The sequence below is a fragment of the Bombina bombina genome, chromosome 2, assembly GCF_027579735.1.
Source record: "Bombina bombina isolate aBomBom1 chromosome 2, aBomBom1.pri, whole genome shotgun sequence".
NCBI classification, from domain to species: domain Eukaryota; kingdom Metazoa; phylum Chordata; class Amphibia; order Anura; family Bombinatoridae; genus Bombina; species Bombina bombina.
In genome coordinates, this window is record NC_069500.1 from 1240472388 (window position 1) to 1240544476 (window position 72089).

The 72089-nt window shown below is 39.9% G+C and overlaps 1 protein-coding gene across 1 annotated transcript; it reads right to left on the reverse strand.

Moving 5' to 3' along the window:
* Nucleotides 1-10645: 10645 nt before the first annotated feature.
* Nucleotides 10646-32493, reverse strand: TMEM33 (transmembrane protein 33). Its single transcript, XM_053700875.1, has 8 exons — nt 32381-32493; nt 31121-31177; nt 27937-28031; nt 26242-26429; nt 25268-25335; nt 25027-25160; nt 13628-13711; nt 10646-10810 (listed from the first exon to the last, which is right to left on the reverse strand). The coding sequence occupies exons 2-8, from the start codon at nt 31163-31165 to the stop codon at nt 10681-10683; spliced, it is 744 nt and encodes a 247-aa protein (XP_053556850.1). The 5' UTR covers nt 31166-31177; nt 32381-32493; the 3' UTR covers nt 10646-10680.
* Between the last annotated feature and the right edge of the window lie 39596 nt (nt 32494-72089).

Genomic DNA, 72089 nt, shown 5'->3' on the forward strand with positions numbered 1-72089 from the left:
TGCTTTGAAGCAACCAAATGCTTCTCTTTTTGCACTTTAGAGACTGATTTGGTCTAGGCTAAACCCCATAACAAAGTAGCAGACTGCGGTACTACATTAAAAATAATAAACTCTTGATTGAAGAAACTATAACACCTCACTCTGCCTCTTCCTATCACTAACACAGGCAAAGAGAATAACTGGGGTGGGAGGGAGGAGCTATATATACAGCTCTGCTGTGGTGCTCTTTGCCTCCTCCTGCTGACCAGGAGGCGATATCCCATAAGGATGAAATCCGTGGACTCGTCATATCTTGTAAAAGAAATAACGGATTCAGCGCACAAAGGATAAAACTTAAATGAAAACTTTTTTTCCCCTCCAATAAAGGCAGGAGACCTACCTACCACTCCCAGATATGCCCCCACTTCAATATTAATGTGCAGCCCGTGTGATGCACTAACTACAATAAATATAACTGATCCTGCACACAAAGAGTTAATCTTAAATTGAAACTGCCCCCCCCCATCCAACAAAGGCAGGAGAACTACACACCACAACTATTTGGCATTTGATGCCTGACTTGCTAGCCCTCTCAGCAATCATTTAGTAATGCTCTGCTATGATTGGACAGGGGAAGTTTTACACATGAATGGTCATAGTCCTGTACATCACTGCAAGCGAATGAGCCGATTTGTCAAAAAATCTCAGTTCCTTCCCCCTTTCCTGTGTTCTCTGGTGTCTAAAGTGCTGAACGAAAACTAAACAAATACAACTAATTAACATGAGTTACGATATAAATGGACCCTGTGTGCAGGCAGCAGCTTTAAAATAAAAATATTGAGGAAATTGTATTCAAAGCTTCTGAAAGCTCACTATAAACCATAACTATCTTACCTAGAATCTAGATTCAAAAACATAACCTTAAAAAAGGGACATGAAACACAACATTTTTCTATCATGATTTAGGTAAAACAGTTTTTTAACAACTTTCCAGTTTAATTCTATTTTCAAATATTACCTTTATCTTAGAAAATCAGGACACTGCTTGATGAAATTATTTTATTAGACAGAAAATAAGTATTTACATAGAAACAAGTTACTAACTAATGTAAGGAAAGGGAAGGTGGAAAAGGGAGAGAAATGGAAGGGAAAAGGTGAGTGAGGAGAGAACTTAGCCTACATACAATGGCAACTAACTTATATGGTCATTCATTCTCTCTCACAGCCCAGCCCACACTCAGCTGTAAATTCCTCAGTCAGAAACAAGATGACATCCTTAGATCAGTGGGGGTAGAATGTCACTTCCTTAGGCTATTGGTGGTAGAAACAGAGATAAAATCAGGGACTTGTAGTTTATGACACCACCTGTGAGATGCTGTTTGTAAGGGTTGTAAACTTTGTGAATCCTTTCTTCTTTTGAGGCATTGGTTTGATAATTTGCTCAGATCTCCAACTGTTTTTTCCCCAAACTTGTCTTGTCACCTCTGAACTGAAACAAGCTGGTAACTGTAGGTCAGAATCACCAATGTTGTTCTTGATCTGCATTTAACCCGTTGAGTCCTTGATGTTGTAGACAAATGTCCCCAGTGTTAGCATTTCAATTCCAATAATGTCCATGGAAATAAGAGTCTGATATTTAGGTTATAGGTTTTTTCATAAAATACAACAATTCTCTTGGTATAATTTGTTGAAGGAGCAGCAATGCACTACTGGTTGCTAACTGAACACAATGGGAGAGTCAATGACAAATAAGCATATATATGCAGTCACCAATAAGCAGCAAGGTGCTTTGCTGCTCCTGAGCTTACCTAGATAAACCCTTCAACAAAAACATAATGAGAGAAGGAAGCTAATTAAATAATAGAAGTAAATTGGAAAGTTGTTTAAAATTGTATGCTCTGTCTGAATCATGAAGGTCAAATTATGACTTTATTAATGGAAATCTACAAATTTTAAAGATAGTGGGACATTCCAGTGAAAAAAATAACATTCTAAATCTTTATGCCATGCAGTGTGTGCACTATTGAAGTTCCAGCTCTATGTATTTAACCCACAATGAAGTTAAACACATAGTTAAAGTCTTGCTCAGAACTTCGCACAGCTGATGATTGATGGGCTGTCTGACTGTTGCTGCCAAAGTCCCTTTAATACACAAATAATCCCCCCAAAAAAAGAGGGTATTATTGATTTTAGGGGGCGCCAAAACGCTATGAAAGAATATATATATATATATATATATATATATATATATATATATATATATATATATATATATATATATATATATATATAAAACAAGCTATGAAATACAAATGGTCAGGACCAATAATGTAATGCAATAATGTAATGAGTCCGCTCAGGCTGCTCCACTTCAAATTGTCAAGGCCACGATCAACAATTCTGGAAAACATGGCAAGCAAAGGGGCGCCACTTAACGTAATCTTGTATGGTTACAAATGAATGTAGATACACTAATGGCATCAACTCACAAGTGGCACCAAAGGGTAGACTGGTGCTAATAAGACAGGCTGGCACACACTGTCTCAAGCTAACTGTGCTCTGGTCTCCAACACTTCCACATTTTCCATATTTTCATACACAATGTTCTACATCATAAGCCATATTACAGTAACTGATATAGCTGGACAATCGAATAATAGATGAACATAGAAGACAAAATTCAGAAAACAGGGTAAAATAAAATATATATTCAATTTACTTATATTTACTTCTAGTATCCAATTCTATTATCTATTTTACCTGTTTGATATCCTTTGTTTTCCTTAAAAGGACAGTGTGCTGTAAACTTGTTTTCCCCTTAATGCGTTTAAGATACATTTGGTAATGAAAGTAAAATGGAAGCTTTTTAATTCTACACCTTAGCAATGGAATATCATTTTGACTTGCATGCCTCTTTATACAAAGAAAAACTATAAGAAACAGGCATTTCACAGGCTTTTCATGGACTTGTTTGCAGGGAGTTTCACAGACCTACATGAAAGCACAATATATGTAGCAAAAGCAAAACATAACGGCTAATAAATAGTAAAATACTTACACTATAAAAACGTGTACACTACATATATGTTCACCCTTTCCTCTGGCTTAAGATTAGTGCTGCTCAGTGTGTTCTCCATCTGCATCATTTTTTCTGAAATACTATTTTTCCTATTGGCTAGGTTTTACTGTTCCCAGCAACAACCCACCTCTATAGGATCTCGTCTGCCTTGAGTTTATTCTCGCTTTTCCTGGCTTCATTAAAATGAAGGAATGTATTTAATGGCAAGTACAGAATTGCGCCAATTACATGGAAGCAAGTAAGGATTCCATAAAGAGTATGTTTTACCTTCATTTTGGGTCCAGAAAGGGTATTTTTAAATAAATAAATATGCAAAGTTTCCTTGGCCAGTTGTTTTTGTTCCTCCATCCTAAGCTTATGAGTTCAAGATGAAGTCTCATTGTTTTTTCACAAACTTTAGGTTTCTCACTGAAATTATTTACAAACAGCTTGTGCAATTATGTCACACAAGGTTGTAAATGCTTCCCTGGGATCCCCTTTGTTCAGAAATAGCAGCTTTGGCATTACTTTTTGGTAATTAGAAGGCCGCTAAATGCCGCTGCGCACCACACTTGTATAATGCCCAGCAGTTAAAGGGTTAATTAGGTAGCTTGAAGGGTTAATTTTATCTTTAGTGTAGAGATCAGCCTCCCACCTGACACATCCCACCCCCTGACCCCCCTGAAACAGGTCTCTTCCCCCCTCCCCCACCTCACAATTGTCGTAATGTTGTATAAAAGTAGAGAACTGTTTCCAACTGCAAATCAAATACGGATATAAAAAAATAAATAAAAAAAACCCCACTTCTAGCATACCTTACTGGGTACAATTTAATTATTAGTATGAGAGATTTCTCAGTATTATAGATTATCTCAAACATAAATAATAAAAAAAACAGCAACATTTTGCAGCAAATCACTTGTATATTAAAGCCAACAGTGTTTAAACAATAGCTATTTTATCAGAAAAACATAATTTATGTAAGAACTTACCTGATAAATTCATTTCTTTCATATTAACAAGAGTCCATGAGCTAGTGACGTATGGGATATACATTCCTACCAGGAGGGGCAAAGTTTCCCAAACCTTAAAATGCCTATAAATACACCCCTCACCACACCCACAAATCAGTTTAACGAATAGCCAAGAAGTGGGGTGATAAGAAAAAAAGTGCGAAGCATATAAAATAAGGAATTGGAATAATTGTGCTTTATACAAAAAAATCATAACCACCACAAAAAAGGGTGGGCCTCATGGACTCTTGTTAATATGAAAGAAATGAATTTATCAGGTAAGTTCTTACATAAATTATGTTTTCTTTCATGTAATTAACAAGAGTCCATGAGCTAGTGACGTATGGGATAATGACTACCCAAGATGTGGATCTTTCCACACAAGAGTCACTAGAGAGGGAGGGATAAAATAAAGACAGCCAATTCCTGCTGAAAATAATCCACACCCAAAATAAAGTTTAACAAAAAACATAAGCAGAAGATTCAAACTGAAACCGCTGCCTGAAGAACTTTTCTACCAAAAACTGCTTCAGAAGAAGAAAATACATCAAAATGGTAGAATTTAGTAAAAGTATGCAAAGAGGACCAAGTTGCTGCTTTGCAGATCTGGTCAACCGAAGCTTCATTCCTAAACGCCCAGGAAGTAGAAACTGACCTAGTAGAATGAGCTGTAATTCTTTGAGGCGGAATTTTACCCGACTCAACATAGGCAAGATGAATTAAAGATTTCAACCAAGATGCCAAAGAAATGGCAGAAGCTTTCTGGCCTTTCCTAGAACCGGAAAAGATAACAAATAGACTAGAAGTCTTACGGAAAGATTTCGTAGCTTCAACATAATATTTCAAAGCTCTAACAACATCCAAAGAATGCAATGATTTCTCCTTAGAATTCTTAGGATTAGGACATAATGAAGGAACCACAATTTCTCTACTAATGTTGTTGGAATTCACAACTTTAGGTAAAAATTCAAAAGAAGTTCGCAACACCGCCTTATCCTGATGAAAAATCAGAAAAGGAGACTCACACGAAAGAGCAGATAATTCAGAAACTCTTCTAGCAGAAGAGATGGCCAAAAGGAACAAAACTTTCCAAGAAAGTAATTTAATGTCCAATGAATGCATAGGTTCAAACGGAGGAGCTTGAAGAGCTCCCAAAACCAAATTCAAACTCCATGGAGGAGAAATTGACTTAATGACAGGTTTTAATCGAACCAAAGCTTGTACAAAACAATGAATATCAGGAAGAATAGCAATCTTTCTGTGAAAAAGAACAGAAAGAGCGGAGATTTGTCCTTTCAAAGAACTCGCGGACAAACCCTTATCTAAACCATCCTGAAGAAACTGTAAAATTCTCGGTATTCTAAAAGAATGCCAAGAAAAATGATGAGAAAGACACCAAGAAATATAAGTCTTCCAGACTCTATAATATATCTCTCGAGATACAGATTTACGAGCCTGTAACATAGTATTAATCACGGAGTCAGAGAAACCTCTATGACCAAGAATCAAGCGTTCAATCTCCATACCTTTAAATTTAAGGATTTCAGATCCGGATGGAAAAAAGGACCTTGAGACAGAAGGTCTGGTCTTAACGGAAGAGTCCATGGTTGGCAAGATGCCATCCGGACAAGATCCGCATACCAAAACCTGTGAGGCCATGCCGGAGCTATTAGCAGAACAAACGAGCATTCCCTCAGAATCTTGGAGATTACTCTTGGAAGAAGAACTAGAGGCGGAAAGATATAGGCAGGATGATACTTCCAAGGAAGTGATAATGCATCCACTGCCTCCGCCTGAGGATCCCGGGATCTGGACAGATACCTGGGAAGTTTCTTGTTTAGATGAGAGGCCATCAGATCTATCTCTGGGAGCCCCCACATTTGAACAATCTGAAGAAATACCTCTGGGTGAAGGGACCATTCGCCCGGATGCAACGTTTGGCGACTGAGATAATCCGCTTCCCAATTGTCTACACCTGGGATATGAACCGCAGAGATTAGACAGGAGCTGGATTCCGCCCAAACCAAAATTCGAGATACTTCTTTCATAGCCAGAGGACTGTGAGTCCCTCCTTGATGATTGATGTATGCCACAGTTGTGACATTGTCTGTCTGAAAACAAATGAACGATTCTCTCTTCAGAAGAGGCCAAAACTGAAGAGCTCTGAAAACTGCACGGAGTTCCAAGATATTGATCGGTAATCTCACCTCCTGAGATTCCCAAACTCCTTGTGCCGTCAGAGATCCCCACACAGCTCCCCAACCTGAGAGACTTGCATCTGTTGAAATTACAGTCCAGGTCGGAAGAACAAAAGAAGCCCCCTGAATTAAACGATGGTGATCTGTCCACCACGTTAGAGAGTGCCGAACAATCGGTTTTAAAGATATTAATTGATATATCTTCGTGTAATCCCTGCACCATTGGTTCAGCATACAGAGCTGAAGAGGTCGCATGTGAAAACGAGCAAAGGGGATCACGTCCGATGCAGCAGTCATAAGACCTAGAATTTCCATGCATAAGGCTACCGAAGGGAATGATTGAGACTGAAGGTTTCGACAGGCTGTAATCAATTTTAGACGTCTCTTGTCTGTTAAAGACAAAGTCATGGACACTGAATCTATCTGGAAACCCAGAAAGGTTACCCTTGTTTGAGGAATCAAAGAACTTTTTGGTAAATTGATCCTCCAACCATGATCTTGAAGAAACAACACAAGTCGATTCGTATGAGACTCTGCTAAATGTAAAGACGGAGCAAGTACCAAGATATCGTCCAAATAAGGAAATACCACAATACCCTGTTCTCTGATTACAGACAGAAGGGCACCGAGAATCTTTGTGAAAATTCTTGGAGCTGTAGCAAGGCCAAACGGTAGAGCCACAAATTGGTAATGCTTGTCTAGAAAAGAGAATCTCAGGAACTGATAATGATCTGGATGAATCGGAATATGCAGATATGCATCCTGTAAATCTATTGTGGACATATAATGCCCTTGCTGAACAAAAGGCAATATAGTCCTTACAGTTACCATCTTGAACGTTGGTATCCTTACATAACGATTCAATAATTTTAGATCCAGAACTGGTCTGAAGGAATTCTCCTTCTTTGGTACAATGAAGAGATTTGAATAAAACCCCATCCCCTGTTCCGGAACTGGAACTGGCATAATTACTCCAGCCAACTCTAGATCTGAAACACAATTCAGAAATGCTTGAGCTTTCACTGGATTTACTGGGACATGGGAAAGAAAAAATCTCTTTGCAGGAGGTCTCATCTTGAAACCAATTCTGTACCCTTCTGAAACAATGTTCTGAATCCAAAGATTGAGAACAGAATTGATCCAAATTTCTTTGAAAAAACGTAACCTGCCCCCTACCAGCTGAACTGGAATGAGGGCCGTACCTTCATGTGAACTTAGAAGCAGGCTTTGCCTTTCTAGCAGGCTTGGATTTATTCCAGACTGGAGATGGTTTCCAAACTGAAACTGCTCCTGAGGACGAAGGATCAGGCTTTTGTTCTTTGTTGAAACGAAAGGAACGAAAACGATTGTTAGCCCTGTTTTTACCTTTAGACTTTTTATCCTGTGGTAAAAAAGTTCCTTTCCCACCAGTAACAGTTGAAATAATAGAATCCAACTGAGAACCAAATAATTTGTTTCCCTGGAAAGAAATGGAAAGTAGAGTTGATTTAGAAGCCATATCAGCATTCCAAGTCTTAAGCCATAAAGCTCTTCTGGCTAAGATAGCCAGAGACATAAATCTAACATCAACTCTAATAATATCAAAAATGGCATCACAGATGAAATTATTAGCATGCTGGAGAAGAATAATAATATCATGAGAATCACGATTTGTTACTTGTTGCGCTAGAGTTTCCAACCAAAAAGTTGAAGCTGCAGCAACATCAGCCAATGATATAGCAGGTCTAAGAAGATTACCTGAACATAGATAAGCTTTTCTTAGAAAAGATTCAATTTTTCTATCTAAAGGATCCTTAAACGAGGTACCATCTGATGTAGGAATGGTAGTACGTTTAGCAAGGGTAGAAATAGCCCCATCAACTTTAGGGATTTTGTCCCAAAATTCTAACCTGTCAGGCGGAACAGGATATAATTGCTAAAAACGTTTAGAAGGAGTAAATGAATTACCCAATTTATCCCATTCCTTAGCAATTACTGCAGAAATAGCATTAGGAACAGGAAAGACTTCTGGAATAACCGCAGGAGCTTTAAAAACCTTATCCAAACGTATAGAAGTAGTATCAAGAGGACTAGAATCCTCTATTTCTAAAGCAATTAGTACTTCTTTAAGTAAAGAGCGAATAAATTCCATCTTAAATAAATATGAAGATTTATCAGCATCAATCTCTGAGACAGAATCCTCTGAACCAGAAGAGTCCAAAGAATCAGAATGATGGTGTTCATTTAAAAATTCATCTGTAGAGAGAGAAGATTTAAAAGACTTTTTACGTTTACTAGAAGGAGAAATAACAGACAAAGCCTTCTTTATGGATTCAGAAACAAAATCTCTTATGTTATCAGGAACATTCTGCACCTTAGATGTTGAGGGAACTGCAACAGGCAATGGTACATCACTAAAGGAAATATTATCTGCATTAACAAGTTTGTCATGACATTTAATACAAACAACAGCTGGAGGAATAGCTACCAAAAGTTTACAGCAGATACACTTAGCTTTGGTAGATCCAGCAGGCAGAGGTTTTCCTGTAGTATCTTCTGGCTCAGATGCAACGTGAGACATCTTGCAATATGTAAGAGAAAAAACAACATATAAAGCAAAATAGAACAAATTCCTTATAAGACAGTTTCAGGAATGGGAAAAAAATGCCAAACATCAAGCTTCTAGCAACCAGAAGCAAATGAAAAATGAGACTGAAATAATGTGGAGACAAAAGCGACGCCCATATTTTTTGGCGCCAAATAAGACGCCCACATTATTTGGCGCCTAAATGCTTTTGGCGCCAAAAATGACGCCACATCCGGAACGCCGACATTTTTGGCGCAAAATAACGTCAAAAAATGACGCAACTTCCGGCGACACGTATGACGCCGGAAACGGAAAAGAATTTTTGCGCCAAAAAAGTCCGCGCCAAGAATGACGCAATAAAATGAAGCATTTTCAGCCCCCGCGAGCCTAACAGCCCACAGGGAAAAAAGTCAAATTTTTGAGGTAAGAAAAAATATGATAATTAAAGCATAATCCCAAATATGAAACTGACTGTCTGGAAATAAGGAAAGTTGAACATTCTGAGTCAAGGCAAATAAATGTTTGAATACATATATTTAGAACTTTATAAATAAAGTGCCCAACCATAGCTTAGAGTGTCACAGAAAATAAGACTTACTTACCCCAGGACACTCATCTACATGTTTGTAGAAAGCCAAACCAGTACTGAAACGAGAATCAGTAGAGGAAATGGTAAATATAAGAGTATATCGTCGATCTGAAAAGGGAGGTAAGAGATGAATCTCTACGACCGATAACAGAGAACCTTATGAAATAGACCCCGTAGAAGGAGATCACTGCATTCAATAGGCAATACTCTCCTCACATCCCTCTGACATTCACTGCACGCTGAGAGGAAAACCGGGCTCCAACTTGCTGCGGAGCGCATATCAACGTAGAATCTAGCACAAACTTACTTCACCACCTCCCTTGGAGGCAAAGTTTGTAAAACTGATTTGTGGGTGTGGTGAGGGGTGTATTTATAGGCATTTTAAGGTTTGGGAAACTTTGCCCCTCCTGGTAGGAATGTATATCCCATACGTCACTAGCTCATGGACTCTTGTTAATTACATGAAAGAAATAAATATATTTTTTTTAAACTTTCATAACCCAAGAAGATGGTCCGTTTTTCCAAGACAATGCTTAAATATCAAGTGGTGTAGTCTTTTCAACAAATGGTCTGTCGAACAAACAAGGAATGTTTTTCAGCTGACTGTCTCAATGACTGTATCACGTACCACCACAAAAAAAGCTAACTACATTGTTACATCAAAGTTCCATGACATTTTATTGCATCTTCCTTGAAACATAGGGCTTAAAGTTTACATTTAGAAAATGAACTAATTTATACATATAGCATTATGCTGTAAAATTATTTTGTAAATGAATCTATTCTATTTACATCTTAATAACAGAGTCCATATAAAGAATCATAACTTAAATTGATGTGTTAAAAAAAGAACTGATGACATTTTTTACTTAAATAGTTTTATAATTCAATGTGACTGAAAAGTTTAACATCTCATATTTCCTTCATTTTCAAACCATTAATAAGAAGGTACCCAGCCAAACTGATCTAAAAAAGTAGTATTTGTGCAAATGAGACATCAGGAATGGAAAAAAAAAATCTTTGTCTCATAGCAGTTGCTTTCTCAAAAGGAACATTATAATCTACATTCATTTATTGGGAACACAAACATAAGCCTAAGAAACTGCAAGAATTGACTTACAAAAAGGCATAGTTTAATTCAGCATCCTTGGTGCAGAACCTTGTTTAGGTCACGGTGTTTGAAATTGGTGCAAAATCTCGAGATACCATACGAAGTGCAGAAATACCAGCTGCTAATGCTCATTTAAGTACACATTACATAATTTATTAATTATAAGTTACGCAACAGTTGGTGCTAGTCTGCTTACAAAAGCAATGCTATTAAGACAAATTCTTCTCACAAAGTCTGGACATGCTGGCTTCATTATAAGATGCTCCAGGATAATCCTCAGCTCTGCAAACAGAGTTCTGTAACAAAAAAGATTAAATATTTATTTTTGATAGAGCAAAGCTGTCATCGTCACAGCGGCCAGTCTTAATGGATTGTTTATCTGGACAATAAGGGTTGCATAAATAATTCAGTCTAAATGAATAAAAAAAATATTTTAACCCAGCCATTAATATTTTCTTAAAGGAACAGTAAATCAAAAAGTTTCTAGATCACTGGTTAAAATTTAAAAAAGTCTTTCTAGATCACTGGTTTTCAAACCTGTCCTCAGGCCTCCCTAATAGCAGGGCCGGACTGGGCCGCCGGGATACTGGGAAAAATCCCGGTGAGCAGGTAGCCAGTGGTCCGCCTCTTTGTCATTTTAAGCATAGAGTAGTGGAGGGGTCCGAAGTCGAGCTGGTAAGCTGCTTTGTTTTGTTTGAGAAGGACTTTCACATTAACTCATTAATTGCCAAACAAAACCTTTTTTCAGTGTGATTTATTCAGTTATTGTGTAGGCAGGGCCGGATTAGGCCATGAGCCGGAGGGGGGCTGAGCAATAAAAATTCCCAGGGCCGGTCTGATTTCCCAGTCCGGCCCTGCCAAACAGGCAACATTTTGAGGACATCTGAAGTAGAGCACAGGTGAAATAATCAGTTGATAAGTAAACATGGTTATTTTGCCTGCTCTTATCCAAGGTAATCCTGAAAATCTGGTTTGTTGGGGAGGCCTGAGGACAGATTTGAAAACCAATGTACTAGATGCACAGACACTAAAAGGTAAATTTGTTTTGGGGCATTTATATTTAAGCATGTTCAAGCATGTTGTTATGGCCTACAACAGTGCTTCCCACAAAATGGAGTCACATTTTATTAAGTCAGTTTAAAGGAACATGAAACCCAATTTATTTCTTTCATGATTAAAAAGAGCATGTCATTTTAAACAACTTTCTAATTGACTCCTATTATCAAATTTGCTTCATTCTCTCAATATCCTTTGCTGAAAAGCATATCTAGATAAGCCCAGTAGTTGCTGATTGGTTGCTGCACATAGATGCCTCGTGTGATTGGCTCACCCATGTGCATTGCTATGTCTTCATCAAAGGATATCTAAAGAATTAAGCAAATTAGATAATAGAAGTAAATTGGAATGTTGCTTAAAAATGTATTTTCTACCTGAATCATGAAAGAAAAAAATGTGGGTTTAGTGTCCCTTTAACCTTTCACTGCTAAACCTTTTCTTACCCTGTGCCGAAGCAATTTTCAAATTGCACAAATGAAAAATACAAAAAAAACCCAAAAAGGATTAAAAAAAAATAAAATCTGTATTATAGCATTTTAGTTTTTTTTTTAAATGCATTTCTATAGTGTACATGGTAATCAACATCCCTAAAGCAACAAGCATGTAGAGCAACAACAAAAAAATTAAAAAAGAATTAAAAAAAATGACGACAGCATGGAGGTAGTTGACCTCTACACTGAAGAAGTTAATGTATAAAAGAATGAGGTAAGTATCCTTGTGCCATTAACAAGAAAACATTAAATGATTGACACATTCTTGCATTGTAATATCTTAAAAGCAGTATGTTAAACAGTAAATATATGTTAGACATAATGATGTACTTAAAGTAAATATTAGCTTTAGAATAATGGAGATATTTTTTACAATTAGTTGTTTAAATATTAAAAATATAAAATTGTAAACTTTAGTTTTTATAAAGTACTTAAGTTCCTATAAAATAATTGGTGCAGCCATGTTTAACCCTTTGCCCCATTTGGACGTCACACGGTACTTTGCCCAGCGTACCGTGTTGATTTAGTAGCTACGAACAAATAATATTTGTTCCAATATATATATATATAAAAACACAAGATCACAAAGGTGAACTCAGAGAGATGAGTATCACCACTGTGAGCTAAGGCAGCACACACTCTTGATTGATATAATGTTGAAACCTATTACCAAAATGAATAAATAATATATATGTCTGGAATACAAATGGATAATAGCAAAGTACAATCAGAAAATGTGTTAATAATAATTCATATACTTATCATACTCTGAAAGATCCTAATATAGGAAAATCAATGAAGAGTTTTGTCCTTCTGATGATCAGATGTAATAGGGGTTCAAAAAGCTGGTGTTCAATGCTGCTCGTCACAAAACAACTCAAGGTTCAATTTGAGTGAAAAGGTACAGCTGCAGAAATCTAAAAAAACAAGAGCAAAGATACACCTCTCATGAGAGGTGTATCTTTGCGCTTGTTTTTTTAGATTTCTGTATAATATATATATATATATATATATATATATATATATATATATATATATATATATATATATATATATATATATATATATATATATAGTTTTCAAAGGTAAATAAACCCACCCCCCAAAAGGCTCAATTTCTATTCGGGCAAGTGTTTCTCTATAATTTCTGGTAGCAAAGGGGTTAAACTTAAAAGTTCTCCCTTATTTATCTTTCCTGCTGAGGACAATTAGGTACAGATATAAAACAGAGAGTAAAAGGTGGTGTGGAAATCTAGTTTGAACATTCTTTTTTTGTGTGCTTATTTTATATTTGTCCTCAGCAGGAAAGATAGATAAGGGGAAACAAGTTTAAACATGGCAGCACCCATTACCTTATAAAAACCCAGAGGAATTTAGAAAACCAACAATTTAAAAGTTAAAATTACAGGACAAGTCGACAAACTAAATAATGAAAGTTTTTTAACTACACAATTAAACATTGTACATAACAATATCACTGTTTAATATCCCTTTACATCCCAAGCTAAAGTTTCCAAACTACATTGTGCCTTTAAATATGCCTTTAAAATGGCGTTATGGACTTACCGACAATAAGGATTTCTTCTAGAGGAATAACGTAGCGTTAAGAATCTGTAGTAAATGAATGATTGCAATAAGTTTCCTTGGCCACTGAAAAAATAAAACAGAAAGACAAGTTAGGATGTCAAGAAGCTACACAAAATCAATTAACAAGCATTATATGTTTGACACCTTCCCAAGCTTGGCGGAACAACTGGACAGAAGCTAGAACCTCTAAGAAGGCCAATAATATAGGAGTTATAATGGCACCAGATAATTAACTATACACTTATCAATTCTGCTTTAAATTTTCAGTAATAAACATACATTTACATGATCACAAAATCCAGTAGCGTACATGATAAAGTGCAGAACACAGTACCAAAAAGTACAAGCCATATATATTAAAAGATAAAAATGTACTGGCAGTGCTAGGCATTGAGTGATGGGTCACAAAGATGCATATATCAGAGTTGGTGCTGAGTCAGGGCTACAGCACAGCAGTGAGCACAGGGCTTTTTATGTTTATTAAAGGGACACTGAACCCACATTTTTCTTTCGTGATTCAGATACAGCATGCAATTTTAAGCAACTTTCTAATTTACTCCTCATATCAAATTTGATTCATTCTCTTGGTATCTTTATTTGAAATGCAAAAATGTAAGTTTAGATGCCGGCCCATTATTGGTGAACAACCTGGGTTGTTCTTGCTGATTGGTGGATAAATTCATCCACCAATAAAAAAAGTGCTGTACAGAGGTCTGAATCAAGGAAAAACAGAATTTATGTTTACCTGATAAATTTCTTTCTCCTACGGTGTGTCCGGTCCACGGCTTCATCCTTACTTGTGGGATATTCTCTTCCCCTACAGGAAATGGCAAAGAGAGCACACAGCAAAAGCTGTCCATATAGCCCCCCCTCTGGCTCCGCCCCCCAGTCATTCGACCGACGGTTAAGAGAAAAAGGAGAAACTATAGGGTGCCGTGGTGACTGTAGTGTACAGAAATAAAAATTTTAAACCTGACTAAAAGCCAGGGCGGGCCGTGGACCGGACACACCGTATGAGAAAGAAATTTATCAGGTAAACATAAATTCTGTTTTCTCCTACATTGGTGTGTCCGGTCCACGGCTTCATCCTTACTTGTGGAAACCAATACCAAAGCTTTAGGACACGGATGAAGGGAGGGAACAAGTCAGGTAACCTAAATGGAAGGCACCACAGCTTGCAAAACCTTTCTCCCAAAAACAGCCTCCGAAGAAGCATAAGTATCGAATTTGTAAAATTTGGCAAAAGTATGCAGAGAAGACCAAGTCACTGCCTTACAGATCTGATCAACAGAAGCCTCGTTCTTGAAGGCCCATGTGGAAGCCACAGCTCTAGTAGAGTGAGCTGTAATTCGTTCAGGAGGCTGCCGTCCGGCAGTCTCATAAGCCAATCGGATGATGCTTTTCAGCCAAAAGGAAAGAGAGGTAGCAGTAGCTTTCTGCCCTCTCCTCTTACCAGAATAAACGACAAACAAGGATGATGTCTGTCTGAAATCCTTTGTTGCTTCTAAATAGAATTTTAAAGCACGGACCACATCTAGGTTGTGTAACAAACGTTCCTTCTTCGAAACTGGATTCGGACACAGAGAAGGAACAACTACTTCCTGGTTAATATTCCTGTTGGAAACCACTTTTGGAAGAAAACCAGGCTTGGTACGTAAAACTACCTTATCAGTATGGAATACCAGATAGGGTGAAGTACACTGCAAAGCAGATAATTCAGAAACTCTTCTAGCAGAAGAAATAGCAACCAAAAACAGAACTTTCCAAGATAGTAACTTAATATCTATGGAATGTAAGGGTTCAAACGGAACCCCTTGAAGAACTGAAAGAACTAAGTTTAGACTCCATGGAGGAGTCATAGGTCTGTAGACAGGCTTGATTCTGACTAACGCCTGTACATCTGGCACGGCTGCCAGACGTTTGTGCAACAAAACAGACAGAGCAGATATCTGTCCTTTTAGAGAACTAGCTGACAAACCTTTATCCAAACCCTCTTGGAGAAAGGAAAGTATCCTAGGAATTTTAATTTTACTCCAGGAGAATCCCTTGGATTCGCACCAACAGATATATTTTTGACATATATTATGGTAAATTTTCCTAGTCACAGGTTTTCTGGCTTGAACCAGAGTATCTATAACTGAATCTGAAAACCCACGCTTAGATAGAATCAAGCGTTCAATTTCCAAGCAGTCCGTTGCAGAGAGACTAGATTTGGATGTTCGAATGGACCTTGTACTAGAAGGTCCTGTCTCAAAGGTAGCTTCCATGGTGGAGCCGATGACATATTCACCAGGTCTGCATACCAAGTCCTGCGTGGCCATGCAGGAGCTATTAGAATCACTGAGGCCTTCTCCTGTTTGATCCTGGCTACAAGCCTGGGAAGGAGAGGGAACGGTGGAAACACATAAGCTAGATTGAACGACCAAGGCGCCACCAATGCATCCACTAGCGTCTCCTTGGGATCCCTTGATCTGGACCCGTAGCGAGGAACCTTGGAGTTCTGACGAGACGCCATCAGATCCATATCTGGAATGCCCCATAGTTGAGTTAACTGGGCAAAGACCTCCGGGTGGAGTTCCCACTCCCCCGGATGGAAAGTCTGACGACTCAAATAATCCGCCTCCCAGTTGTCTACTCCTGGGATGTGAAATGCAGATAGATGGCAGGAGTGATCCTCCGCCCATTTGATAATCTTGAATACCTCCCTCATCGCCAAGGAACTCTTTGTTCCCCCCTGATGATTGATGTACGCTACAGTCGTCATGTTGTCCGACTGAAATCTTATGAATCTGGCCTTCGCTAGTTGAGGCCAAGCCAGGAGCGCATTGAATATCGCTCTCAGTTCCAAAATGTTTATCGGGAGGAGAGACTCTTCCCGAGACCATAGACCCTGAGCTTTCAGGGAGTCCCAGACCGCGCCCCAGCCTAAGAGACTGGCGTCGGTCGTGACAATGACCCACTCTGGTCTGCGGAAACTCATTCCCTGAGACAGGTGATCCTGAGTCAACCACCAGCGGAGTAAGTCTCTGGTTACCTGGTCTACTTGAATCTGGGGAGACAAGTCTGCATAATCCCCATTCCACTGTTTGAGCATGCACAGTTGTAATGGTCTTAGATGAATTCGAGCAAAAGGAACCACGTCCATTGCTGCAACCATTAATCCTATTACCTCCATGCACTGAGCTATGGAAGGCTGAGGAATAGATTGAAGAACTTGACAAGCGTTTAGAAGCTTTAACTTTCTGACCTCTGTCAGAAAAATCTTCATTTCTACAGAATCTATTATTGTTCCCAGAAAAGGAACCCTTGTGGACGGGGACAGGGAACTCTTTTCTACGTTCACCTTCCACCCGTGAGACCTGAGAAAGGCTAAAACAATGTCTGTATGAGCCCTTGCTTTGGAAAGGGACGACGCTTGGATTAGAATGTCGTCTAGGTAAGTTGCTACAGCAATGCCCCTCGGCCTTAGAACCACTAGAAGGGACCCTAGCACCTTTGTGAAAATTCTGGGAGCAGTGGCTAAACCGAATGGAAGAGCCACGAACTGGTAATGTTTGTCCAGAAAGGCGAACCTCAGGAACTGATGATGATCTTTGTGGATAGGAATATGCAGGTACGCATCCTTTAAGTCCACGGTAGTCATATATTGACCCTCCTGGATTGTTGGTAAAATCGTCCGAATGGTTTCCATTTTGAATGATGGAACTCTGAGGAATTTGTTTAGAATTTTTAAATCCAGAATTGGCCTGAAAGTTCCCTCTTTTTTGGGAACTACAAACAGGTTTGAGTAAAAACCCAGACCTTGTTCCGCTGTTGAAACTGGGTGTATCACTCCCATCTTTAATAGGTCTCCTACGCAATGTAAGAATGCCTGTCTCTTTATCTGGTCTGAAGATAAGCTAGACATGTGGAACCTTCCCCTTGGAGGAAGTTCCTTGAACTCTAGAAGATACCCCTGAGAGACAATTTCTAGTGCCCAGGGATCCGGAACATCTCTTGCCCAAGCCTGAGCAAAGAGAGAAAGTCTGCCCCCTACTAGATCCGGTCCCTGATGGGGGGCTACCCCTTCATGCTGTCTTGGTAGCAGCAGCAGGCTTCTTGGCCTGTTTACCCTTGTTCCAGCCTTGCAATGGTTTCCATGCTGGTTTAGGCTGGGAAGTGTTACCCTCTTGTCTAGAGGCTGCAGAGTTAGGAGTCGGTCCGTTCCTGAAATTGCGAAAGGAACGAAAATTAGATTTGTTCTTAGCCTTGAAAGGCCTATCCTGTGGGAGGGCATGGCCCTTTCCCCCAGTGATGTCTGAAATAATCTCCTTCAATTCCGGCCCGAAAAGGGTCTTACCTTTGAAAGGAATATTAAGCAATTTTGTTTTGGACGACACATCCGCCGACCAAGATTTTAGCCAAAGCGCTCTGCGCGCCACTATTGCAAAACCTGAATTTTTCGCCGCTAATTTAGCCAATTGAAAAGCGGCATCCAAAATAAAGGAATTAGCCAACTTTAGTGCATGAATTCTGTCCATGACTTCATCATATGGAGTCTCCTTTTGGAGCGAATTTTCTAGTTCCTCGAACCAAAAAGACGCTGCCGTGGTGACAGGAATAATGCACGAAATTGGTTGAAGAAGGAAACCTTGCTGAACAAATATCTTTTTAAGCAATCCTTCCAATTTTTTATCCATAGGATCTTTGAAAGCGCAACTGTCCTCAATAGGAATAGTTGTGCGCTTGGCTAACGTTGAAACTGCCCCCTCAACCTTAGGGACCGTTTGCCATGCGTCCCTTCTGGGGTCGACAATGGGGAACATTTTCTTAAATATAGGAGGTGGAACAAAAGGTATACCTGGCTTCTCCCACTCCTTAGTCACTATGTCCGCCACCCTCTTGGGTATCGGAAAGGCATCAGCGTGCACAGGGATCTCTAAGAATTTGTCCATTTTGCACAACTTCTCTGGAATCACCAAAGAGTCACAATCATCAAGAGTAGTTAGCACCTCCTTAAGCAGGGCGCGGAGATGTTCTAACTTAAATTTAAATGCCACGATATCGGGTTCTGCCTGCTGAGAAACTTTTCCTGAATCAGAAATTTCTCCCTCAGACAGACCCTCCCTCACTGCCAATTCAGATTGATGTGAGGGTATAACAGAATTATCGTCAGCGCCAACTTGCTCATCCTCTGTATTTAAAACTGAGCAATCACGCTTTCTGGGAAATGCTGGCAGTTTGGATAAAAGACTTGCTATAGAATTATCCATTACTGCAGTTAATTGCTGCATAGTAACAAGCATTGGCGCGCTAGATGTACTAGGTATCGCCTGCGCGGGCAAAACTGGTGTTGACACAGAAGGAGAGGATGATGAGCTATCCCCACTACCTTCATTTGAAGAATCATCTTGGGCAACCTTATTAAATGTGACAGTACTGTCCTTACTTTGTTTGGACGCCATGGCACAATTTGCACATACATTTAAAAGGGGGAACCACCTTGGCTTCCATACACACAGAACATATGCTATCTGAAGGTACAGACATGTTAGACAGATTTTGGCAGGCTATTAATGCAATAAAAACGTTTTTAAACAAAACCGTTACTGTCTCTTTAAATAATAAAAAGAGCACACTTTATTTTCACACTTTTATTTCCGGAAATATCCGATCTTTACAAAATTTACACCCCAGTGTCTTAATGCTTTGAAAGTATTGCACACCAAATTTCAAGTCTCTAAACCCTTAAATGAGCAAACCGGAGCTAATTGTTCAATTTACCGGTTTAAACACACTACAGTCCCTGCCACAGACTTTGCTGCGGCTTTTACCTTCCTTAGGGGTTATTCACCACAGAAATAAGCCTTCCTGAGTCCGTTTTTCAGCCACAGGACCCTCTCACATGAAGCTGCATGCACTGCCTCTAGAAGTAACTGCGCAACTGAGGCGCGAAAATGAGGCCTCCTCCCTCTGCATACCAGAGTGAAGGGGCCTTCCTGACTAGATTAGGCGTCTAAACAACTGCCAGGCGTAATAAAACGTTCCCAAAAGTGTTCCCAAATTCACAAAACACTCCAAATGTCATATAAATATGATATAAACCAATCAATTTAGCCCACAATAGTCTCAACCAGCATAGAGCCCATTTTATAAGCCTTAATTCTGTTATGAGTCTAAGAAAATGGCTTACCGATCCCATAAGGGAAAACTGACAGTCTTCTAGCATTACTATGTCTTGTTAGAAAAGAGACTGGTCATACCTGGAGCAGAAAAGTCTGCAAACTGTTCCCCCCAACTGAAGTTCTCTGGTTTCAACAGTCCTGCGTGGGAACAGCAATGGATTTTAGTTACTGGTGCTAAAATCATACTCCTCTTTTAACAGAACTCTTCATCACTTTCTGTTGTAGAGTAAATAGTACAAACCGGCACTATTTTAAAATAACAAACTCTTGATAGAAGAAATAAAACTACAACTAACACCACATACTCTTTACCATCCCCGTGGAGATGCTACTTGTTCAGAGCGGCAAAGAGAATGACTGGGGGGGCGGAGCCAGAGGGGGGGCTATAAAGACAGCTTTTGCGGTGTGCTCTCTTTGCCATTTCCTGTAGGGGAAGAGAATATCCCACAAGTAAGGATGAAGCCGTGGACCGGACACACCAATGCAGGAGAAAAGCTTAGATGCCTTCTTTTTCAAATAAAGAAAGCAAGAGAACAAAGAAAAATTGATAATAGGAGTAAATTAGAAAGTTGCTTAAAATTACATGTTCTATCTGAATCACTAAATAAAAAATTGGGGTTCAGTGTCCCTTTAATGTTGCTGCATGACAAGCTGAATTTGTGTGCAAAAGGAGGAGATGACGTTTAGCTAAGAGGGATGTTTACGTAGTAATAAACGGAGGGGGAAGGTGGAATATGTACAGTATGTGTGTGTATATCTATACATACAGAGAGTTATATTAACATAGCAGCAACTAGGGCACCCAGTAATTTGCCATTTGGTTCATGTTTCTCTAGGTGTTGTTCAAATGTTCCCTTTACAAGCAAAGACATCACTATAAATCCTCCTTCGCAAATGCAAGTCCACAGACCGGCTCCTCCGTAAGTAGCTATAAGCAGGCAGCCTGGCTGTTAGTATCTGGTGCAGTTTGTAAATGACAGCAGGCTCCTCCATTTGCAAAATGAGAGATACTTGTAAACTAAATGAGTCTATGTCCCTGGACTGGAAAACTACACATATACATCTGTTGTGATCAATAAGAGTCAGACATAAGCTTCTGCACTGAGTATCAGGTGACATTGTTAGGATTAAAAGGCTGCAATACACACTCTAGCCTTTATGTAGGAAAGCAACAAATTGTGTAGCTAAATTATATAAAAACCATGTGGACTGCTTAGATTATATATGACTATCCAAGACCTCTCCCTCTTCAGTACTGTGAGGTTCCTCAAGGAATTTTAGAATGGCAATATTTAGCTTGAGAGGTATTTAGCTATTTCGGGTCCTGAGTGTGAAAGAGACACATACATTGCAACATATTGCTATTTTCTGATCATCAGTTTGTTTGTGTCTAAACAATCTGAGTAGACACTGAGCATATATCACTTCTTATAGGACACCTACAAAGTTTATTTTATATGCAAGTCATTAAATTAAGGTGAACTTCATATATAAAAATATAGTTAAAATTAATTCACCCCATTGCAAAACAAAAATATAGAACATAAAAAAAAGATTAGAAGTCTGAAGGCATTTTAATTTAGCTTGAAAACATTTTGTTGTTGCAATAGGAGGGATTTGTTAAAGGTTAATCAGTTTCATATCCTTTTAAACAGTCAAACATGTCAGTGTAACTTAGCAAATTAAACACATATCTATACTATAATCGCGTTTGTAACGCGTCCGTCGCCAGTTGCACACGCATCCTCAAAGGAACTGTTGGAAGTGCGAGGCAGCCAACAGAATTCACCTGAATGCGGCGAAGGTAAATTCTTTCACCAACCTGTCATTTTCGGAATCCACTGGGATGCAGCAAAGGCAAACGGAGCATTACAAAAAAAAACGCCCGCAATAAGTATTAAAACAGAATATAGAGAGTGGTGTACACACCGTATACCACACCCTTAGGGGGCGCCTCCTAATAGCTACAATACCAAATAACAAGGACAATTAATGAATATAGACATAAAGAATTAACAAAAAATGTCCATAGAAACCAAAATATGAAAATGATCCAAAAGGAGGGGCAGCTCTCTGTCAAAGGACGGTCATCCTGATATGTTGCTATCTGCAGAGAAAGAAAACAGAGGCGCCACCATGGCCTAGTACCACCAGAGCAGATGAAGATAATTGTTTATACTCGCAAACAAAAAGCACCCAGTGGTGCTATTGGGGCAGGCTGGAACTTTGCAGTGGTCCAGCTCACTATTAACCCCCAGCTGAGATCCAATCAAATTCCTTTGAAGGGGCCTGTTGTCTGAGTGAGCAAGAGAGGCAAACAAACATAGCCCAGTAACGTTTAAACAAGAGCAATAGGTATCTCAAAGATTGCACTTACAGAAATAAATACACCTCCAGGTGCAATAATCGCGTACTGGGACCTCGCAGCCGCCCAGTTGACTGTTAACACCAAAGCAAGCAGCAGCAGCCACATAAATTGTTCCAAAGTTCCCAGCACTCAGTGGACGGTGACATACACCAAAAACGGCAAGTGTATATTAAAAATGATACTTTATTTAAAAAGCGACGCGTTTCTCAGCCTCTTGAGGGCTGTTTCATCAGGCTATGATCATAGCCTGATGAAACAGCCCTCAGGAGGCTGAGAAACGCATCGCTTTTTAAAGTATAATTTTTAATATACACTTGCCGTTTTTGGTGTATTTATTTCTGTAAGTGCAATCTTTGAGATACCTATTGCTGTTGTTTAAACGTTACTGGGCTATGTTTGTTTGCCTCTCTTGCTCACTCAGGCACCAGACAACAGGCCTCTTCAAAGGAATTTGATTGGATCTCTGCTGGGGGTTAACAGTGAGCTGGACCACTGCGAAGTTCCAGCCTGCCCCAATAGCACCGCTGGGTGCTTTTTGTTTGCGAGTATAAACAATTATCTTCATCTGATTACATCTGCTCTGGTGGTACTAGACCATGGTGGCGCCTCTGTTTTCTTTCTCTGCAGAAGTATTAAAACAAAATACCCAATAAAATTAACCCCTAAATCTGCCAACCACAACATCGCAAACTACCTAATACATCTATTAACCCCTAATCCACCAACCTCCCACAACGCATTAAACCTAATTTACCTATTAACTCCTAAACCGCCAACCCTCACAACGCAAAATACTAATTTAATGACTAAGCTTCCTAACCTAACACCCCCTAAATGAACCCCTTAATTACATTAAAAAAAAATACTACATTACAATTAAAATTTAAAAAAAAATACATTAATCTAAAATTACAGAAAATAAAAGGCTAACAATACAAAAATAAACAACACTATCCAAAATAAAAAAATTAAACCCAATCCCTATGAAAATAACCCCCCAAAATAAAAACACCCCCTAATCTAAGAATAAACTACCAATAGCCCTTAAAAGGGCTTTTCGTAGGGCATTGCCCTAAAGAAATCAGCTCTTTTATATTAAAAATAAACAAAGTCCCCCCTAACAGTAAAACCCCCCACCCACCAAACCCCCAAAATAAAAAAACTAACACTACTAAACCTAAACTACCCATTGCCCCTAAAGGGGCATTTGTATTAGCCATTCAGCTCTTTTGCAAATTGCCCAATTAACCCTAATCTAAAAAAACAACCCCCCCTCCAAAATATATATTAAAAAAAAACAACAAAAAAACACTAAAGCCCCAAATTAGGTACTCATGGTTTCAGAAGTCCGGCAGAGAAGGTCTTCCAGGCGGGTCGATCATACTTTTGTATTTTTAATGTAAAAGAGCTGATGTATTTAGGGCAATGCCCTACAAAAAGCCATTTTAAGGGCTATTGGTAGTGAAGTATTAGATTAGGGGGTGTTTTTATTTTGGCTGGGATTTTTTTTATTGGGGTATTAGTTTAGGTTTAATTTTATTATTTTGGATAGCTTTGGTTTATTTTTTTTTCTGTATTTTTACTTTTTTTTTAATTTTTTGTAGCTTGGGGGGGTGTTACGTTTTTAACACATAGACTGCCCTCTGGACAGGCTTATCAACTAGTCAACAATAAATATGTTTTGGCAATCAGCGTAAACTTTGCACGAGTTGGTCCAAGATAAACATGTGACTCTCAGAGTTTTGCATACAGTGACAGCAAGAAGTTAGGTATGTGTTTTAACGTATTAAAAATGGACCCAATCACCAGCACTGCCAAATAAGGAACTTACTATATGTAAAAAACAACCAAACTTAAAAAAGGACATTCCAGACAAAATTAGATGCATTTCAAGTTTGTATAGAAGCATTTTGTAAAATACATGTATTAGCAAAAATGTTTCTAATAAAAGTTATAGCTGATTGAAAAGCATTTAAGTATGCACCATACACCAGCATTTTAAACACAGCACTTGCTCAGAGAGCCTAAGGTGCGAGACATGATACAAGCCTCACTGGCGCTCTGAGCAACTGCTGTATTTAAAATGCTGGTGCACTGAGAATTTCCAGCTATGCTTCACATACAGGGAAAAATGTTAACACTAAAACAGTGATAACGTTTACTACAAATATTTTTGCAAATGCATGTATATTGCAAACATGTTTTTATTCATGGATATAATTCATCTATGTACATTCAGTTTTGACTGGAATGTCCCTTTAAGATCTGCAAAGTACTCCATTTGATTTTAGCTTTTCTAAAGATATGTAATACAACAAAAAAAAACCTGCAAAAACGTGTATGAAAAGGGTTAAAAAGCGTATTTAAGACTTTGAAAACAGGAAAGGCTAAAGAAGTGAAGGGCGATATTAATGTGACAAGAAGCTTAAATCCAATTTAAAATAATGAGATAAATGCATATAATGCTGAATACAGTCCTAGAAAAATAGGACCCTTATAGTCCAGTGCTTGACAAATCTGTTTAAAAATTTGTAGCCAGTAAGAATATTTAGGAGCCAGCCAGATGGATTTGTATATAGATATATGGAAAATAACCAAAAAAACTTAGGAGCCAGGGGTAAAATTCTAGGAGCCAGTGGCTCCCAGGCTCCTGGGTTTGTCGAGCCCTGCCTTATACCATAACTAACTTTACATCCTTTACTTCATGGTACACATAACAATACAAGCTACTATTTGTAAAGAAACTGGGAAGATTTTCCAGATACATTTAGGTTTCTGTATTTAAGATTCTTGGAAACAAAAAGAATCACAGAATACTTACATGCCATTTTGAGAACATTTCTTACCTAAGCAGCATAAATACAGTTGCTGGCATTAAGAATATTTCATTGCAAGCAATGAACTTCAGGATGTTCTGCTGATTTGCATTTAATTTCTCCAGGAGTGATCTGATAAAAGGCATGCTGTTTATCCCTTTGGCCTAGGGACACAAAATGAGGAACTTTAATTATTGTGCACTGTAGAAATAACACAAGTGTTGCTTTCACAACGTTACAATGCAGTGTACTTGAGAAAACAGATACCTACATCTAGGACCTTTTTTGTGTATGTTGAAGCGTGGAGCAAAGAAAACAGTAAGACTGGGAAAATACTCACTGAAGCAACAGGTTAAGAAAAACATTTAAGTTGTCATTCAATTAATAATACATTTAATGTATCATTTGAATCATAATACATGTGTTACCTTTGACAAACTCTGTGCACACTAGTTTTATAAAGTGCTAGACTGCTGCTGCAAGCATATGCTGTATCAAATAATGGCATTCTACAAATGAAGGGTAATAATAGGGTTTTACACAAATAAATTAAACAAAATATAGCTACTAGAACGTCAGGAAGTAGCAACCAGCTCAAAGAAAATGTACATATTGCAAATGCAAAACACCTGCCAAGATGATTTGGTAACTAAGCAACACTAACAACCATGAATCCGAGGTACACATAGACCAACTCACACTTTCACTGTTTTCTTTAGGAAAAGAAATTACTTTAAACAGAGGATATGCACAAGTCTGTGATCTGTTACATTATAATTATGTAATGTAATCTATTAAAGGGATATGAAACCTAAACAATTTATTTTGTGATTCAGACAGAGCATACAATTTTTAAAAAGTTTCCAATTTACTTCTATTATCAAATTTGAATCATTACCATGATATTCTGTGTTGAAGAGATACCTAGGTAGGCATCTGGAGCACTATATGGCAGTATATAGTGCTGCTATCTAGTGCTCTTGCAAAACCGCTGTCATATAGTACTCCAGAAATGGGCCAGCTCCTAAGCTTACATTTTTGCTTTTCAACAAAAGATACCAAGAGAACAAAGAAAAATTGACGATAGAAGTATATTAGAATGTGGTTTAAAATTGCATGCTCTATCTGAATCATGAAAGAAAAATGTGTTTCATATCCCTTTAAGTACTTCATAACAAAAATGTGCCAAGCTGATTGTTGGCTTAGCCCTCTCTAGTTTACATTACATGCACTTGCAAAGGATACTTGTAACAGGGTAAGAGTTAACAAAGATCAGTGAATACAACAGGTAATGGCAACTGTCCTCCAACAGAGCCTGGGTTAGGAAAGCTCGGCTTAGCTGAAAATTTGGTAACCGCTGATGCAGACGAAGAGCACTTGTGAGAGCATTTGCCAACAAGGCACGCTGATAGAAGTTGGCAGCTTCATGTAACCTGTAAAGAAAGAAATAATAAAGCACCACATGAAAGCAAAGCCAAGAAGTAGAAGCATTACTTTGTTCTTTTGGTATCTTTATTTGAATGTAAGCTTAGGAGCTAGCCCATTTTTGGTTCAGCACCTGGGTAGTTCTTGCTGATTGGTGGCTACATTTAGACACCAATCAGCAAGCGCAACCCAGGTGCTGAACCAAAAACGGGCCTATACTTACATTCCTGCTTTTTAAAATAAAGATACCAAGAGAACGAAGAAAAATTGATAATAGGAGTAAGTTAGAAAGGTGCCTAAAATTGCATGCTCTATCTGAATCATGAAAGTTTAATATGTAAAGGTATGCATTAAAATATGACTGCTATAAAAATGTTTTATTTATTTTAGAACTATTATGCCTAGTTGTAATGCCAAATACATTATCAAATTCCAGATATTTGAGTGCGCCATGCCAACTAGACCTTTATTAGTAGCAACAACTAAAATTGGATTATCTTTTAAAAATGTAATAAACACTATTTTAACAGAGTTTCAACGGTTACAAGTTTTGTGGCTTAATGGAAAAGTCCAGTGGCTAAAGACAAAGAACATATTGTAAACAGCATTGAACAACTAGGCAGAAGAAAAATAACAGTAATGGCATGTTATGGTTAAATAGGAAATTGCTCAAGAGCAGAAGTATTCTTTCCTCAAGGCTGATAATATTTCTATATTTACACTTTCTCTATTGAAACTAAGTGATTTTACATAGTCTCTTAATTGACCAATTGTTGATTTTGTTATTCGACTGAGTTTAGTGGTCCTTTAAATCAAAAAGTGGAAGGTAATTAACAGTGTGAATTGTTAATTGAAAAATACTTCTCTCATTTGGAAGGGTCCTGGTTATGCATATAGATCAGTCATAATGAGTTTCTTTAGTCACCAGCAAATAAAAAGTGATATAGGCTCAGGAGCAACAATGCATTACTGAGAGCTAGCTGTCTATTGGTGGCTGCACATATATGCTTCTTGTCACTGGCTTAATTAATGCGTTCAGCTAGCTCCCAGTAGTGCACAGCTGCTCTTTCGAGAAAAGGATACAAAGAGAATCAAGCAAATTTGACAACAGAAGCAAATTGCTGCAAATAAAATATGTACCAATAAGATCCAAGATGTTTTATTACTATAGCCGAGTTACAAAATATGAGACGTGGCTAATGTAAATATGAAACTTCTTAGCCAATAGCCGTGCAGGCTATGTTGCTTGGCGCCAGCTGGCCCACACAGCTCTTTGCTAAGAGGTGGAAACGTCACCGCTCAGCGAAACAGCGTTCTGCCGTGGGCTGCCTCTAAGCAGCTCAGTGCGGCGAACACTTCAAACAAATAAAGGAGCTTTCAGCATGAAGTATTTTATACTTCATGACTGAAAGTCCCCTTTATTTGCTCCAAGGGTAAATCCTAGCGTTTCACAAATGCTAGGATTTACCATCACTTTAAGGTAAAAAAAAGTAATAAAATATATCTGGTACTTACCCTAAAATTGGTAGAATAAATAAAGCTGAACAGTACACAGTGAACCATCGAGAAAGCCACATTGCTGTGTCCAGTTTGTTCGCTAGCAAATATTGCTACAAGATAGAAAAGAAAAAGCAAATTAATTATGTTGAATTTAGATATGAGAAACAATTTATACAATAATCGTAAAAATCAGATTTGACAGGATCGATGATCTTAAAGAAACAGTAAAAGTTTGCTTGTCTGTTTCCTTTGATAGATTAGCGCTGCAGAATCTGTCGGTGCTCTACAAATACCTGATATTATTATTATTAATAATAATAATAATAGATGCACTGTGGAGAAACAAACAATAAAGGGAATCTTCCTTAATAATATCTTTCAAAATAGACAAGGCTTGAAAATTTCAGTAATCCACTTGAGTGGACAAGTACCTTTTTGCCTCTGGACTAGTAACTTTTAATTAATAAAAAGAGAGAAGCGCTTAACCTGGGAATGAACAATAGCATAATAGCTTGTTCTATGGCAAGTTACCACCCAAGAAGCTCAACATGTGCCTTTCACAGAGAAGAACTTTTCTGAAGCATATCAGTCTGATCCTGACTTCACAGTACAGTCCAGCCCCGAAATACCAGGCAATCCCTCTCTGAACAAGAGAAACAGCAAAACCCCAGACGTACGTTTTGGCCTATTGTGGGCCTCGTCAGTGAGGTGCAGCCATATCCCTCTAGGCACACTGAGCAACGGGTCCACGTCTGGATTCCTGCATCACACTTATGGAGACTTCCCTAAGTGTCATAATTTGCATAAATAAAAAGAGAGAAGCGCTCAACCTGGGAACGTGGACCCGTTGCTTAGTGTGCATAGAGGGATTTGGCTGCACCTCACTGACAAGGCCCACAATAGGCCGAGACGTACGTCTGGGGTTTTGCTGTTTCTCTCGTTCAGAGAGGGATTGCCTGGTATTTCGGGGCTGGACTGTACTGTGAAGTCAGGATCAGACTGATATGCTTCAGGAAAGTTCTTCTCTGTGAAAGGCACATGTTGAGCAAAAAGAGGCTGCTTCTTGGGTAGTAACTTGACATAGAACAAGCTATTATGCTATTGTTCGTTCCCAGGTTGAGCGCTTCTCTCTTTATTTATAGTAACTTTTAATCCCTGACCAGTAAACTATACTTTTTTTCCATCCCTGTATTTATGCATGTATATATTTTATATATCCTAGCCCCAGAGGCATAACTTTATTTCACTTTCTGCAATGAAACTTTTAGTGGAAAAATTTCTGCAGGTCATTTTGGAATGAAATTCTGTTTTAAATTAGGCAGCTACAATAAAGCATCGACGGTCATCAATCAATGCACTGCTGCTTTGCAGAGCTGCTCGGGTATTTGACTGTTCTCTTCAAACAGTGCTTTACTTTGGCTGCACTGTGTAAAGTAATACTTACGCAGTGCTGCCACAGCACAGTACTGTTTAAAGAGAACAGTCTGATGTGGAGCAGAGCTGCAAAGGGAAAGCGCTAAAAGTTCTTGCATCTGTCCTGTTCTTACTGCAGACATGCTGCATTTTCTGCAATAAAATCTCAGATCACAGTATCTTCTGCCTTGGGGATCTTAGCATACCATTCCTTCACATGACTACATAAATAAATGGTGCCTATAACTTTGATACTGATCACCTACAAATGAGAGGGAATGAGATAACCCTTTACTTCACCACAAATATTTTTTTATGTACACACACAAACATACATTTTTAAAGTGACATTAAACTGCCTCAACAGAATGTTAGCGTTGTTTTTCCTCCTGTCTCTGCGCAGCTCTTGCCAGAGTCTCTTATTTTAACTATTTATAGGTGCTGGTTAGTGGATCTCTGTTTTTTCATACTAGGCGCTGCTACCTTGGAGCTCATGTATTTGTGCACATTGTGAGAGGGCTAGTAAACGTTCACAGATCAGATATATTGTGAGTAATATTTGTAGCGGTATTATGTACTTCAAATTAGCACACACAATGTAGAGCAGGAGGTTTATTTTTTTTTTTTATACACAGCTTAAAAGTTACATAACATGTATTAAAAGACCACATGAATAATAGAGAGCAATGTAGCCAGTGAAACATGTAAAGGTTCCATTTCATACACATTAACCCTAAGTGCAAAATTCAGATGTCAAAAAGCGGACAACATCTTTGATCTGTGAATGCGCACCCCGTCCGTCATAGAGTGCAAGAATACCTAAGCTCCAAGATGGCGGCTCCCAGTATGAAGATGGCACCAGTAAGGGGTTTAATTACAAGAATAGCTCTAAAAAGAGCTGCAGGCAAAGGAGAAAAAAAAATTAACACAGCGAGTAGATGACGTGTATATCAGAGGCAAACAAATCTTTATTTCTTCTTGTGAAAGTGCAACACATGTGGGTTTGCAAATTGCACAGATCTTAGTGTGTTGCACTTTCAAAAAAATAAATCTAGCTCCAAAAAGAGACTAATGCCGCGAGCAGCCGCATTCTTCCACATTTGTTTGCATCCGAAACCACTGAACGCACAGGTGGAAGCTGTGTCCAGCAGTTTTAATGACAACCAAAACAATGCACATAATCAATTATTCATTATTATTTATTTACAAAGCACCATCATATTCCGCTACACTGACAAGTACGGTCAGTAACTACATTTACAAAGCCACCATTACAGAATGTAAAAGTGCCTGCCTGTGATGTGCACGAACAATACACAGCTGTTCTACAGGACAGAGACACTCATGGACTAACATTCCAAAGCTGTTACTAAGGAAACAACATTAACATATTTCAGGTTACCTAAGACAAAAAAGTTAATGGCCATCAACTGGTACATAACAGCATCATTGTCTATCAATATTGTAATAAAGAATAAAAAATTATATAGTAAAAATATATATATTTACATTTTCATTGTCAAGCCTTTGCTGTCAAAAACAGAGGCCTCAGTACTCAATTGGCAGCTTTTCTTATTGCAAAAATAGGTAGAGTTTATTAACTGCAAGACAAGGATATTTTTATGTTTGTGTAACGGTAAGGTCACACGTGCCAAAATGACCAAAGTTAGTAGTGTCTTCATAATATGATTGTGATGACATATTTATTATGCAGATTACAGTATTCTTGTTCATATCAACCTAAATCTAAGTGAACAGAGGGGAATATACAAAGCAGCTGACTTACCATTGCTCCTCCCTGAGGAGGGCTGCTGGGAACAGAGTCCACCATCTCTGCAAACACCTGAAATAAAAAAAACACAAACTGAAAGTGCAATGATGGGCAACCAGGGGACATGTGCAGACCAGAAGTATGTAAAGCTACTCAAAGTGATATTTTATTCAAAATTAAACTTTCATGATTCAGATTGGGCATGCTATTTTAAGCAACTTTCTAATTTACTCCTATTATCAAATTGTCTTCGTTCTCTTGGTATCTTTATTTGAAAAGCAGAAATGTAAGCTTAGGAGCTGGCCTATTTTTGGTTCAGCACCCTGCGTAGCTCTTGCTGATTGGTGGCTACATTTACCCTGTCCCCAATTTTGCATAACCAACACGATAATATTAATATACTTTTTACATCTGTGATTACCTTGTATCTAAGTCTCTGCAGACTGCCCCCTTATCTCAGTTCTTTTGACAGACTTGCATTTTAGCCAATCAGTGCTGACTCATAAATAACTCCACCTGAGTGAGCACAATGTTTTCTATATGGCACTGTCTAGTTGTGAAAAACTGTCAAAATACAATGAGATAAGAGGGCTTAGAAATTAGCATGGGGGCCTACCTACTTTTAACTTTAAAAAAAATAAGTAAATTGTAAAGGTGTGTGAAATTGCATGCCCTATCTTATTCATGAAAGTTTAATTTTGTCTTGACTGTCCCTTTAAATAAGAGCTTGCACCTTTCTGAACTTGATTTCTGCTACCCCTCTTCTATCCAATACAGTATATGTGTTTCAGACAAGTCAGGGTCATATACGCTTGTGGCATTGGAATAAAGTGTCAAATGTGATTACAAACGAAAATGTTTTGCAACACTGTACGAGCACTATGGCCTTACAAATAATCCAGTAACGTGATATTAGAATGGACAGCCTTACAACATTGTAAAATAAATATCTTGGCCACACAAGGCCATTCATTATATATACACACGTTATACATAAAGGTATTTTAGTACTGGAGATTGTTTCATTAATGTAAATTAACTCTAAATAGAAATGTTTCTGTTTTACACTTCTAGAGCGTTTTATTTCATCACAAATCACAGTCTGCAAAACGGGGAAGCAGCCAAGGCCTCCTTTACGGAACCTCTCATTCATTCACTGTCAATACTCCACAACAGTCCATCTTATCCCAGACCCGCAGCTTTTTCTGCCGGTTGTGACAGCCAGGACCAGAACCTCCTATTTCCCCCACCACACGTTACCATCAGTCCACTCACCCCGATACCAGGCAGCACCACACTGACACTTCTTCCGGATACTGCGGTTACCGATAGCTGTGACGTCACTACTCTACTAGAGCACAAAGATTGCGAAAAGAAAATAGGGCGGGTTCAACAGCTGCACTAGGGCATCACTTCAGGACCAATGGTGTAGCCGCAAAACGTCACGTTGATAGACAGGTCCCGTAACCAATGGTGAATAACGTTTTGTGAATTCTGGAAGGTTCTGCGGAATGTCAACTTCAGCATAATGGTCATGGACGTAGAAGGTTTCTTAGTCATAAAGATGAAGGCTCGTGAAAGTGTAAACGTTGTAGATGGTTACATATTCCTTACATAATGGGAAAGCTTATTGGAGCGCTGTGACATTATTGTATTACAAGACAAGATACTCCATCCCTACTCAGCACAGCAGCAATAGATAGGAAAAAAATGGAACCAATACACAAGTATTTTTGAGTCCCCTGAGTTGAGCACATTTTGTTGCATTAATTGAAAGCGTATTGCACTGATGTGACTTGCAGGAGTATTTCTATCTATTTATTTTCGTTTGTTATTTTAAAGAGATTGTTTAACATTAAACTTGCATGACTCAGATAGAGCATGTAAACACTTTTAAAGGGACAGTCAACTCAATTATTGTATTGTTTAAAAGACTGGAGTCAAGCTATCAGACAGTTGAAAAATCCAAGTCAAGCTACCAGACACTGTTTTGGAGCTGACAGTTATAAAATAGTAGTCAAGCTATCAGACACTTATTTGTTAGCACTTTCTTAAGACTATTAAAGGTTGTACCATACATATAATATGCTAATAAGAAATGTTTTAATGAATACAACACGCATTTTTGTTTAAATGTCACTCAAATTTTAAAAAATATTCATTTTCCAGCATTTCTCTAAGCGTTAAAAACAAAATTCCCCATTGTGCCACTAAATGTTCACTGCCGTTATCTCACACCATGGCCGCATTCGGGCAGCGCTCAGAAGCTAGTGGAGGCGCTTCACTTCCAGCGATGACGTGACGCTAGGTGACGTCACAAGCAAGGGATCTTAGAAAAAAACGTTTGCATGCGCAAAGGGATCTGCTGCACAATAATGGACTTTGCACATGCGAACGTTTTTACTAAGCTCCCTTGTAGCATTGTTACAAAGCACCGTTGTTACGCAGAGAATGGTTTCCCCAGTGTTTCTGGTTTCCCTGCCTCTCGGCAAACCGGAACTCCAACCCACCTCCATTCAGCTGCTCTCAGCTCAGCCCCTGTAGCTTAACCTGCCCCATTCAGCTAATAATAAATAAAGATATAAGGGCTGCAGCTCCCATCACTCACATGGGGCAGGTTAAGCTACAGGGGCTGAGCTGAGAGCAACTGAATGGAGGTGGGTCAGAGTTTTGATGTTTGCTGAGAGGCAGGGGAAACCAGAAACACTGGGGGAAACCATTCTCAGCATAACACCGGATAAGCCTGACAGCAGCATTTAGTACAGGGCAAAGTGGAGATAGGTTACTATCTGCCATGTTGCCAAGCTTCTGAGCTTGCTCTGAAAAGTCCCAGCTTTTCCAGCACGCTGGGACTTACGTCAGCAGAGCGCTCAAAAAAAGCCCAGCCTCTCACTTGCAAGTGTGAAGAAAACACTCCAAGCGAGTCCCAGTTCGCTTGGAGCGCTGCCCAAACGCAGCCAATAACTCCTCTACGATATCACAAAGTATGGAGACTTTTTACTGTAGACTTAAAATATTGGGCCCCAAATGTCCCTCAAATTGCAAAAATAGTCACTTTCCAACAATTTCACTTCGGGATAAAACCAAAATCTCCCATTGTGCCACTAAATTTTCCCCACAGCTATCTCACACAATGACCTCTCTACGATATCACAAAGTTTGGAGACTTTTTACTGTGGAATTTTAAAAATATTGGGCCCCAAATGTCCTTTTAATTGCAAAAATAGACACTTTCCAACAATTTCACTGTGGGATAAAAACAAAATCTCCCATTGTGCCACTAAATATTCCCCACAGCTATCTCACACAATGACCCCTCTACGATATCACAAAGTATGGAGACTTTTTACTGTGGAATTTTAAAAATATTGGGCCCCAAATGTCCCTCAAATTGCAAAAAATAGGCACTTTCCAGCAATTTCACTTAGGGATTGAAACAAAATCTCCCATAGTGCCACTAAATTTTCACCACAGCTATCTCACACAATGACCCCTCTACAATATCACACAGTATGGAGACTTTTTACTGTGGAATTTTAAAAATATTGGGCCCCAAATGTCCCTCAAATTGAAAAAATAGGCCCTTTCCAGCAATTTCACTTAGGGATAAAACAAAATCTCCCATTGTGCTACAAAATTTTCACCACCACTATCTCACACAATGACCCTTCTACGATATCACAAAGTTTGAAGACATTTTACTGAGGAATTTTAAAAATATTGGGCCCCAAATGTCCCTCAAATTGCAAAAAATAGGCACTTTCCAGCAATTTCACTTAGGGATTGAAACAAAATCTCCCATAGTGCCACTAAATTTTCACCACAGCTATCTCACACAATGACCCCTCTACAATATCACACAGTATGGAGACTTTTTACTGTGGAATTTTAAAAATATTGGGCCCCAAATGTCCCTTAAATTGTAAAAACAGGCACTTTCCAGCAATTTCACTTAAGGATAAAAACAAAATCTCCAATATTGCCACTAAATTTTCACCACAGCTATCTCACACAATGACCCCTCTACGATATCACAAAGTTTGGAGACTTTTTACTGTGGAATTTTAAAAATATTGGGCCCAAAATGTCCCTCAAATTCCAAAAAAGGCACTTTCCAACAATTTCACTTTAGAATAAAAACAAAATCTCTCATTGTACCACTAAATTTTTCCCACAGCTATCTCACACAATGATCCCTCTACGATATCAGACAGTATGGGGACTTTTTACTGTAGAATTTTAAAAATATTGGGCCCCAAATGTCCCTCAAATTACAATAATAGGCCCTTTTTTCAGCAATTTCACTTAGAGGTAAAAACAAAATCTCCCATTGTGCCACTAAATTTTCCACGCAGCTATCTCACACAATGACCCCTCAATGATATCACACAGTATGGAGACTTTTTACTGTGGAATTTTGAAAATATTGGTCCCCAAATGTCCCTCAAATTTAAAAAAATATGCACTTTTCAGCAAATTCACTTAAGAATAAAAACAAAATCTCCCATTGTGCCACTAAACTTTCACCACAGCTATCTCACAAAATGACCCCTCTACGATAACACACAGTATGGAGACTTTTCACAGTGGAATTTTAAAAATATTGTGCCCCAAATATCCCTCAAATTGCAAAAATAGGCCCTTTCCTGCAATTTAACTTTGGGATAAAAACAAAATCTCCCATTGTGCCACTAAATTTTTACCACAGGCATCTCACACAATGACCACTCTACGATATCACAAACTATGGGGACTTTTTACTGTGGAATTTTAAAATTATTGGGCCCCAAATGTCCCTGAAATTGCAAAAATAGGCCCTTTCCAGCAATTTCACTTAGGGATAAAAACAAAATCTCCCACTGTGCCACTAAATTTTCCACGCAGCTATCTCATACAATGACATCTCTACGATATCACAAAGTATGGGGACTTTTTACTGTGGAATTTTAAAAATATTGGGCTCCAAATGTCCCTCAAATTGCAAAAATAGTCACTTTTCAGCAAATTCACTTAAGGATAAAAACAAAATCTCCCATTGTGCCACTACATTTTCACCACAGCTATCTCACACAATGACCCCTCTACGATATCACAAACTATGGGGACTTTTTACTGTGGAATTTTAAAAATATTGGGTCCCAAATGTCCCTCAAATTGCAAAAATAGGCCCTTTCCAGCTATTTCACTTAGGAATAAAAACAAAGTCTTGACAACAAAGAGACTGAGAAAACAATACACATATTGCACTCACAGACGTGACAATTTAAAGGGTTTCACAAACAATTAAAACTTAACTTTTAATTGCGATATACGAAATTAATTTTTTTTTAAACCACATAAATGGGTAAGAATAGGTAAGAGGAGATTCATCAGATGATGAGCAAAGGTTCCCAGGTATATGGCAATGTGAAGATTATATATTTTGTACTGAGGTACTATCACTGGTGTGGATCAAATTTAAGATCCCTAGTCCACCAGACCATTAAGTATAGATATCGAGCCAACAAACATTACCAATTAATACAACTCTCAATCTACCCTAGTGCTTAATGATATAAATGTATATCGAGTTAAACGTAATTTGAGGTTTCCGATTGGTCCTGATGTATGTCAATCACACCATAGGTTACAGTTCAGATCCATTTCAAATCTAATGTACATAGTGTTATGTAAACAATATTATACAGATTATAATAATGAATAATGTTGAGATATACTATGAAGGATAACTACAGATTATTGTTACAGGGAGAAAAATTACACTAAGGTCAATACGTCAGCGTGTTTGTGTTCTGTGATAGGTTTCTATACTTGCCAATCAATATTAACTTGTGACATTTAGATACATTGTGATTTGAAAGTAATAATATACTATGTGTAAGAAATCTTGTATATATTAGTGATGCAGATTTTATAAGGGAAAAACAGAGCGTGATTAAGTCTAAAACGTGATATTAATCAATATTTTAGGAAGAAGAATCAAAATCTAAAGTATATTTATTATAATTTGATGATATTGTTGCAGTTTTCAACGTGAAAATGTTATGAACATATTGAAAGGGTGAAATATTTATTATTTCTCCTAGATACTGTAGATCCTAAATATATCATGTGTTATCCCACTATTATTGTTCGTATAGAATAGTATGCTTAGTCTATATACATTGTTTATATCATATTATCCAATCTGTATAACTCAATTTTTATGTCATTCGGCTAGATCACGAGTTTGGCAGGTACAGGTGTACCGCTCACTTTTCTTCCCCGACTCGAGACTACAGCAAATCCCCTTACGTCAATTGCGTAGCCTATCTTTTTAATGGGATTTGCCTAATGCTGGTATTACGAGTCAAGACTCCTACCGCATATAAAAGTCAGTAGTTAAGAGTTTTATGGGCTAACCCCGGAACATAAAGCTCTTAACTAAAGTGCTACAAAGTACACTAACACCCATAAACTACCTATTAACCCCTAAACCGAGGCCCCCCCACATCGCAAACACTATAATACATTTTTTTAACCCCTAATCTGCCGACCGGACATCGCCGCCACCTACATTATACCTATAAATCCCTAATCTGCTGCCCCTAACATCGCAGACACCTACATTATATTTAATAACCCCTAATCTTCCGCCCCCAACGTCGCCGCCACCTACCTACAATTATTTACCCCTAATCTGCCGACTGGTCATCGTCGCCACTTTAATAAATGTATTAACCCCTAAACTGCCGCACTCCCGCCTCGCAAACACTTGTTCAATTTTATTAACTCCTAATCTGCCGTCCCTAACATCGCCAACACCTATCTACATTTTTTAACCCCTAATCTGCCGACCACAACGTCGCCACTACTATAATAAATGTATTAACCCCTAAACCTAAGTCTAACCCCCCTAACTTAAATATAATTTAAATTAAACGAAATAAATTTACTACAATTAAATAAATTATTCATATTTAAAACTAAATACTTACCGATAAAATAAACCCTAATATAGCTACAATATAACTAATAGTTACATTATAGCTATTATAGGATTTATCTTTATTTTACAGGCAACTTTGTATTTATTTTAACTAGGTACAATAGTTATTAAATAGTTATTAACTATTTAATAACTACCTAGCTAAAATAAATACAAAATTACCTGTAAAATAAATCCTAACCTAAGTTACAATTACACCTAACACTACTCTATAAATAAATAAATTAACTAAATTAAATTAAACTAATTACAATTAAATGAAATAAACTAAATTACGAAAAAAAAACCCCACTAAATTACAGAAAATAAAAAAAGAATTACAAGAATTTTAAACTAAATACACCTAATCTAATCCCCCTAATAAAATAAAAAAGCCCCCCAAAATAATAAAATTCCCTAACCTATACTAAATTACAAATAACCCTTAAAAGGGCCTTTTGCGGGGCATTGCCCCAAGGTAATCAGCTCTTTTACCTTTAAAAAAAAATACAATACCCCCCAACATTACAACCCACCACCCACATACCCCTACTCTAAAACCCACCCAATCCCCCCTTAAAAAAACTAACACTAACCCCCTGAAGATCATCCTACCTTGAGCCGTCTTCACCCAGCCGGGCACAAGTGGTCCTCCATACGGCAGAAGTCTTCATCCGATCGGGGCAGAAGAGGTCCTCCAGATGGCAGAAGGCTTCATCCAGGCTGCATCTTCTATCTTCATCCTTCCGGAGTGGGTCCATCTTCCATCCAGCCGACGCGGAGCATCCTCTTCATTCGAAGTCCTAACGAACAATGAAGGTGATGTCATCCAAGATGGCGTCCCTCGAATTCCGATTGGCTGATAGGATTCTATCAGCCAATCGGAATTAAGGTAGGAAAAATCCGATTGGTTGATTTAATCAGCCAATCGGATTGAACTTCAATCCGATTGGCTGATTGGATCAGCAAATAGAATGCGAGGTCAGTTCTATTGGCTGATATCGTAGAGGGGTCATTGTGTAAGATAGCTGCGGTAAAAATTTAGTGGCACAGTGGGAGATTTTGTTTTTATCCCCAAGTGAAATTGTTGGAAATATGCCTATTTTTGCAAATTGAGGAACATTTGGGGCCCAATATTTTTAAAATTCCACTGTAAAAAGTCTCCAAACTTTGCGATATCGTAGAGGGGTCATTGTGTGAGATAACTGTGGTGAAAATTTAGTGGTACAATGGGAAATTTTGTTTTTATCCCTAAGTGAAATTGCTGAAAATCGCCTATTTCCATCTTAATATGGGAAGAGTGTAGGGCTGGGCGATATAGGTGGGGGGAAAAATCATATCCCGATTTTATTAAACATTACTATAACACCTTAATTTTTCAATAAAACGTTTTGGAGCATAAAAATACAAACCACAAAATAGTTAAAATAAAATTAGCTAGTGCTACCTGTGCTGTGGTTACATAGTAGAAATGTTTATGTAATAGTACACTACAGAATCTTACTGTACATGTTTCTCAATGTCCTATACACTCTTGGAGCAAAAAAATACAAACCACAAAAGAAGTTAAAAAAAAAAAAAGTCAGTAAGGCACTTTAAAGTATTTGTACAATACTCGCTTTATTGCTCACAACTTTGAGCTGTCCGACTGCCACACCACCGCTTGACAACCGCCACACCACCGCTTGACCATCGCCATACCACTCCCAGATGACTCCCACACACTCTTCAATCTCTTCCAAAATGGCCGTTTCACGGCCATTCTCAGGTCCGCCCATGGCCGCACACTGGTCCGCCTCTCATCCTCCCTCTCCGCCTCCGTTTTCAGGATAATCTAAAGATTTTTTATTTTTTTTTAGAAATCACGTACTCTCGCGGTTTTTAAACCGCAGCGATTAATCGCAGTTTAAAACCGCATCCACGATTAATAGTGCAGCCCTAGAAGAGCCCACAGCTGCATTCCTTACTTGTGGGAAATACTGAACCTGGCCACCAGGAGGAGGCAAAGACACCCCAGCCAAAGGCTTAAATATCTCCCTCACTTCCTCATAACCCCAGTTATTCTTTGCCTTTCGTCACAGGAGGTTGGCAGAGAAGTGCTAGAAGATTTCAGAGTAGTCTCTTATGAGGGTAGTACTCTTCGAGATGGAACTGGAGTTTTAAGTAGTCCTGTCAGCCTCTCAGTGAGAGCATGGATGAAAGTTAGAGTCCGGAGATGCAGGGAGAGTCTTTCTGCGAAACCATCCCGACTCTTATTAACAGCTCTATAGGCAAACAGCGTTGACGAGTTTCGCTGCCTGCTTTCTTCATTCAAGTCCATGCTACTATCTGTGACACTTGAAGGGCCGTGTTCCTGTTCCATGGCGTAGATTCTGGTAAGATTGTTTCATATTTTATACATTTATGATAACGCAGGAAGACAGGGTCACAGTGTGGCTCCTTTTATCTGTATAGAATCAAGGGTTAATATTTCCTTAGGGGGATTATTGAACAGGGGGGAAAAATCTTAAATGTTTATTTGATTTTATGCTGCTTTTATGTGTGAGATATTATGGGCTCATAGGCTGAGCCTGGAATATACAGGTTTCACTTTTACTTTGAGAGCCATGCAGCTTACAAGCTTGGTGCGCTTTCTCATAGCAGGGACGGTCCTGCATTGTGCACCATGTGATTTATTCTCTTTTTCCTGATCGGGTGTCTATCAGAGAGGAGTCATAAATCTCTGTACTGTCTGGGTCATAGGAGGTGGTGAGTGCCCCAGCCATTGGGGTATAAGGGTGCGTTTTTTTCAATAAAATAAGATGTTTTATTTCTCTAGTTCTCCGGTTATTGCACTAGCGATGGAGGATTCTGTTACTTTAGAGGACACTCCCTCTATTCCTAATGTTTATATGGTGAGGATGCCTTAGTTCCGCCCTCTCAATTATGTTCCATATGCCTTGATAATGTGATAATATCGAACATGTTTGATACCACGGAGCCGTCCACCTCTGAGGAGTTGTCATCCAGTGAGGTACGTACCCTACATTCTTATATCTCTACACATGCAGTTTTCCCGTAGCATTGCTGATCCTCCATCTGGAGGGGGGCCTTTTTTCACCAGACGTTACTGCGCAGTTCAGACGTTGGTGTCTGCAGCCTTTAATGCTTTACCTCGCCCTGCTAAGCGCAAGCAAAAGGTTACATATTGCACTCTTTCCCAGAGTGCATCAGATAATTTTTTGTATTTAACTGAGGGTTATCCGAGAATGAAGTTCTTTCTGAGACTTCACAGTATGAACATTCTAGGTTGGAGTGTGCTGCCTCTAAACCTCCAGCTGCGGAGGAACCCGACTTTAGTTTAGGAATTCGTGCTTTCTTCTAAAGGAAGTTTTTGGCGCATTCAGAGGTTCCAGAGGCCAGATTGCCTGATGAACCTTTAATTCCTAAATTGAATAGAGTTTGAGGACAGGGTGGTACCTTATCCTTCCCTGCTCCTGTTAGATGGCGAACATTATTAAGAATGAATAGGGCAGGGTTGGATTCCTTTTCTCCCTCTTCTCCCTTTAACAAATTGTCCCCGGTCCTGGACTCTCAATCGAGTTGTGAGGTTCCATCCCTAAATGGGATGGCATTATATTCACCGTTGCTAAACGTACTACTATCCCGCTTGAGGATAGTTCTTCGTTTGAAGAGCCCATGGATAAAAGATAGAAACTCTGTTAAGAAAGATGTTTTCAACAAACAGGATATTTGTTTCAACCGGTGGCAGCTGTTGCCGTGGTTACTGGAGAAACTACCTTCTGGTGTGACTCCTTATAGGATTGATTGGGGTGGAGGATCCACTCGACGTTACTCAGAAAAGGTTGAAGTCATGGTCTGCAAATATGACTTCTAAGTCTAGACTTCTTCCCTCCCTTTAAGGGAATGATTTTGTCTGGTTCAGGCCTGGACTCAATTATCTCCACGGTCACAGGGGGCAAGGGTGCCCTCCTACTGCAAGAGTATATAAACTAATCTAAGGGACTATTTTTGTTCTTTCCATTCTGATAAAGCCCATGTAAGCAGTCCTCCGCTAAGCCAGAGGAAACCAAGATCTCTTGGAAGCCGGCTCAGTCCTGGAATAAATCCAAGCAGAGCAAGAAGCCTTCCGAGTCTACGTCGGCATGAATGGGCTGTCCCCGAGCCTCTTCTGGATTGTGTAGGGGCAGTATGTCGCTCTTTTTTGACGCTTGGTTCAGGGAATTGCAGGATTCATGGGTCCTGGAGGTCATAGCTCAGGGTTACAAGATAGGTTTTAAGTCTCAGCCACCCAAGGGCAGATTCCTCCTGTCTTTCTGACCAGAAAGTCGGGAAGCCTTTCTGGGGTGTGTACGGGATCTGTCCTCTAGGAGTTATTGTCCCGATGCCTATCACAGTGAGAGGTTTGGGATACTATCAAACCTTTTCATGGTCCCTAAGTAGGAGTGAACTTTCCGTCCGATTCTGGACCTAAAGTGCTTAAGCAGGTTTTTAAAAGTCCCCTTGTTTAAGAGGGAGACAATAAGGTCCATTCTTCCCCTCGTTTGAGAGGGGTAGTTGCTGACCAAGATAGATTCCTGGACCAGCACTTCCAGTTTATTGCTCTTCCGTTTGATCTATCTAAAGAAACTTTTCGAAGAGTGGACCATTCTGAATATCTCCTCTGTCTTCTTCGATCCCATGGATGACAGATAATCTAGAGAGAGTTCTCTTGTATCAAGTCCCCGGGTAGAATTACTATATTAGTCTCCCTAGACATGAGAATATTTCTAACAGACCAGAAACGTTGCAAGCTAGCTTCAACATGTCTTGCCCTCTGGATCGCCTTAAGGCCATCTGTGGCTCAGTGTTTGGAGGTGATTGGTCTCATGGTGTCCAGCTTGGACATCATTTCCTTTGCCAGGTTTCACCTCAGACTGTTGCAACTGTGCATGCTGAACTAGTGGAACGGCGATCATTCGGATCTGTCTCAACAGATTTCTCTGGAAACCAATCGAAAAAATTGCTCTCTTGGTGGTTTTGTCCGGATCACTTGTCCTGAGGGACGTCCGTCTCAAGACCATCCTGGGCGATTGTGACTACGGTCTGTCAGGATGGGGAGCCATTTGGGGTGCCAGGAAGGCACAGGGCATCTGGTCTCAGGAGGTATAACTCCTGATCTCTTTTTGGATCTTCGGGCAATATACAATGCTCTGAAGGCTTGGCCTCTGCTGGGTTTGTCCCAGTTAATCAGATTCCAATCAAACAATATATCCTCTGTGGCTTACATCAACCATCAGGGGGGAACGAGAAGCTCCCTAACTATGAGAGAAGTATCTCGGGTTCTGGTGTGGGGGAGACCCGCATTTGTTCGCTTTCAGCGATCCACATTCCGGGTGTGGATAACTGGGAAGCGGATTTCCTCAGCAGGCATTCCTTTCATCCGGGAGAATGGTTTCTCCATCTTGAGTGTTTGCATAGATTTGCAAGAGGAAGATCTTATAAAGTCTCAATACCAAGCTACCCAGATAGGGGTCGAGGTACAGGGATCCTCAGGCGGAGCTAACAGATGCATTAGCAGCGTCTTGGAGGTTCAATCCAATGTATCCTTTCTGACCGTTACCACTACTTCCTAGTGTAGTGGCTCAAGTCAAGCAGGCGTCAGTGATACTGACTGCTCCGTCTTGGCTGCGAAGGATATGGTTTGCGGATCAAGTGGGAATGTCATAATCTCCTCCGTGGAAGTTACCTTGTCGCAGGGATCTGCTGACCAAGGTCTCTTTTGTTCATCAATGTCTAGATTCTCTGAGGCTGACTGTGTGGAGATTGAACGCTTAGTCCTAGCCAAGAGAGGGGTTTCTGAGAGAGTTATTTTTACTCTCATTCAAGCTCGTAAGCTTATTGTTCCTCGCATCTATCATAAGGTGTAGAAGACCTTCTTATTCTGTTCTCCAGGATGAACTGGAGATGGGCTTTTCTACAAGTCCCCTGAAGGGACAGTTTTTGGCCCTGTCTGTGTTACTGCACAAGAGGTTTGCCGAGCTTTCAGATGGGCAGCCATTTGTTAAGGCTCTGCTGGGATCAGGCCTGTTTTTAGATCTAAGGCTCCTCCATGGAGTTTAAATCTTGTCCTTAAGGTTTTGCAATGGGCTCCGATGGCGGCTATGCATGAAGTAGACATTAAATTGTTGTCTTGGAAAGTTCTTTTTCTACTAGCTATTGCGTCTGCGCGCAGAGTCTCTGAGATTACTTCCTTGCAATGCGACCCTCCTTATCTGGTGTTTCATGCCGATAAGGCTGTTCTACGAACCAAGTTAGGTTTTCTTCCTAAGGTTGTGTCAATTCGCAACATCAATCAAGAGATTGTGGTTCCTTTCTTATGGAATCCTAATCCTCCTTCATCGAAGGAACGTTTACAATGTATTTCTGGATGTGGTTTGTGCCTTGAAGTTCTATCTTCGGGCCACAAAGGAATTTAGACAAACCTCTTTCTCTGTTCGTTCTCTTTTCCTGGAAGCATAGGGGTCAGAGCCTCTTCGACTTCCTTATATTTTTGTCTGAGGAGTGTCATGCGTTTAGCATAGAAACGGCGGGACATAAGCCTCCTCTGAGTATTATGGCTCATTCTACGAGAGCAGTGGTTCCTCTTGGGCCTTCAAGAATGAGGCCTCTATGGATCAGATTTGTAAGACGGCTATCTGGTTCTCCTTACATACTTTTTCCAACATTTTTACAAGTTTGATGTTTTTGCTTCTGCTGAAGCAGCCTTTGGGAGAAAGGTTCTGCAGGCTGTGGTGCCCTCAGATTAGGATCCGCCTCTCTTTTTTCCCTCCCGTTAGCATTCCGTGTACTCTAGAGCTTGGGTATATGTTTCCCACAAGTAAGGAATGCAGCTGTGTACTCTTCCCATATTAAGATGGAAAACATAAATTATGCTTACCTGATAATTTCATTTCCATCTGTATGGGAAGAGTCCACAGCTCCCACCCGTGTTCTCCGATGGGTGGGCCTAAATTTGACATTTTTTCTTCTGGCACCTTTTTCACCCTGATATTTCTCCTACTGTTCCTTGTTCCCTTGGCAGAATGACTGGGGTTATGAGGAATTGGGGGAGGTTTTTAAGCCTTTGGCTGGGGTGTCTTTGCCTCCTCCTGGTGGCCCGGGTTCAGTATTTCCCACAAGTAAGGAATGCAGCTGTGGACTCTTCCCATACAGATGGAAATTAAATTATCAGGTAAGCATCATTTATGTTTTTTGAGGGACATTTGGGGCCCAATATTTTTAAAATTCCACAGTAAAAAGTCTCCAAACTTTGTGACATTGTAGAGGGGTCATTGTGTGAGATAGCTGTGGGGAAAATTTAGTGGCACAATGGGAGATTTTGTTTTTATCCCTAAGTGAAATTTCTGGAAAGTGCCTATTATTGCAACTTGAGGGACATTTGGGGCCCAATATTTTTAAATTTCCACAGTAAAAAGTCTCCATACTTTGTGATATCATAGAGGGGTCATTGTGTGAGATAACTGCAGTGAGCATTTAGTGGCACAATGGGGAATTTTGTTTTTAACGCTTAGAGAAATGCTGGGAAATTACTATTTTTTTAAATTTGAGTGACATTTAAAACAAAAATGCTTGTTGTATTCATTAAAACATTTCTTATTAGCATATATGTATGGTACAACTTTTAATAGTCTTAAGAAAGTGCTAACAAATAAGTGTCTGATAGCTTGACTACTGTTTTACAACTGTCTGATAGCTCCAAAACAGTGTCTGGTAGCTTGACTTGTATTTTAAAAAGATAGATTATCCCGTTATTACCAATTCCCCAGTTTTGCACAGCCAACATGGTTATTAGACATGTGCGATTCGATTCGCTCCGAATCGAAATTCGGACGAATTTGTCAAATTCGGAGATTCGGATCGATTCGAATTTCCGAATTGCGGTACTTCCGAATCTACCGAATAAATCTGAATCGATTCGAATTTATTCGGTAGATTCGGATGGCCTTGTATTGTACAGTATATTAGGTTTATCACTCTGCTATGGGTTAAACCTAATATACAGTACATAATACAAGTGTAATACACACAGCACATCCCACCTAACACTTACCGAAATTCCGAATCGAACCGGATTTTTCACGAATCCGAAAGAATCCGAATGAATCAGAAACAAATTCATTCGATTTCTTCCGAATTCGAATCGATCCGAACCGAAATTCGAATCGATCCGAACCGATCCGAACCGAATTTTTCGAAGCTGCACAAGTCTAATGGTTATATTAATATACTTTTAACCTCTGTGATTACCTTGTATCTAAGCCTCTTTTGATAGCCCCCTGATCACATAACATTTTATTTATTATCTATTGACTTGCATTTTATCTGTGTTGTGCACAACCCACGGGCGTGAGTACAATGTTATCTGTATGACCCACATGAACTAGCAGTCTCTTGTTGCAAAAAGCAAATAAAAAAGCATGTGATTAAGAGGCTGTCTATAGTGGCTTAGAAACAAGCAGAAATTTAGAGGTTTGAATGTTATAAAGTATATTAATATAACAATGTTGGTTGTGCAAAGCTGAGGAATGGTTAGTAAAGGCGTTATCTATGTTTTTAAACAATAACAAGTTTAGTGTTGATTGTTCCTTTAAATTCACTTATCAAATTTACTTTGTTCTATACTATGTTAAATATAATATGTACATATTATACACTACTGGGAGCTAGTTGTTGATTGGTGACTAGACACATTTGTCATTGGCTCACCAGATTAATTTATTCCCTTTATTACACATTAGAGCATTTTTATTTTGCCCTTTTATATCCCTTTAATAATTCTTAAAGGTGGAAGGCATCTTAGTTAAAGAGTGAACACCTTGATTTTTTTGTTTTATAAAATGTTATGTGTAATGAAACAACTTATACTTCATAATTTATTTGTTTTTTGCTCCTTTTTCTTGTTATTTTGCTTTACAAATTGAAGATTTTCTAATTCTCAGAACTCAGAACAAAGGGATAGAAAGCTAAAAAATGTAATGTGCACTGGGGCATTTCAATTTGCATTATAAGCATTTTTGCAATATACTTTTTCAGGATATCTGTGAGTGTTATTAATATATATATATATATATATATATATATATATATATATATATATATGTATCTACACCAAATAATACATTTATTTGTAAAGCTATTTGTAACACTGACCCCCCTCACTGCTCAAGACATCTAAGAGAGAGCAAAAGGGAAACATTTGTTTCAATTAGTTGACGAACCCCTGCAATGAGGTAGTCAGTCTACAATAGCCAACCTTTGAAATATATGCAAAGAAAAAAACGGTTTTACAGAAGAAAGTGACCATACAGTCTTCGGTGCAAATTGTACTGTGAGTTCAAATCCATGGAGTTCAGATGTTACGTCACCGTGAAATAGTAAAGAGAAGTTAGAAATTCATGTATATGAACTGTATAACTCTTAAATATTTCATTTAGACTCAGACTGTGTAAATAAATGTATATTTGAGGATCTGAGAAGAAATATCTAACAGTAACTAAGTAAGTAGCTATATAGTCAACTTAAAATGTCCAATTTATTTCAATATCACCTCTATGCTGATGACACCCAGATCTACCTTTCCACCCCTGCTCACCACCTCTCACCACCTAAAGATTAACATGTCCAAGACTGAGCTCCTTTTTATCCCCCCCTCAAGCTCTACGCCGACTTCTGACTTCTCTATCCCTGTTGACGGCATCACCATTTCCCCATCGCCCCAAGTCCGCTGCCTCGGAGTTACACTTGACTCAAACTTATCCTTCATCCCCCATATCCAATTGCTTTCTACATCCTGCCGCAATCATCTACGCAATATTTCTAAAATTCGCCCTTTTCTGAGCGCTGACACCACAAAGCAAATAATCCACTCCCTTGTTATCTCCCGACTTGACTACTGCAACAACCTACTCGCTGGCCTTCCTCTTTCCCGCATCTCCCCCCTTCAATCCATCCTAAATGCCTCTGCCAGGCTGATCCACCTTTCCCGTCGATCTGTATCTGCTGCACCTCTCTGTGAGTCCCTTCATTGGCTCCCCATTAACAGCAGAATTAAATTCAAAATTCTCACCCTTACATACAAAACTCTCACCAACGCTGCTCCCCTCTATCTATCCTCTCTAATACACAAGTATACTCCAGCCCGTCCACTAAGATCCAACAATGACCTGCTCCTTGCATCCGCAACTCTATCACCTCCTCTCATGCTAGACTTCAGGACTTCTGTCGTGCAGCAGCACCTACCCTCTGGAACACTCTCCCTCGTACTGTCAGGCTTTGCCCTAATCTTTCTTCCTTTAAATGCTCCCTGAAGACTTTTCTGTTCAGGGAAGCCTACCACCCAACTCAATAATAAATTAATTTCACTTACCTAATATTTCCCTCATCTAACTCTGTATTAACATCCTTCTCAATCTTGCAGTCCTCACCTCCTGTTTCCCAACCTCCTACCCTTCTAGATTGTAAGTTCCCACGGGAATAGGGCCCTCAATCGCTCCTGTATGTGTTTGTAAATTTTGTCCTGTATCTTACAAGTCTTGTATTGTTTTATTTAAATGAATTGTATCCATGGACAGCGCTGCGGAATATGTTGGCGCTTAATAAATAAAGTATAATAATAATAATAATAACCTATTCTCATATTTTTCAGACATCTAATAAGTTCATATGTAATTGGTGCATTAAAGTATACCATATGTTTTTATACACTCAGCAAGAGGTATACAGATATGCAATATTTATAATAATATGGTATAATAATCCAATATAAATATAGCTATATGAAATTACATCTAATTGCTAATCTCAAGGTATGTATGTGATATTAAGATGATAACTGAGAAAGTAGTTGAGTCCATACTGAAGGTATTATAATCCTTTTAAATCCTTCCATATAAAATATGATTTTTAAATGCATTTTTAAAATAGTATAGGTAATATACCCATGTTTAGTATGAAAATACTCAGGGTAAATAGCATTATATGGTCCCACACATGCTGAACATATAATTTTTTAATATCAGAAAATAGTGAGTATATTAAATATACATTTGAAGATATATAGTAAACTGTATTTATTGTTAGCAATATTGATAATGAGACTGCATTTCTAGTTGTCTGCTGCCCCCTAGTGGACTAAAACTGGTATGACAGCCAAACGAATTGACTATTAGAGCCCATACATTTTTAAGTAAGCCAATAAGGGACAAGCTCCATTAAGGGCCTGTCAAAGACACAAACTTTCACCAAGGATTACAAAATAGAAGCAGGGTTATCACTTGATAAACTCATGCAAGAGGAAGGAAAGGGGGTCTTTGTTTTTTGCTGCTGAATTTTGACTGAGCTAACCTTGCTGCCTTTTGAACACAGTCACTATAAGCGAACACGGGCTATCCTTTTTTATCCAGAATTGCATATACCTCTTCATATGAGGTGAACAGATTTATCTGAAAAAGCTGAAACCTTCAAATTGGTTGTGTTGTAATGTTTGGCTGCTGTCATATATCTATACCTTTAAGAGAATATTTGACACTACAACTTTGAGAAGAACTCTTTCCTTTACCATCATCTGCTATTTAAGGATGTCATCTCCTAATCAGTGCTTAGTTATTGTGTCTCTTAGTTACACCTGTAGCTGTTCACTTTAGCTCTCTTAGCCGTTTTATCATTCTCTTATTCAATAAGAGTATGAACCCTTACCTACCTTTTCAAAAAATGTCAAACTTTGTTCCCTTGTTACTCCTTGCATTATGGATCATACTTCGCAAGAATACCTCTACTTATCGATTTGTAAACTTGTAACCTCAGATGTTTGAAATGTTTGCTACTCCGATCTCCGCTTCTACCTGACGTCAGTCAGCCTCGCTCTGGAGTGAATCATTCACACACTGCCGCAGCTCCTCACTCTGCTTCTCAAGACGCTACTTTCCAGCACACGCAAGTATTCTCTTGATGATAAGATGTATGTAATAGTTATACTCAAACCAAATTGCACATAACAACTTAACGCCTAGATTACGAGTTTTGTCAGTAAAAACTTGCGGAGCTAACGCTCCTTTTTTTTCAGCGTTCCCTTAAGCCAACGCGGGTATTACAAGTTTTCTGAATGGCTGCGTTAGCCTCAGAAAAGTGAGTGTTGAGCCAAATTTAACTCCACTTCTACCCTCAATACCAGCGTTGCTTACGGTAGCGTGCACGATTTCTCCATAGGATACAATGGGGCTGAGCTGGCTGAAAAAAACCCTGCAAAAAAGAAGCGTTCAGCTCCTAACGCAGCCCCATTGTTTCCTATGGAGAAACACTTTCTAAGTCTACACCTAACACCCTAACATGAACCCCAAGTCTAAACACCCTTAATCTTACAGTTATTAACCCCTAATCTGCCGTCCCTGCTATCGCTGACACCTGCATTATACTATTAACCTTTAATCTGCCGCTGAGGACACCGCCGCCACCTACATTATCCCTATGAACCCCTAATCTGCTGCCCCCAACATCGCCGACACCTATATTATATTTATTAGGATTGCAGTTACTTGACAGATAGGGATACGGGATCTGCTGGGGATACAAGGTATCAAGAGGGCTTCCTGTGAGGGCGGAGCTAGCAGAGGGAACGCTAGCACGACGCTCTGTGGGAAAGAGCTAATTTCCATCGACCCAAGCGACCACTTTCCTTGACCCAGTTTGGAGGGGTCTGGAAGTACTGGATGTCGCTGGGAAGCCACTTTTACCTATTGGCCCTGTCGGTGAGGGCATAACTACAGGAGAGGCCCGCCTAGGCACACACTTTGGCCCGTGGATAAGAACTCTTGCGATACTTGGAAGCCGAGTGACACTGGGTGGCTGGAGGTGTCTGCCTGTCCGGCGGGGGGTACCAAGGTTGCTGAGGAGCCCGGGCAGGCTTTTGTCGGAGGAGCGGCGCTGCAGGTGGTGCGAGTGTACAGGTTCCCGGTAATAACATCTCCTGGGAGCCCTACCTGTGGATCGCTGATCTATAGAGGATTATGGTGGCTAGCCTGGGCTCCTTGATTGGCTGGGACGGCTGAAGCTGCGCTCCTCCTGCTGCCAAGGCCGGTGTAGATTACACGTGACCCCGGAACAACAGCGCAGTGGGGCGCGCCGGAGCTGAGGTGAGCCGGGTCATTTAGAGATGCCGGAGGAGCGTGTTAAAACACGCTGAAGACGGGCGGCTTGAAGGTACATGACCAGACAGAGTGGCCCCCTGAGATAACATAAAAAGACCCGCTGGAGGAGTCCATTAAGCCGTGAGTCACCCCTTATATTATTTCATGCTTTATACTGCTGTGAGACCTATGTTCAGATACAGACAAGAAGGAGGCAAAGCTGTTGGCCCACAACAGGGCTCTTGAGCAATATTAATAAAAGTAACATGCTTGTGCTCAACAAATATTGTGTGTTCATGCCCAAAATAATGTGAGCAAGATCAAATAGTGAACAGGCGAAAGAGGGCTCCTTGCTTGGTTGAAGGGAGCGCAACCTAGAAATACATACTACCTCTGACGGGACATTGCAGGTTAACTCTGACCTTGTATTTAATACGATAAGAGATGCTAGCAAGGATGTGTTGAAGTGTGGAGTTTACTTGGGAATGACTTCTTTCAACAACCGCATTGGGCCTCATATTTTGTCTGAATTTGCTAAAACTGGGGTGATAGGCTGGCCTTGTATCTGAAGCCCTGGTGGTGCATACAGGAAACATTGTTTGGAGACCAGAGTACCCTAGGTCGACATAGTCTGGGCAAGCTATATCTGAAGTTTGGGGAAAACCTTTTAGTTTGGAGAGTGGAGAGGTGTGGGCCCAACTACAACCTTGCCAGGAAAAGAGACACTGACAAACCTGGGTATACATAGCCACTAGGAGAAGCAATTCTGGACTCAGAGACAGGCTATCCTTCCTCCAGTAGGCGAATACTGGTCAGGACTAGGGTGTGAGCCCAAGTGCTATGGTATAGTGGTCCAGGTCCACCAGAGGGATTCTAGCGGACACCATCTATACTTGGACTGATTATTGTTTTTTTTTTTTTTTTTTTGTTTTTTTTCCTCTGTATGGAGTATATTGATAGTCAAATTGCTTATCCAAGAAGATATCATAGATATTGGATGTAATTATAAGCTAACTCTTTATAGGCTTTGCGGGGGCTGGATATTTGTAGCCTGTGGTTTCAATATGTATTTATTAGGGCTATGATTGTTCTATGCGAGCTCAAGCTTGTTAAGAGGAAAACCCCTATACTGGTCCAGGGATTCTATGAAAAAGCTATTTAAAATTTGACACTGGTAGGTTGTACAATCAGCAGCTAAACGATCATAGGCTTTGAACAGGGATTTGAACAGGGAATTCTGATATTATTTTAAGTAGTCTTTTTAGATATTTAGTCAATCAAGATTGTGATTTGCCCAGCTGGGGACTGACCCCTCTTTTTGCTATTTAATCTAGGAGGTGCCAGTTCATTAAGTTCTAGTTCAAATATATGGAAGTCTGAGACCTACTAGAGGCAGGGTATGGTATACTTTTATATTTAGGAACGCAGTTAGGAGGTTCTATTGTTAGAACCAAAGGTTAAGTGGCAGACAACTCGCTGAAGTACTCAGACTAATTGTTTCAGGTGGTCCTGGAATTTAGGTCCCGATTTTGGGTGGTGACGCGTTATAATTACACTTATTTAAGTGCACTAGGGTCGGTTTTGGGGGCTTCTTTGTGTTGTTCTTCCCCCCTCTTGGATCACCCCTCTTTCCCCCACCCCTACCCCCACAATTTCCACTTCCTGTTCACCTTCCTGTGTTTTTCTTTTACACCCGACAGATTCACTCTAATTAGTTTTATTTTTTCCACACTGCTATTGGAACAAAGCTCTTTTGTTCCCTTACTCATGGACAAATATATGTCCCACTCTAAATCCAACTCACCCGCGATGCCACCTAAACATAAGGACAAAAGGACTAAGCCTAGTGAGCCGGAGGCCTGCAGCGACTTAAGTCTGAGCAGTATTGACACTGCAACATTATTGAATCAAATATCTGAGTTGTTTATGCCCCAATTTGTTGTCCTAAAACAAGAGATAAGTAATCTATCGGCAGAAGTCAAGCAATTCTCTCCTAGGCTCACAGAACTGGAAACAAGAGTTTCCGATATGGAGGATAAGCTCTCTACCCAGGAACTGATAAATGAGACACATGAGAAGATCATACATACACTACAAGCCAAGTTAGAAGATCTAGAGGATAGGTCGCGGCGCAATAACCTTAGGGTTATTGGGCTCCCTGAATCAGCAGAATATTCTGATCTTCTAAAATTTGCTTCTACCACACTTCCACAAATGGTTGGTAGTCATATAGAAAATTTGGTGATTCCTGTGGAGAGAGCACATAGAATAGGGCCAGTACGTGATAAATCTGCTGCCGCACAGAGACCCAGACCAGTCATAATAACATTTTTAAACTTCCAAGATAAGTTTCACATTTTACGACTCTATCGCAAGAATGGTGGAATTAAGGTAGGCCAGACAAGATTGTTACTGTTTCAGGACTTTTCGATAGAAACACAAACAAAGAGGAGAGAAATGGCGCCATACTGCTCCAGATTAATTAATGCCAATCTGAAGGCTAGATTATTGTACCCGGCTAAAATTGTACTGGAGAAGGATGGCGCCATACTTACTTTCTCAAAAGTTGAAGAGATCAAGGCATACTGTCAAAAGAATGGAGTACAGTGAAGTTAGTGAGTGCCCTAGGCGGAAATGTGTAATCATGAGAAGGATGGTGGTCCCAATGCTGAAAATGCTATTTGGTTTAAGTCTATGCTATTTTAATGCCTGCCTTAACCTTTTTCTTTTATTCTTAATGTTTATGTTCCTAACTATGTTGAAAAATGGGGAGGGAATGTGGTTTAGTAGTATTTGGGGAGCACAGTCCCCCCAACAATCACTGAGACGGATCAATGATATTAGACATCTGAATGTGAAGTACAGGTATTGCAGTACTGGTAATTTGAACGCCGGGACATGGGACCGGTTAGTTTCTTCAAGTGTTTGTCTTTTTCTCCTCCCCTTTTTTTTTTTTCTCCCTTCCCCTCTCCCTTCCTGCGCTTTCCCCCTTTCGCCAAGACTTTGTAAAGGTCCTGATAAATAGAGATGAATAAACTTAATTTACTATCCTGGAATATAGGAGGAATCTCCTCACCCATTAAGAGGAAATTAATGATAAAACTTCTGGGCTCCCATAAACCGGACTTAGCTTTTATCCAGGAAACGCATCTACCCCCCGGTAGAAGCGGCTAAACTACAAACCAAATGGGTAGGGGAGGTTATATGTACACCTTATAGCCAAAGGAAAAGAGGGTTAGCCATATTGCTTTACTATATGTCTTCTGCAATCTTTATGGTCCCAATAAAACAGATAGAGATTTTTGGGAAATATTAGGACTGAAACTTTTTCAGTTTGTAGGAAATAACATAATAGTAGTGGGGGACTATAACATGACTTTCTCCCATACTTTAGATAGATTCAAAAGTAGATCGATTGATAGAAAAACTAGGGAGACCAAGGTTCTGCCAAAGATTGGCACTCAAGGATGTTTGGCGAATCCAACACCCAGATCAGAGGGGGTATACGTGCGAATCCAGGTCATTTAGATCCTTTTCCAGGATAGACTTTTTTCTAGTCTCTAGCCAATTGATGAAGTTTGACATAAAATCGGAGATTAAGGATGTTAAGGTATCTGATCATGCAATCATTTCATTAGAGATCCAATACGGGGCCTCCACCCGGAGTAGTAATGCACGCTTTTTCTTTCCACAATATTTGGTGCAGAATATCAAATTTAGGTCTTGGTTGCAAGAAAGATGGAGAGAATTTTTTAATCATAATAAAGACTATTTGGATAAACCTGAAATCCTCTGGGAGACTGCAAAGGCGGTCCTTAGAGGTGAAATAAAAGCATATTTAATTAGGATGAAGAGAAGAAGGGATCAGAGGGAGGAACAACTAGCTAATACACTTAAAAAGGCATATGCTCGTTATATTCAGGATAAAACTATATTGAATTGGGATAAATATAGAAAAATTAGAGGAGAAATGGATCTTTTTCTCAAACAAAAGATGGTAGAAGAGGATCAGAAGCAAAAAGCTTTTTTTGCAGGGAGCCAGGGCATCTCAGCTAAAATATTAGCTAAAATGGCAAAAAATAGACAACAGAAAAACTTCATCTCAGCTATTACTTACCAGAACATGAGATTTAATAAGAGTTCAGAAATAAGACAAGTTTTCCTCGATTATTATAAAAAGTTGTATTCTCCCAGTATAATAGACCAAGATAACAAAGAGAAATTTTGGCAGAAGATTAAAACACCTCAGATCACAAACCAAGACCTACAAAGGTTGAACGAACCAATTACAATAAAAGAGATATCAGATGCCATAACTAACCTCAAAGGAGGTAAATCCCCGGGGCCGGATGCTTTGCCAGCCAAATTTTATAAACTTCTACGAGAATCAATTCTCCCCCTTCTACAGGTAGTATTCAATGACTATTTTATTGGAAATAGACCTCAATCCCCCCTGTTTACAGCTTCAAATGTGGTCCTGATTTTAAAGAATGGAAAAGATCCTAGTTCATCATACAGACCTATTTCCCTCTTAAATCAGGACTACAAACTGCTGACAACGATTTTTTCCAATCGTCTTAAAAAATGTCTTCACTATATGATACATCCAGACCAGTCAGGATTCATGACAGGACGGAATCCAGTTAAAAATATACGAAGAGTACAGCTGGTCCTGGATTATTTTGCAAACAAAGTTTATAAGAAAGCACATCTTAAACCCGATCTTGCAATCCTTACAGTCGACGCCGAAAAGGCGTTCGACTCGATCGGGTGGGATCATCTCTTTGAGTCATTAGAGAGATTTGGATTGACAGGGGTATTCCATCAATTTATACAGAAAATCTATAAAAATCCAGTATCAGCAATTATAGTAAACGGCGAAGCATCAGACAGATTCTCTCTGAGGCGAGGGACAAGACAGGGGTGTCCGTTATCCCCACAACTCTTCAATTTGTCTCTAGAACCTTTGGCAATCTATTTGAGACAGGAGTTGAAGGGGATTAGAATAGGCCCGCAGGAGATGGTGCTCTCACTTTTTGCGGACGATCTCTTGTTATTTCTAAGTAATACAATTCAGTCCATACCACAAGTTTTATCTATATTTAGGTTGTTCGGATCTTTTTCGGGTTATAGGATTAATAACGAGAAATCGGAACTGTTATGGATCCATAAACCAGTCCAAGCAATAAGCCACCCGTTCCAGGAAACTGCATGTATACAATACCTGGGTTTAAGTTTGAGTAATAATCCCAGGGATTGGTATGAACTGAACTTTGCCAAATGTATCAAAGAAATACAAGAAAAAGTTCAAATCTGGGCCAATTTACCACTTAGTATGTCGGCTAGAATCATGCTCATAAAAACTATTATATTTCCTAAACTACTATACTTCCTTCAAAATTTCCCATTGTTATTATATAAGAAAGATATTCTCACGCTTCAGAGGGCCTTTAATAATTTTATTTGGCGGGGGGAAAAGCCACGAATAGCATTTGAAACTTTAACACTCCCAAAACAGTGTGGAGGCCTTGTATGTCCAAATAATAGAATCTACAACTATGCAGCTGTTTGTAAATTTGCATTAGATTGGGTTACTGAGAAAGGCCATGTTACATGGTATGACCTGGAGTCGCACTTGATTGCTCCTTTTGATCTAAAAGCAATTCTACATAACCCAGCGATAAAATTGCCGACCAATATAATACAATATGTTATTATTAAAGATGTTGTCAGGACATGGCAGAAATTGTGTTTAGCAACTAAGATCAATTTTCGCAAATCGGCCTTTCTTCCACTTACAGGGAATCCAAGTTTTTCGCCAGGCTTGAATATGTCGGTCTTTTCTAGATGGGCACAAGCCGGTCTCTATTCACTAGGTCAATTATGTCAGGAAAACAAGGTGGTAGTTAGATCTTTCGAGGAATTGAAAGGTAAATACAATCTAGAAAGGTCATCCTTTTATGCCTACTTACAAGTATGCCATTGGATTGGGGACCTAAGAACTGAAACAGGGATGGGAATAGATAAGGGGGAAGTTAGCAGAGCCATTCAAGCGTACACTGATGGGGCCAACAGAATTTCACTAGTATATAAAATGCTAATGAATATCCAAGGGGAAACTCATATGAATGGATTTCTTGGGAAATGAGATAAGGTGCTACCTCTAATAGAAAAGGAGCGGATCGCCGCCAGTGTTAGGCTTGCAATGAAAGCAACGACTTTAGTCACCTGGTGGGAATCACATATAAAATTATTGAATATGGCATACCTCTCCCCTGCCCGAATATCTATATGGAGGGGTGATATAGTATCTGGGGAGTGTCCCAAATGTAGACAAGAAAGGGCAGATTTATTTCACTGTTTCTGGAAATGTCCTAAAGTGAGGCAATTTTGGAACAAAGTTAATTTTTGGTGCAACAAGGTTATGGGAGTCCAGACGAAGTTTTCACAGCTCGAGATATTTCTTTTATTTCAATATAACATTAGTAAACCGAGAATTAACCATAAATTTCTGAACGCAATGATATTAGTAGGGAGAAATGTGATTCTCTCCAATTGGAAGAGTGGAGGCGACCTTAAGTTGTCCGAATTCCTCAGGAAAGCCCAATATTAAATATTACTGGATCAGCATAATATAAAAATCACTAATAATAAACAACTACGGCAATTTTTTACTAAATGGAATGCAATGATTTTATCTCTTTCTGTATCTATTCAGAGGCAAATAGTGGTAGCCTTTAAGAAGTCTGAGTGGTTCCAACAGCAGCTACAGACAGGAAGGTTCCCAAGATCATGGGCAGTTGATTAGGTGGACGGCGAGAGGGGGAAAATTATTTCCCTTTTTTTTTTTTTTTTTCTCTTTTTTTTTTTTTGTTTTTTTTTTTTTTTTTGTTGTTTCCCCTTTGTTGAGGTCCTGGCAATAATGTAAATATGGAATGAGATCCAGTGGAGTAAGATATATTTAATTGGAATATACTGTGACATCATATCTTTGATGGAGTTTTTCTTTTTGGGTAGATAATACTACCTGTTGACTGTGGAAGTTGTAATTTCCTTGTTCTTCTTTGTTTGGAAAATCAATAAAAAAAATAAAATAAAAAAAAAATTAAAAAAAAATATATTTATTAACCCCTAATCTTCCGCCCCCAACGTCGCCGCCACCACCTACCTACACTTATTAACCCATAATTTGCCGACCGGACATCGCCGCCACTATAATAAATGTATTAACCCCTAAACCGCTGCACTCCTGTCTCGCAAACACTATAATAAATTTTATTAACCCCTAATCTGCCCTCCCTAACATCGCCGCCACCTACCTACAATTATTAACCCTTAATCTGCCGCCCCCAACGTCGCCGCTACTATAATAAAGTTATTAACCCCTAAACCTAAGTCTAACCCTAACACCCCCCTAACTTAAATATAATTTAAAGAAATCTAAATAAATTTACTATAACTAAATAAATTATTCCTATTTAAAAATAAATACTTACCTATAAAATAAACCATAAGATAGCTACAATATAACTAATAGTTACAGTGTAGCTATTTTAGGATTTATATTTATTTTACAGGCAACTTTGTATTTATTTTAACTAGGTACAATAGCTATTAAATAGTTAATAACAATGTAATAGCTACCTAGTTAAAATAATTACAAAATTATCTGGGCCAGAAGAGGACATCCGGAGCGGCAGAAGTCTTCATCCGATCGGGGCAGAAGAGGTCCTCCATCCAGCAGAAGTCTTCATCCAAGCGGCATCTTCTATCTTCATCCATCCGGCGCGGAGCGGGTCCATCTTCAAGACATCCGATGCGGAGTATCCTCTTCTTCTCGACGAATAACGACGAATGAAGGTTCCTTTAAATGACGTCATCCAAGATGGCGTCCCTCGAATTCCGATTGGCTGATAGGATTCTATCAGCCAATCGGTATTAAGGTAGGAAAAATCTGATTGGCTGATGTAATCAGCCAATCGGATTGAAGTTCAATCTGATTGGCTGATTGGATCAGCCAATAGAATGTGAGGTCAATTCTATTGGCTGATCCAATCAGCCAATCGAATTGAACTTCAATCCGATTGTCTGATTACGTCAGCCAATCAGATTTTTCCTACCTTAATTCTGATTGGCTGATAGAATCCTATCAGTCAATCGGAATTCAAGGAGCGCCATCTTGGATGACGTCATTTAAAGGAACCTTCATTCGTCGTTAGTCGTCGGGAAGAAGAGGATGCTCCGCGTCGGATGTCTTGAAGATGGACCCGTGCCGGATGGATGAAGATAGAAGATGCCGCTTGGATGAAGACTTCTGCTGGATGGAGGACCTCTTCTACCCCGATCGGATGAAGACTTCTGCCGCTCCGGATGTCCTCTTCTGGCCCATCGGTGCCCGGCTGGGTGAATACGGCTCAAGGTAGGGTGTTCTTCAATGGGGTAGTGTTAGGTTTTTTTAAGGGGGGATCGGGTGGGTTTTAGAGTAGGGGTGTGTGGGTGGTGGGTTGTAATGTTGGGGGGGGGGTTGTATTTTATTTTACATGTAAAAAAGCTGATTACTTTGGGGCAATGCCCCGCAAAAAGCACTTTTAAGGGCTGGTAATGAAGCTGATTACTTTTGTAATTTAGTATAGGGTAGGGAATTTTATTATTTTGGGGGGCTTTTTTATTTTATTAGGGGGCTTAGATTAGGTGTAATTAGATTAAAATTCTTGTAATATTTTTTTATTTTTTGTAATTTAGTGTTTGTTTTTTTTGTAATATAGTTTAGTTTATTTAATTGTATTTTAGTTTAGATCATTGTAGGTAATTTATTTAATTAATTTATTGATAGTGTAGTGTAAGGTGTATTTGTAGCTTAGGTTAGGATTTATTTTACAGGTAATTTTGTAATTATTTTAACTAGGTAGCTATTAAATAGTTATTAACTATTTAATAGCTATTGTACCTAGTTAAAATAAATACAAAGTTGTCTGTAAAATAAATATAAATCCTAAAATAGCTACAATGTAACTATTAGTTATATTGTAGCTATCTTATGGTTTATTTTATAGGTAAGTATTTATTTTTAAATAGGAATAATTTATTTAATTTTGTAAAATTTATTTAGATTTCTTTAAATTATATTTAACTTAGGGGGGTGTTAGGGTTAGACTTAGGTTTAGGGGTTAATAACTTTATTATAGTAGCAGCGACATTGGGGGCGGCAGATTAGAGGTTAATAATTGTAGGTAGGTTGCGGCGACGTGGGGGGGCAGATTAGGGGTTAATAACATTTATTATAGTGTTTGTGAGGCGGGATTGCGGCGGTTTAGGGGTTAATACATTTATTATAGTGGCGGCGATGTCCAGTCGGCTGATTAGGGGTTAATAAGTGTAGGTAGGTGGCGGCGACGTTGGGGGCGGCAGATAAGGGGTTAATAAATATAATATAGGTGTCGGCGATGTTAGGGACAGCAGATTAGGGGTTCATAGCTATAATGTAGGTGGCGGCGGTGTCCGGTCGGCAGATTAGGGTTTAAATAATTTTATTATAGGGTTTGCGATATGGGGGTCCTCGGTTTAGGGGTTTATAGGTAGTTTATGGGTGTTAGTGTACTTTGTAGCACTGTAGTTAAGAGCGTTATGATCCGGCATTAGCCCATAAAACTCTTAACTACTGACTCTTTTATGCAGTAGGAGTCTTGGAGGTAGAGGCTGTACCGCTCACTTCTTCCAAGACTCGTAATACCGGGTCAGGTAAATCCCATTAAAAAGATAGGATACGCAATTGACGTAAGGGTATTTGCGGTAGCCAAAAGTCGCGGAAGAAAAGTGAGCGGTAGACCTGTACCTGCCATACTCGTAATACCAGCGGGCGTTAAAAACCAGCGTTAGGACCCCTTAACGCTGCTTTTTAAGGCTAACGCCGAACTCGTAATCTAGGCGTAAGGAATTACAACTAAAGTCTTATCCTGTATTATAAGATCTACGTTACTCATCAAAACTTGCACAATCTATGAACTGGTATTTATCAAACATTTTGATCTTCATCCTATGATATTTCTTGCAAACATATGAACTGTTTCAAATTATATTTCTTGTAAAATCATTTGGTTCTTGCCTGGGTGACCTGCGGCTTTAGGATAGTGGTAAGTGTGCAAAAGTTTAGTTTGAAGATTCTCAGGAACAAAACACTTACCACTAGGTTTCTCAGAAGGTGCATTGGTTTGTGCAGCCAGGATCTCCTCCCCCAAGGGAGAAGTCAAATTAGTACGTATGGTAGCCAAAATATGGTCAGGAGGTATAACAGGAGTAGGTACAGACTCCTCCTTGGACAGAGGCGAAAATTGTCGAAAGAGGGCATCAGCCCTAACATTCTTACTACCAGGCAGGTAGGAGACCAAATAATTAAATCGAGATAAAAATAGCGCCCATCTGGCCTGTCGGGGCGACAAACATTTTGCTTCAGATAGATAAGTTAAATTCTTGTGGTCAGTAAGAATGAGCACCGGCACGCTAGTACCCTCGAGAAGATGCCTCCATTCCTTGAGTGCCAAAATTATGGCCAGTAATTCCCTGTCGCCAATTTCATAATTGCACTCCGCTGGAGACAATTTCTTAGAGAAGAAACCACACGGATGCAAGGAACCGTCAGGCGTAGGACGTTGAGACAAGAGGGCACCTACTCCAGTCTCAGACGCATCGACCTCAGGAACGAAAGGCAGGACAGGGTTAGGATGAGCCAGAACTGGAGCGGCAGCAAAGGCAGTCTTAAGACTATCAAAGGACTTAGTGGCAGTAGGTGACCAATGGAGTGGATCATTCTCTTTACGGGTCATGTCTGTGATAGGTTTGATCAAGGAAGAAAAGTTTTTAATAAACTTTCTATAGTAATTGGCACATCCCAAAAAACGTTGAATAGACCGAAGACCAACTGGGCGAGTCCACTGCAGAACTGCAGATAACTTGTTAGGATCCATGGAGAACCCTGCAACGGAGATAACATAACCTAGGAAGGTTACTTGAGTCTGATGGAACTCACATTACTCGAGTTTACTGAAGAACCTGTGTAACATCAGAACGATGAGCCTCAAATGTGGGTGAGTGTACGAGAATGTCGTCCAAGTACACCACATCACACTGTTGAAACATATCTCGTAGGACATCATTAATAAATTCCTGGAAAACAGCAGGAGCATTACATAGGCCAAAGGGCATTACAAGATACTCATAATGCCCGCTCCTGGTGTTAAATGCTGTTTTCCATTCGTGGTCCTCCTTGATCCTAATGAGATTGTACGCTCCTCTCAAATCAAGTTTAGTAAAGACCGTAGCTCCCTTGAGGCGGTCAAAGAGCTCCGTAATGAGCGGAATAGGATAAGCATTCTTAATGATAAGATGATTAAGACCCGTATAATCGATGCATTTTAGGAATTATTGTTAGCATGACTAGCGCCATCTTGTTCTTGGCTACCATTTTGTCTTAATAACCTTTTATTATAGTGGTTTATTATGTAGTGAGAAATATGCTGATGTTAGGGAGACTTGCATAGCTGGAATAGCCCTGGGAATGACCCTGACGATGTGCTTGGATGCATTGTTATCTCTACAAGATGTCAAACGGCTTTGATATGTGCTGGGCTATGAGGCCCAGAGTTACTGTTATCTGAAGTTAGGTATTTCTGTAGAAATGACTCCCTAACACTCCTTTTCTTCCAATTATATTTTAAATGAGTTTCTTTGTTCTTGCAGAAATACTATGTAAGATGATGTAATTATGAATACGTCACTTGTTAACCCTATATGCTGTAACTCTTGGCTATAAGAAGTGCCTTTGAACTTGCAATAAACAGAATAACTTTTGGAATCATAGCTGCGTGGTCTGAAATCTATTCTTATGGATATCCTCATCAAATACAGCCATTTCCAGCTGATATGGTGTGTTCCAGGCCAAGCCCTGACTGACACGGCCTCCCCTCTGAAAACAACATCTAACAATGCAAGGTGTTAACTCGCCACCCTTTTTCTTCACAAAGAAGAAGCCAGCCCCAGCAGGAGAGCAGGATTTGCAGATGATCCCCCGTGACAGAGCATCGGCAACATACTCCTCCATAGCACAATTCTCCACAACAGACAGAGGGTGAACCCAGCCCGAGGAGGAATGGCTCCAGGTTGCAGGTCTATGGCACAATCGTAAGACCGGTGAGGAGGCAACGTACCGGCACGCACCTTGTCAAAAACGTCTAGGAACTCTCGGCACTCCACTGGCAATTGAGATACCAAAGAAGTGCACAAGACTTTAACTGGTTTCCGAAGACAAGTGGAAATACATTGCAGAGACCACGATAAAAATTTCGGACCTGCGTCAGTCGAGACTGGGATTGTGCTTTTGGAGCCAGGGATAACCCAGAACAACCGGAAAATGCGTAGAGTTTATCACCTGGAACTGGAGGGTTTCAAAATGGAGAGCCCCAACAGACATGGATAACGGAGCAGTTTCGTGAGTAACAAGTGCGAGCTGAAGGGGCCTGCCATCAATAGCCTCAATAGCAAGCGGAACGGACCGAGGCAAAACAGGAATGGAGTGCTTTGATACAAAAGCACTGTCAATTAAATAGCCCGCAGCACCGGAGTCAACAACAGCCTGGGTGACTATGGAGGAGCCCACCCAGGAAAGGACAACCATGACCAAAGGTTTCTCCTTTAGCGGTTCTGGGGACAAGGATAAACCACCCAAGGTCTGCCCCCGACAGGACCTTAGGTGTGAGCGTTTCCCGGCCGTATAGGACAAGACTTCAAAAGGTGGCCCTGTAAACCACAATAGAGGCAGAGCCTTTCCCTCTTCCTAAAGGCCCTCTCCGCCGCTGAGAGACGCGGGAATCCCAACTGCATCGGCTCAGCAGTACCTGGTGACTCGGGACCAGGAGGCATGGGAGGAGAGGGAGGCATGGGTGGGAACGAACACGTAGGAAACAACGGAACAGGAGGCTTCCGCAAGCGCTCCTTGAAAGAGGGCCTCTCACTTTGTCTGATGTCAATTAAGATCAAAAAAGACACCAATGCCTCGAGATCTTCTGGTAAATCTCTGGCAGCAACTTCGTCTTTAATCAGAGAGCCCATGAAAGAAGGCGGCAACAAGGGCTTCATTGTTCCAACCTACCTCTGCGGCAAGCGTACGGAACTCAATGGCATACTGAGCAACAGATCTTGTACCTTGCTGAATGGACATGAGTCGTTTAGCCGCAGAGGAGGAGCGAGCCGGAACATCAAATACCCTTCAAAAGGAGGCCACAAATTCAGGGTAATTTGAAATCACAGGTTTATTAGTCTCCCACAAGGGATTAGCCCAGGCAAGAGCTGTGTCAGAGAGTAACGAGATGAGAAATCCCACCTTAGCTCTGTCAGTGGGAAACGCCTGAGGTAACATCTCAAAGTAAATGCCCACCTGGTTCAAAAACCCTCTGCACTGATTAGGATCACCTCCATATCGCTGAGGTAGAGGTGCAGAACTGGATATGCTCCTGGTGGGACTAGGTGCAGCAGCGGAAACAGGAGCAGCCATAACTTGCGGGACACTTTGGTCCAAATTTGTAGTGCGAGTCAGCAGGGTTTGCAGGGCTAGTGCAAATTGATCCAAGCGGTGATCCTGTTCATCCATCCTGGAAATTATGGCAGGTAAAGGTGGATTATTAGCACCATCATGATTCATGGCCATTGCGTAATGTCAGGGTGCCAAGATTCAGACTGAGACGAGAAGTGCAAAAATAATCACACCTTTATTAATAGCCAAAAATAATAAAAAGTCCACAAGTCAAATAACAAGCCAGGAATCAAAACCAGAGCTGGTAGTCAGACTAACCCGAGTCAGGAGCCAAAGCGAATAGTCAGACGAGCCGAGTCAGGAGCCAAAGCGAGTAGTCAGACGAGCCGGAATCAGGAACAAGGAGAACAGAAGAGTCAGGAACAAGCCAGGGATCAGGAACCAGGAGGGACATCAGACAGCCAGGTAATACACAGGAGCTTCTACAAACAGGTCTGAGACAACGCAAGAGCAAAGCATACTGAACAGAGGCCCTTTATATAATAAGTGATGACATCACAATACTGAGACTGCATCCTGTCTCACACGGATGATGTACACCAGTCTGGCCATTAAAGGAAGTGCAGGAAATGAGCAACATCCCACAGTATGCACCAGAGTCAGCAAGAGAGGTGAGTAAAATGGCTGCCAGCAGCACATGGCAAACAAAACAGGGAAAAAACCCTGACAGCTGCCTTCTTAGGTTGCTTACGGGATCTCTCCTCCCTAGGAGTAATTGTCCCGGTACCTATAGCAGTAAGAGGTTTGCGGTTTTATTCAAACCTTTTCGTGGTTCTAAAGAAGGAGGGAAATTTTCGTCCAATTCTGGACCTAAAGTGCCTAAACAAGATTCTGAGTGTTCCCTTTTTTAAGATGGAGACAATACGGTCAATCCTGCCTCTGGTTCAGGAAGGACAGTTTATGACCACAATAGACCTGAAGGATGCATACCTTCATGTCCCGATTCACAGGGAACATTTTCAGTTCCTGAGGTTTGCTTCTCTAGATCAGCACTTCCAGTTCATAGCTCTTCCGTTTGGCCTAGCTACTGCGCCAAAGATATTTACAAAGGTTCAGGGGGCTCTTCTAGCCGTTGCCAGAACAGGAGGTATTGCAGTAGCGCCTTACCTTGACGATATCTTGGTACAGGCACCATCTTTTTGTCTAGCAGAAGAACATTCAGAGTCCCTTCTCAGTCTTCTTCAATCACATGGATGAAATATAAACTTGGAAAAGAGTTTTCTTAATCCAAGTACATGGGAGAATTTCCTGGGAACCATAATAGACTCCATATCCTTAAGAATATTCCTCACAGATCAGAGACGTTGCAAGCTAACTTCTGAATGTCTTGCCCTCCTGAATATCTTGCCCTCCAGGCCTCCTCGAGACCCTCAGTGGCTCAGTGTATGGAGATAATCGGACTCATGGTTTCCTGCATACATATCATTCCTTTGCCAGATTCCATCTCAGACCCTTACAACTATGCATGCTGAGACAATGGAATGGCGACCATTCAGATTTTTCTCAACAGATTGTGTTGGACAGTCTGTCCAGAGACTCACTCTTTAAACCCGTCCTGGGAGATTGTGACTACGGACGCAAGCATTTCCGGCTGGGGACCCGTTTGGGGTGTCAAGAAGGCACAACGTCTGTGGACTCAGGAATCGTCCTCCCTTCCGATCAATATTTTAGAACTCCAGGCAATCTTCAATGCCTTGAAGGCTTGGCCCCTTCTGGGTTTGTCCCAGTTTATCAGATTCCAATCAGACAATATAACCTTGGTTGCCTATATCAACCATCAAGGGGGAACGAGAAGTTCCTTGGCTATGAGAGAAGTATCTCAGATACTAGAGTGGGTAGAGACACAAATGTACGCTGTCAGCGATCCACATTCCGGGTGTGGACAACTGGGAAGCGGACTTCCTCAGCAGGCAATCCTTTCACCCAGGGGAATGGTCTTTTCACCCCGAGGTGTTTGCAGAGATACGCAGCAAGTGGGAAACGCTGGAGATAGATCTCATGGCTACCCAGGAACTGGTCGAGGGATCCTCAGGCAGAATTTATAGATGTCCTATCAGTACTGTAGAGGTTCAGTCTCATATATCTTTATCCTCCATTACCTCTTCTCCCTCACGTGGTGGCTCACATCAAGCAGGAGAGACATCTGTGATTCTGATTGTTCTGTCGTGGTCGCGAAGGATGTGGTTTCCGGATTTGGTGGGGATGTCATTATCGCCTCAGTGGAGGTTACCTTGTTGCAGAGATCTGCTGATACAGGGTCCCTTCGTTCATCAAAATCTAGATTCTCTGAGGCTGACTGTGTGGAGATTAAATGCTTAGTCTTAGCCAAAAGAGGGTTCTCTGAGAGTGTTATCGACACTCTGGTTCAAGCTTGTAAGCCAGTTGCTCATCGTATCTACCATAAAGTGTGGAGGACTTACTTGTACTGGTATGGAGAGCATGGCTTATCCTGGCTTAAGGTTAAGGTTGCCAAAATTTAAGCTTTTCTCCAGGATGGACTGGAGAAGGGCCTATCTGCTAGTTCCTTGAAGGGACAGATATCGGCCCTGTCGGTGTTATTGCAGAAAAGATTGGCTGAGCTTCCGGATGTGCAGTCCTTTTGTTAAGGCTCTGGCTAGGATCAGACCCGTGTTTAGATCTGGGGCTTCGCCTTGAAGCCTCAATCTTGTTCTTAGTGTTTTGCAGCAGGCTCCGCATACTGTTTACAGCAGGCCTATGCATACTGTTTACATTAAATTGTTATCTTGGAAGGTTCTTTTTTTGTTGGCTATTGCCTCTGCACGCAGAGATTCTGATATTTCTGCTTTGCAATGTGATCCCCCTTATCTAGTTTTTCATGCTGATAAGGCGGTTTTATGCACTAAACTAGGGTTCCTCCCTAAGTTGGTGTTGAATTGTAACATTAAACAAGAAATTGTTGTTCCTTCCTTGTGTCCTAATTCTTCTTCAGTGAAGGAACGCTTGCTTCATAATCTAGATATGGTTCGTGCCTTGAAGTTCTGTCTTTAGGCTACTAAGGAATTCAGACAATCTTCGTCTTTGTCATCTATACGGGAAAGCGTAAGGGGCAGAAGGCTACTACGGCTTCTCTATCTTTCTGGTTGAGGAGTGTCATCCGCTTAGCTTATGAGACAGCGGGACAACAGCCTCCTGAGAGGATAACGGCTCATTCCACTAGAGCAGTGGCTTCCTCTTGGGCTTTTAAGAACGAAGCCTCTATGGATCAGATTTGTAAGGCGGCTACATGGTCCTCCTTACACACTTTTTCTAAATTTGACAAGTTTGATGTGTTTGCTTCTGCTGAAGCAGCTTTCGGGAGAAAAGTTTTGAAGGCTGTGGTGCCCTCAGAATAGGGTCCGCCTCTTTTTTCTGTTCCTTCCCTTTATTCATTGTGTCCTCTGGAGCTTGGGTATAGTTTTCCCAACAGTAAGGAATGAAGTTGTGGACTCTCGCTGCCTTATGGAAGGAAACCATAATTTATGCTTACCAGATAAATTCCTTTCCTTCCTGGCAGGGTGTCAGAGTATAGATCCTAAAAGGAAGGATTAAGTCTGGCTTAATATTATGAACCACAACTGCAGATAGAAATAGAATAGCTTGTGATAGAAGGGTGTTTGAAAGTCTCCCTTACATACAGAGGAAAGTTGGTACGGAAATATCGGAGGTTTAATACAAACTCTGTATTGAAAGGCAGCCAAACAATTAATTTAAGGTTGGGTTAGATACACACACATGAATCTCAAGCAAACAAGTTACTGAAACATGTGCTTACATTTAGCCAACCTATTCTCATGAGAGACGATATATAAGGCAAGTATATAGTAAACAAATGAGAAAGAATAAATATTCAGATATGCACAGGATGTGCTGCAAGCACTGAAGTACCTATGTATAGGACTATGAGGCAAGGAGAGAATGGCATAAGCTGCAGAGTACCGTATAACTTAGGAACTAGTAATAGGAGATCAACTGAACATGTAAAGGCAACGTTGACATTGATGATGAGAGTGTGGTATAACCCAGCAAAAACCACACCCTTAGGTGGCACCTCCAAACACAAATGACAAAAAAATAGTAGTGTGAAAGGAAAAAGAGAAAATGGATATACAACTCTATAAGCACTATATCTACCAAACAATGTCCATAGGAGATATGTGGAAAACAAGTTCCAATGTACAATAGTCCAAAAAAGTGTGACAGCTCTCGGTTGTAGGGTGGTCTTCCTATGATGTTAGATAACTGAAAAAAGAAAAAACAGAGGCGCCGACATGGCCTAGTAATGCAAAGATAAGTGGCTCCAATAAACACAAATCCAGATGTATACTCACAAGAGCAGTGCACCCTGTGGTGCTATTGATGCAGGCCGGAGCCTCGCAGTGGTCCAGCTCACTGTGGGATTAAAGTGGATACCCAGAAGATGACCCTGAGGGGATTGATTGTAGATATCCTATGTGTACACAAAGTATATGCACATAGCCCAGTATTGTTAAGACAGAGAGACAAGTAAGTAAAGAATAAACATTAACAGCAAGCTGGGACCTAATAGTCGCCCAGCAAACTGGAAAACTCCCAGCAGGTCCTGGTCTTCCTCAGGTGACTAATAGCAGCACAGCCCAATTATGTACTCACAAAAAATACACCAAAGGGCAAGCAAGTGTATTAAAATGTATAAAACTTTAATAAAAAGCTACGCGTTTCTCAGCTGACTAAGAGCTGTTTCCTCAGGACTTTGTGTCCACATAGAATATCTGCTGCTCTTGTGAGTATACATCTGGATTTGTGTTTATTGGAGCCACTTATCTTTGCATTACTAGGCCATGTCGGCGCCTCTTTTTTCAAGGCAACGTAGACTACTGAACCAATAAAGCTAAACAATAAGACCAGGTTGGAGTACTGCACATTAAGTAGCAAATTATCTTATGAATCTTACTTCAGGAAGGCGATGCAGAAGTTGGATGTAGGTGATACGTGCAGCAAATTGTAAGATTGTAGCGAGATCTCTAACTTAACACTCAGCGGGAGCAGCGTTGGTGTGTGATGTCACCGCAGCGTGTAGCGATGAAGGAGCGGAATAGCTCAGAAAGGAAGTTGCGATCCTCAAATGATCCAGGTAGGTGATAGGCTGGTCGAATCCTTTTATACCCTGATGTTTCTCCTACTTTTCCTTGTTCCCTTGGCAGAATGACTGGGGGATAGGGGAAGTGGGAGGGATAGTTAAGTCTTTGGCTGGGGTGTCTTAGCCTCTTCCTGGTGGCCAGGTGTTGTATTTCCCAACAGTAAGGAATGAAGTTGTGGACTCTCCCTGACAGGAATTAAAGGAATTTATCTGGTAAGCATAAATTATGTTTTTATTTGTATCATAGCCTCTATCTTCAAAATGATCTAGCAAAAGTTTGAATTGTTCATAATTAGCTGTCTCTAGTGAGCATTTTGTCTTAATTCTAAGGGGCCGAATTATCAAGCTCCGAATGAAGCTTGATGCCCTTGTTTCCGCGCGAGCCTTCAGTCTTGCCGGAAACAGCAGTTATGAAGCAGCGGTCTAAAGGCCGCTGCTCCATAACTTGTCCACCTGCTCTGAGGCTGCGGACATCAATCCGCCCAATTCTATACAATCAGGCTGATTGACACCCCCTGCTAGTGGTCGATTGGCCGCAAATCTGCAGGAGACAGCATTGCACAAGCAGTTCACAAGAACTGCTTGTTAAATTATAAATGCCGACAGCGTATGCTGTCATCATTTATCGATGTGCGGCGGACATGATACGCTACATCGTATCATGTCTGTCCGCACATTAATAAATCGGCCTTTTGGGATATTGCGTTTTCATACTTCACGATGACAACTTGATGAATGTATATAGTTGTTTGCATCAATAGGTTTGATATAAGTGTTGGTCTGTATTTTGCTATCTTTAATAAAAATGTTTAAGTCTAAAAAATTTATATTATTTTTAATCATTAGGTTTATCGTTCATCTGTTCAAAAAACTCCTTGAAGTTTTGTTACGTACCTTTCTAAATAATAAATATATTGTGAATATATATATTTTGAATGTGACTAGGTTCGCACTCCTATCTGCAAGGATTGTTTCTTCCCAGTTGCCCATAAATACCCCATAGCTGGGGGTGAACGTAGTCCCCATTGCTGTACCATATTTTTGGATGTAGACTTTGTCTTCAAAATAAAAATAATTGTGGGTCAGGATGAATTAAATTGAATTTAAAAGGAATTCTTTTTGGTCTTTACAGATGCTTCCATCTTTTTCTAGAAAGTTTCTAACAGCATTAATCCCATCATTATGTTTGATACAAGTATACAGTGAGAAGGCATCACAAGTCACAAGCCAAATATTTTTCTCACAATTGATGTATTTGACTAGCTTTTAGGTAAGTTTCTAACCCTGTTGCATATTTCTGTAAATATTTGTCTACATATTGAGACAGGTTAGAAGTTATTGATCCAATTCCTGAGACAATTGGGCGGCCTGTAGGGTCTTTAATATCTTTTTGGATTTTTGGAAGAATATAAAATAGTGGAATCTTTGGATATTCATTTAGTAGATAAGTATATTCCTGTGCGTTCATTATCTAATCGTTTCGCTTTTTCCAATAATAATTTAATTTCCAATTTGGAAAAAGTTAGTAGAATTAATTTTGCTTGATTTATAAGTAATGGGGTCATTTAGTAATTTATTACAAATATTAAGGTAATGGTCTTTATCTAACACCACAATTCCTCCTCCCTTATCCGCTGCTTTCAGAATTATATAATTGTTTCTCTCTAGGGGCGCGATCCGATATCGATCGCAGTTTGCGGCGCAAGCGAGGGAACCGGCGTCGCCCGCAGTTTCAGCTCGCAACTCGAGCCATCCCATATAGGTCGCCGTCAGATGCTAACGTGCCGTAAGTCTCACAAACCAGCGATGTCCAGAAATCTGCGTAAGTACAAATTTCTGGCGTCGCCAGTGACTTGCGCCACGTTAGAATCTGCCGGCGCCTATAAAACCTGACTAAAGTCTAAAACACCCGCACTGTCTAACACGCCTCCCTAACATAGCCCGCACTGTCTAACACGCCTCCCTAACATAGCCCGCACTGTCTAACCCTCTATCCGCTATCCCCCCTCACTAGCCTAACAATAAAAAAGCTATTAACCCCTAAACCGCCGCTCCTTTACCCCGCCGCAACCTAATAAAATTATTAACCCCTAAACCGCCGCTCCCGTACCCCGCCGCCAGCTATATTATATCTATAACCCCCTAAAGTGAGCCCC

What these genes read in the sequence shown, in the direction of transcription:
- TMEM33 (XM_053700875.1), bottom strand. Translation starts at nt 31,165, where the DNA reads ATGGTGGACTCTGTTCCCAGCAGCCCTCCTCAGGGAGGAGCAATG. An exon ending in TTTATTCTACCAATTTTAGG is followed by an intron (nt 26,430 to 27,936) that starts GTAAGTACCAGA and finishes CTTTCTTTACAG; the next exon opens with GTTACATGAAGCTGCCAACT. An exon ending in ACACAAAAAAGGTCCTAGAT is followed by an intron (nt 25,161 to 25,267) that starts GTAGGTATCTGT and finishes TTGTGTCCCTAG; the next exon opens with GCCAAAGGGATAAACAGCAT.